Genomic DNA, 72,089 nt, shown 5'->3' with positions numbered 1-72,089 from the left:
TTGGCAATCATTATTTATTTACAGCTYCCATACGTTCTCCCTCTTTCACAAAGAAAAAGGGTTTCTTAAGTATGGCCAGGAGGCACTGAATTTTCATATGTAGTACTGTCTCTCAGTTAGAAAGACAGGGAAGAACTGCTGGCTTAAAGGTTCAACAGCCAGCTTTTCCGTGTGAAAGGCAGGTTATCTAAACATTTTCTTCCCCTGAGAGASATATTCATAATATTTATTCTAAAATACAAATATTAGGGCTCTTTGCTACATGTGAATTATCCTTAGGTATAGTAAATACAGTTCAGGTTAAAATAAAATCAGGGCATAGCAACAGCTAGTGTTTACATTTATAAAAAGTACATGTGGAGATTATTGCAGGAAAATGTTCCAGAATTTATTAAAAAGCCCTCTTTTTAGCTGGATAAGGAACATTTTAACATTTGGACTTGAACTCAAGTTGGCTGTAACTGTGTATTGTGGCTTCAATGGAGTATCTCTGTTTAATGTGGACATYTTCCCCCAGGTTGGTTCATTTTGTAGAAGGCAGATTAATACCAAATGTCCTGATTTATAAATTACACAGGACTGGATATTTAATTTTTTTCTTTAAATTCAGCTTCAATCTATCAACCAACGTCTTGACAATCCTTTAGCRTCAAAGAGAGATAGGATCACCCATTTATCACTATTACTTGTCTRTGTCAGACATATAATTACTTGAAGCATCTGGTCAGATACAGTGAAAATGGAACAGAGAAACAAAGAACATATTTGAAATACCATTGCAGTTTGTACTTAAAATTGCAACACAGTTTCAGATGGTGCATGGCACTGCTTTAAAAAGAAAGGTATACAGAATAAACYATTAATTTTTTTGTTTTCAAAAATAATTGATCCCATTTGTTGCTTCCAACTGATGCTTCTCTGTTGATAATCTGTTAATGTTCACAACATRTATGTAGAAAGACCTGCTATTCTTCAGAAACAGGATATAGCAAATGTTCCAAGCAAAATGCCTGTCAAATTTTCATACAGCAGTTCTCAGTTCTGGCAGCTTTTATTTTAAATTGCTTCTAAATAAGAAAATTATAGGGATATGTTTTTTAATTGTTATTCCTTTCACTCTCTAGAGCTCAAACTAGCTGTGAGTGGACTATAAATCCTCAWAATGGGCTTACTGGTTTTGTAAGGTTTAACTGAAGATGCACACAGATTGTTAACAGGAGTGGATGGTTCCAGCACCACTAAAGGGAGAAGCATTAGGAGGCTCAGCAGCTAGGTATTGATTGTACCTATCAAACCAGAGCAATATAAAACAGCACCAGACTCATCCTTTTCCTAAAATGCTTATTCATATATTAAAGTTTTCATTCCTGTGTCAAAGTTCTACTTTCCCTCTATGGYAGATACTCTTACAGAGTACCACACTCATACAGGAGAGGTGATCTTAATTACAGCCTCTATAGCAATGTCCCTGGCTTGCTTATTTTTATTCTATAGAACTCTTTAGGAATGGATATCAAATACAAACACACTGTTTGCTCTCTCTCTGAAGCAATCTTGCCTATGATAAGTCAGCCCTGAAAGGCTTCACCTGGTTCTTGGAGCAGAAATCCACTTCTCCAAATACATGTTCTACTGAATCACCAAATCCTGGCACGGACATACAGGAAAGGCACATCATYAACTGCAAAAGGCATTGCCTGCTGATAACTCCAGATAACCCATAGCATGCATCTCTATAACCTGCTCTCACAGAGAACTTCTTTCCAAAATGCTCTCACAGTGAAGATCTTTCCAAAATGCTCAGTGCTAAYCCAGTGTTATCACAACTGAAATAGCAGCAATTAAATTTCCATTGCAAAGAAAATGTGAACAAAGCTGAACACTCTTGTAAAAAACCACACCGTTCAGATGAGGAAAGCAGCTTTGAATAGCTGAGAACTCTGTCAAATCAACATCAGTTCTCATCAGACCACTCCAAGGTACTTCTCTTTGCAATAACATAATGCATTGCAATTTCTGTCACTATCASTTTTCCATGCTTAGAAAAACAATGCTACATGATTGCTTTATATCTCTAAAGATAGTGATTTTCCCCTCAAACTGTCCCAAATAAAATCTAGCGAAATTAAACATCTATAATAACAAAATTTAAACTAAGTGYTAAACAGAAAGTAAACAGCAAGGAKGTAGRGAGATTACATCTAAAAACAYCCCCTCTAAGTTAGACTTCAGAAYRTTAAGAGKGAAAACTGAAGGTTRGAATGRAAGCATTTTTGAAATGCTATCTGCAATGATTATTGCACTGTCCTACAGGTCTCAATTGCAAACTCACGTATACCATTCCCTATATTAAAGTTGCCTTCTATATATTTCAATCCTTTTGTTCATATATGCAAGAGTTTAAAATAATTATTTTTTTTTTAATCCTTACAGGAGTATGACCTTCATGAAGGTAGCTCCCTCAGATGCTGAAAGAAAATAGAACACCTCTGTCTATTTATTAAAATATGCAGATAAGTTCAGRAATTTTTTCCTCTGTTCCCAAGAAATACAATTTTCAATATATGATGTTATATGATTCCATGCAAAGAAGCATATTTTATTTTACAATATGCAAATATGCTGCATTTATCAAAACCAATCCTCATCAAGTTTTCTTTCTTTTGGGAAAATTAAAACATATATTTTGCAGCTAACTGTGCAATATTATTGCATCTAATATGATTTTAGCTGAAGGAAACCAGTGAATTTTAGGTGAATGATTTTGAAAAATGGCTCCTCTCATATTTAGTGCAACACTTTTGTTAACAGACAAGGAAAGTACTCTGTTTAACTGAAAATGAAATCAAAACTTCCCCGTCCTTTTGATTAGGATAACCCTGCTCACAGTTTTTATTTAAACAGCCCATACATTTGAGGTATTGGATGTGTTTCATACATGATGAAATATTAGATGTCTGTAAATCAGTACAACACATAAAAACCCCACTAACTGGCATCATGGGATAAGTAATGCAACTCTCCAGTCGCACAAAAAATGTTATGATCTTTTACCATTTCTCAGAGATAACTTGTACAATCAGTCTTTGGGATGCTTTGCACTTGTATGGTGATGAATTGCAGCAGACTGCCATTTCTACATGAAGTAAAAATTGTTGTCTTTTCTGAAACACAGAGATAATATGTTTTGTTGTTTTATATGCATATACTAGTATCTGTCTATAAAATAACATATTCACACTGGCATACTAGAGATTATGTGAATAGTCAATTATTTATGATAGCAAAGGGACTGAGATGCACGTTACCGTGAGGAAATACTTGTAAYCTTAAATTTTAGTTCTGTGAGCCAGCCATCTTAATTTTTGCCCATCAGAGAAAAAAATATTTCAAAACTGGTTCTTAATATGTGCTTTAGTCATACCTCAATTATGACCCATTTACACCAGGCTAATTGTGGGACAACTTTGCACTACAGCTTTTTTAATCGTATCCTGTGAGGATATCTTTAGGGTTATCTGCATCATGTTGTATTTGCCAYCACCATATTACTGCCATCCCATTTTGCTGAAATCAGATTAGTTATAGGAATGGTCTTGCATTCTTAGACTTTTTCTTTGGAGTGTAGGAACTGAGTGGTTTTGTTAATTTTCCTTAAACTGGCCCAAGCAGAGTGCAGTMAGTATTAAAGTCATATCACAAAGGAAAATTAGGAAACAAAATTTCCAATTTTTTAATGAATAGATTAACAACACAGCAAGCTGAGTCCTGGAAGCTCACCAAGCACAAAAAAAAAAAGTCTTATTTTCCCTCTGATACCTTTTCTCTACTGAATTTTCAGTGCTTTAGTTCATGAGTGTAGGTGAGTTGGACACCATCAAATATAGAGTCAGTAGTCACTGATTCTTACTGATATGTAATAATCTCAATGGAGAATGAGAACATCTGTAATRAATTACAGAGACTTCTGTATTAGAAGACTCACAACTGTCAGAATTTATCAAAGACCCATTACAGGAATAGATGTTTTCAAAGTCTGCTGCATATRGTCTTACAAACTTTTCCTGCTATTGTAATTTCTGTGGAAAAGTTTTATTCATCCATTAAATTAAATGAGCAGGAAGGAAGCCCAAAAAAGCAGTCCATAACAGTACTTGTGAAATTAATAAGAAATTCCAGGAACCAAAACAAAATTATAAAAMCAACCTAAGTGGAAAAAAAAAGATTAATCCAAGCTTTTGATCATTCTTCAACCAACCCTTTTGGGACCTGGTTTTACCAACACATCTCTCTAGTAGTTACACTGCAAGGCAATATAACATTACATTTATGATGACAAAGTAAATTATTCAATAAAGAAATTCAGGTTTCAGTAATGTCTTTTTTCCTCCTAAATTTGTGTAGCAGGGTATATTTGCACACTGCTATTTATCTGTCTAGCGAGTCTTTTTAGTATGTGAGTGCCTCCTAACAAGTAAATAACCAAAATCACACTAGCATGATGGTATATCTTTCCTTCTACTTAACAGCTGATTTAACCTTCTCTTCTTTTAGCTCTTTCTGCATCTTTTTTTTCCAACAATTCTTTTTTTTACTGTCTTTCTAAATATATTCACTTGGGCATACTTCTTACCCCCTTATCCTTAATTTTAGCTACTTCCCAGGGAACTGCAAAAAAGAAACTGGAAATAGCACTTTTCTTTCATTTTGAATACAGTCATACTCATGATGGTATAAATTTCCTATAGCAATAGTCTTCTTAGACTAGTTGCTGCTCTCTTCACAAATTAGACTTTTGCATTTTACTGAAATAGTAACTGAATTTTAACTGAAATAAATGAAAATTCAACAGTTCAAATGGAAACCAGAATTTAAWGATCACAGCAAGCAAAAATGGAGAAGGATCAGTCCAAAACTAGTGACTTGTCTCTTTTTTGGCAAGATCTAACAAGATTTAACACAATAATGCACAGACCTGTAAATCTGAGAAAAATCGCAGGCAGCATGGAGAGATGGGAGATATTTTTGTGTTTGTAGTGYCACATGTGAATGCTCAGTTCTGTCTTGCTTCTTCAACTCTAAAAAAGCAAAAAGAACACTTACAGTAGGAAAAGCATCAATGACAACACCGCTAAAGTAATCACACATGCTTTAGGATTCTTTTTTTACTGCAGCACCATACTATATTCTTATCAGGGAATGGCCTAGCTAGATGTTATTTTTAAAAATTTCTTGAGATTTATTTTTCCAGCCTTAATTTTATTCTGACATGAGCTTTTGAATACCACCTTAGTTTAAAACTCAAGTACATGTTTTTGAGTGACAAACAAATAAGTCATAAATGCACAGAATTAGTCTCAGTGTAAAACAGTATTTTAGCTTATCCAAAAAACTTCCTCACTGACATGTCCTTTGCACTGCAGGGAAGCAGATCCCTCACAAGGTTTAGGCTTTTTTAACATTTTATTATGATGTTATCATTAATTTAGCTACTCTCCTTATTGATTGGCAGCATTTATTGTGATGGAGAGTGTAATTCCTGCACTGTTAGATTCTGGGAAACTTCCATTTACCTCAGCGGAGCAGTATGGAACATTGACGCAGCTACACGGKACCTGGCAGAGTTCATCTAGAAGGTCTGGAGGAAAATCACTACTTGGAATCATATTTTCTGAGCGACCAATGTGCAGCAAAAGACCAGCATTTCAAACATATGCTCATGATATAACTCACTTTGGGTAGGTAAAAAGACAAAGACATTTCAGACATTTACTCAGAAAAGATCATTCGCTTACAATAATCAGCTCTGCTAATAAGAATTTAAGAATTTCATTTTTAAATATAAATATTTGGTTAATAAATATAAAAGGTATTTATTTTCTCTTCAGTTGGCTTTCTTTCCTAGGATTAGTATAGCATGACAGATGGCTGATGTCATCTTTACTTGGAAGAACTCAGCTGGCAATAATAGCATGGTACATTTCTGGGGATTTGCGGTACTGTATGTCATGAAGTCGTTTTCAACCAAAAAGAGTCCAAAAGGGAATTCCCAAAAGTAAATATCTGCCTATGATATCCTACTGTGTCTTGTTGATGCATCACAAACAGAAGGAAGCATAGAGTCTTTATAAAACTCCATAAATATTTACAATATTGTTGAAAATACATTGGAAATACTACAGATTGCAAATGGTATGGRCCCCCTTGGCACTGTAACTTTGATTTTGCTGTTGAGTGAGATAACAAAAACTGGTGATTTATATATATCTGAATCTGTTATGTATATATTTGAAGTTCAGTGATTTTTGTCACATTTGACATTCATGTGTAATAGAGTGAAAGCATTAATATTAGTAGAATGTAGATATGCTGGTTGATTGTTTTTCATTTTGCTAATGATTGCTGTGATGAGTAGAATAATGTCAGGGTCGGAGGGTTAAAGTTAATGAGAGCTTTCCATTGCACCATTGATTAATGGTGGATACCACAGTGAGAGATTTTCAGAATCTTCCCATATAAAAACAATAAAGGTAAAAATGAACTGATGCCAATTTGAACACTTTTATTCTGAYTACCTACCAAAATGTTTCTAAATCTATCATAACTGCATCCAGGACTGACAAAAACTGTGAGAAATCACACAAAAATATATACATTTTATCAGATGCTTGTAATGATATAAATCAAAGCTTGCTTTTTAAATCCACACTTTATCTGCACTAGGTTAAACTGTAAGACTTTAAATTCCTCAAATGCATGTTGAAGAGTACTCTTTCTAAAGGTAGAATAATAGAATATGTTGTAACATCATATATGTTGTATATAGAATATGATTCTTTCAATAGCTAATTTAATAATTAKAATTTAATTATGTTAWCTCCAGYTGATATCTGTTCTTTCTTAGCCCAAGAAAATACTTTACTGACTGGATTTCAAGGACAGAGAACTAACTTCCATAAAGCTTCAACTCGCCTTGAAGAACATAGACACAAATGCAAGAAAGCAGACCAATGTCCATAAGAAACTGAGCAAATATTTTTGAAAATTATTTTCCACTTCAATGTTTTTTACTAATCTGTCACAACAAGAAAGAAGAGAGTGCAAGGTAGTGAAGAAAAGCATCTTAAAAGCGAAAAAGACCAACCCACACTCAGCCCCAAATWTAACCTTACTTTCAAAAGTGTCATCTTGTCAAATGAAAAATGTTTTTTTTTTTTAAATTTATATTAAGAGCTTTCCAAAACATATATTTTTTAAGCAAAGAATATTGTATAAAAYGTAGTGTATGAGAGAATTTAATGACTTAAGACAAATGTCTCTGCTTGTCATATTAACCTATCTTTATATACCTAAGAAATGCGCAAATAAAATATGGCCATGACAGTTATATGAGTATTTTTATTCCTTTTCCATTTTTTATTAGGAAATAAAATTAAATGKCTGCATGTACCATGGTTAAGAAAAGTTAAATCTTGATCCATCACCTRAACATTATGGACAATGAAAGATAATTGACCTATGGCACCTATTAGTATCAACGCAGGCTTTACCCATTATAKGAACAAATTTGAAAAAGGCTGGCCTTATAATAAAGCAGTATAAAGCTGTCATGTTCCTCTGTAGCTATGCTGATGGTGCACTGAAGAGACCATCGTATGCTGCAACATGGAAAATAGTAGGCTGGTAGGATTTWAAATGTTTTTCTTTTGTAGTACAGTGTACTTCTTTCCTAAGTATGATTAAATAATCATAAGAACTCCTCTAAGGGCTAATCTGCGTTATTTCCCAGATTTTCACCTTGGGGACATATTGTCCCTTGTCACTGAAACCTCAGGGACAGAAGGGTACGCTACAGGGTGGCACAGCAGGAAGCTGAGATACTGATGAAACAGTGTTCAGTTAATGAAGGCATGGCCCATGGCTTCTGCTGGTATGCCATATGTTTGAAGAAATGCTAATGACTACAATTCAAATACCTTTTTCATCTTAACTATATGTAAATGTGTTTATAAATGCTCTCTTATAAATATACTATCACATTTTTAAAAGCTAAGTGCTAATGTTGCTTTCAACATCTATAATACACAATAATTAAAACTTTAGCAATTCTGTTTAATTATACCTTATGGGAAACTGTACAGTAATTTATAGAAATTAAGCAGAAAAACAAAGATCAACAGAAATAAAGCAGCAGTCTAAGAACTGAATAATAAATAATTTAGATCATTATTTTGCAAAAACAAGATCATTGTGAACAGACAACTTAGGGCCCTGTTCTCAAACAGCTGAAATTTGCAAGGGGAAGTTCAGTTAAAAAAATGGCATTCTGTTAAAAAAAATCCTTCAGCAAGTTGAACTAAATGTGACTTTTTCGTGCAATCAGATAATTCAACAAAACTAAAAAACTAGAACTACCAATTTAAGATCAAAAACTGGGGAGATCTTAATTGGGCCATGGCTTTTTTTCTCTTTGCTTTACCTTTGTGAAAACCCTGTAACACTGCAGGTGATCATTAGCCACAAATGGCATTTTGCAGTGAATCATCTTCTCCACAAGTGGCCAAAACAACATCTCCATTGCAACAGCAGAAGTGGCATTCAGGAAGAGCAGTTGGTGACCAGGTTAGCCTACACRGGACACTACTATTTTTGCTGCAAGWCAGGACACCCTGTTGCAGTCATAACTGTTCCAAAGAAACTCCCTCAAGATCCAGGTTAAAGCATGATGGGGTWTTGCTAATYTGGGAATCTACCACTCACTTTTTTYCCTCTTAACATAACTGACTCACTCATATAGAAATTTTGCCTAACAGCTACTACCGAATTTGAATAAGCTTAAGGGCTAAATATTTTAAAATCTCAGAGAAAATCTATTTACATTGCATCTCATACAGGCAAAGCCATGAAACATTTTTTTTCTTTCAAAATTCCAGTCCAAGAAGGAAACTAAAATATAAAATATAAAATGTGATGCTGCCTAAGCATTCTTTAGGACTCTATGAGTRTTAAGGTAAAACATCTGTACCAAGCTACTTTTACTGATTCTTTTCTTTCATTTGTTCYTTAAGAATTAGGACAGAGGGAATTATATGAATGAGTTTTACTTGTCCAGTTTCAGACAGAACTGTTCTACACTAATGCTACACTGTCAGTGGAAGACTTTTTCTGCTTCCCTCTCACCAAAAATAGTCAGGAAATCTGACCTTAAAGAATGAAGAGGAGAACTGAGAAACCATACTGTTTTGTGATSGTCTTACTTAAAAATTAGGCAATTGCTTGAGAAAAATAATTTCTGGCTAACCATAGAATGTGCAGAATTCTATGGGAACTCAAACCAGGCTTGCATGTATGCAGTTTACATGATGAAATATTGGAATCTATTTTACAGTCAAGGCAGTGAATGCCTTAAATTGTATTAGAGAGAATGTGAAAGTACACTGCACAGAGGATACCTTGAAGGTAAAAAAAAAAAAAAACAAAAAAAGAAAATCACGGTTTCCCTATATCTTAATGGAAGGTCCTTCAGGCTGGGTAAACAACCTCTTTATCAACYCTACATCTCTTCAAGGAGAATTCATCTTCATCTACCCCAGCCAAAGGCAGCTTTCCACCCTGTGTGCCCTCTTCAGCCAGGCAAGACTGACAGTCAGGGTCAAGAATTTTGCCCTACATATTTGACACATAGGCTCTGAATGTCTCATTTTTTGACCATTAGCACTGACTGGTCTGTTGAGGTGTCACTCTCCTCTGGAAGGCTGGTGAGACATGGGCCTTTTGTTGGCCCTTCATACAGAAGGAAATTTCACACYCTGACTGTACTTTATTTTTTATTGACAAAAATGTAAAATATGAAGGACTATGGAGGWCAGGGTAATGGATTGGAGAGTGTGCCCTTCAGTTTAGCAAGTCAGGTCCAGTTGGAAAATAGAGAATTATTTTTGCACTTAACACCTGCTTACTGACCTCTGCGAAAAATATGAGTAAAATTATTTTAGGTACCTTCAATTACCACAGTTAACAAACTCCAGCTCAAAAACAAAAAGGGAAAAGGCATTATTTTATTCCCATTTTACACATAAGGACATAAGGCAGAAAAAGTAAATGTTTGCGGTTCTGAAAAGTAGAGGTGATCAGCCCAGTGATTTTGACAATAATTGGGAAAATTTCAATGGCTGATACCCTCAGGTTGCGGCCCACTAGATATTTAAATATCAGAAATGGGATTCATGTAGGGGGTTTGAGGGTTTTTTAGTCAAATAAATATATAATTTACAGAAATGCAGAAAGAGAATGGCAATGACAGAGAAAGACTTCTGGAATGCAGTTCTCSTTATTTATCTCACTCCTACAAAACATAGAAATAGTTTTGAGGGAAAAGGCTTTGCAACCAGATCTCCCACTTCACAAGCTGGTGCTCAGCTATGGCGTTAAAACCCATTTTCTTCCCTTTCTTTCATGCTCAAAAAATCTTCAATTGTCTTCTGCAGAGCATTTGAGCTTTATGAGTAATGTTTGAAAGTGCTCTGAAGAAGACAGCAGTGAAGAGTAGAGTACCAACCTAGGACCTGGTTAAGGGGAASTCTCAGGGAGGTCCTCTGTTCACAATTTCATTAACTTTTCACCTGAGAAGTACATKCACAGTGGGCAATGCTGCTCTTCACCCTTGTGTTGCATTTTAACAGGCAGAAGTGAGCACATATGGAGAATCTCAAAATAGGCCTTACATGATCTGTGTGAGGGAATTTTGAGCCTCAGAAGAAGTCATGAAGCTCTGTAGACTTTGGTGATTTATCCTGCCCATTCATTAATTCCTCAGCTGCAGACAGCCTCCCACATCTTACACTTTATTTCAGTTTCTGAGGTGTCTCATTCCTGCTGTACCCTGTGGAAGGAATCTGGCTGCCTAACCAGGGATTCTGCCATGGSAGGATATTTGGCTTCACCTCTGCTTTATAGTTATTTGTAGCGAGGGGGAGATTTTGAAAAGCCATATGCCTTGCTACAACAGAGTGATCCTGGAATGCCTGTAGGATCCCTAGTCAAGCATCTGGATACTAATAAACAATTCCTTTCTGTTTGCTKTTTTGGAAAAGTAGGCTATTCACCAGAGTATTGTTTATTATTTTGTCTCTCCAGGTAAGAAGTTGATTATGTGTCATTTCTCACTTCCCTCCATCACTTACAGGCCATGTCTTCAGGTTCTTTTTGATGGTGTATCTTGAATTTTGAATGCYTTTTGGACCTGTCTATATGTTTTCAATTTTTCCTCACTAGACCTTCAGAAACCCAACAAAACTCCTTTTGAGCAATTGTGGCTAACAAAGCTAAAGTTTGACTACCAAATCAGATGGGCAATGCAATCCCTGGAAAAAACAACTGCATAAAAATCCACCAAACTGCTGGGAGCTTTTCAATTTGATTAATATGGTTAAAGATATGTGCAGGTTTACATCTTTGCATAGTCAATGTAGCGATACCAACTGCTTATGTTTCAGAAAAAGTATTAAGAGAATTTAATAAATGTAGAATTTCATTAAAAAAAATTGACCTTTCAGAAAATCATCTGACCACATAGAATCAAAATAAAATTTGAAGTTCTTTACAATTATTTTTTTTTGGGGGGGAGGGGTTATGCATTTAAAATTCTATAGAAATAAGGTCAAAATGTTTCCAAAATACTTCAATTCTTGAGTATAAATTATATCATAGCTACCGATGAACCTCCAAATGAAAAATAATTTTGAAATKAACAGCAACGTTATATTCCAATAAATGTAGAGAAAGCTGTGAGCTTATTGAAATGTTTTGTTTCAAATTAGAAAACACCTTTCAAGCAAATTTAATCAAAATTGATACTTTCCTTTAACAAGTTCAATTTTGTCAAAATCCTGTTTCCTGACAGCTGCAGTTATAACTTATATTTAGAAGCCTCCAAAACATTTTAATTTTGAGGTTATTATACAGATACTTCCAGTGCTAAAAGAGAATATTGTAAACACTGAGGGCTTAGAATAGCCTTTTCAAAGCAGGATCAAAAGCTCTAAAATGTTGCACATGGATATGGCTGGGGAATTATTTCAAGAGACAAAAAACATTTGGAGAATGTTTGGAAAACATTGCTTTCCATAAATCTATACAAAGAACTGAAGCCTCCAGCTTTTGCTAAGGAAAAATATCTTATCACATCCTCCTGATTATTCAATTGTGATGTATTTTGTCTGTTTACTCACACCTAGYACATTAGACATGAACTCTGGGACAGAGGTGAGCAGATTTCAGTAAGGAGGTTGGTACCTGCTGAACACCCTTTATTTATACCAGAAAAACTGCCAAAAGAGGAAAGAATGTAAAAGAGCAAGCAAAGGCAATTCTAATAACAAAAAAATAGATAAACTAGGACTTGTTTATCTCTCTCTTTCATTTTATTATATCTTTTTTTTAATGTAGAAGACATTTGAGCTATTTTATTTTTTTCATGCTACCCTTCCTTGGAGTAGTAGAACACACAGTACCCACCATTGCTAAGGCACAGTTCATTTCACTGAAGGTATCCAGAAAGCTAATTATCTCCTGAGAACTTGCTATAATTTTAAGGTTATGCAAAAGATGTTAACTAATCACACAGCTCCCAGATATTTGTAACATGCAGTGTGACTCTGAGGTTGCATTTAAATGAGAGACAGGCATGACTACTGATGTGTTGTTTGTTAGTGCTGCACAGCAAGCAAAATGCTACATTACACAGTGCCAAATTCACAATACTTCATCGGTTATGCTTCACAGATAACAGAAAGCATACAACACTTAATCAGTGTTCAGTGTTCCACAGGCTATATTAAATAATAATAATAATAATAAACTGAGAAGTACTCCAGGAAAAAAAAATAGACTACAAAATTAATTACAAATTGCAAATGTGGAGCAATGCAAATGAATGCAAACCAGAAAAGAAAAATGTGAATTTTTCTACCAAACACTGATGTGATTTGGAAAACACAGGCTTCCTGATAAATTAAAAGTCACAGGTCAGGTCTTATATCATCTGTATTGGCTCAAAATTACACAAATTTGAGGCTGCTCAAATATGAAACATAGAACTCAGAACATATTTCTCAATTTAGAATTGTTACTTTTTAATATATASTGAAACCAAAACTGCTGCAGACAAGTACCAGACTTTCTGCCTGAAGTGGGTGCACAAAGGAAATAGAGCTTATTGAATATGAAAACAATAGTGTTGACTTCTTTGGAAACAATGCTATTGAGTGGGTTCTTTCCCCTGTGAATAATTTTAAATACAATCAGCTAGYTGTTTCATGACAAAACCTCATTTTCAAAGTTGTAATTTAATCCAATCGATAGCAAACATAAATGTATTTATCATATATATTATTAATATATCTTATATATTAATATAAGATCTATATGGAATATAGATAAAAATTTGTCTATTATATATAGACATTCATATCGATAATATATATATAMAGACAATAACAAATAAATAGAAAATAATATTATACCTCTCCTGCAAGAGTTAACATTTATGCCTTGTCATTTATAATTTGAACAAAATTCCAATTGATAGGAATGATAGATAACTGCTATTTCTAAACATTTGACATGTGAATTATTTAATTAATTGCTCCCATTTTATGCTACAACACTGAGCACATTGAAGTAGGCACATACATATTTCAATAGGTGCATGTTTTAAATTTAGGGCTATGTCATCATCGGACTAAATTAGAGACTAGATAATTAATATTTAACTTCTATTAAAGCATCTTAAAATGTTTMGTCTTAACCACCACTCTTCATTTAAGACAGCCACATGAAGATCTATTTGTAAATTTCCACTTAATTTTAAAGCCAATGAAACACAAATACAACTTCAGAGGGCACATAAATGGCAAAAATCAAAATAATCTGGAGTGTAGCTACCCAGAGAAAGCATGTTGCAGGATTATTACCCTGATCAGAGAGTTCAGGGGGAAAAGAGGGAACTTCAGATGAACTRGAAGAAAATCTATAGAGGTTTATTTTCTAGAATATCTAAAAACTGATGTGGGTTTCCACTTTAAAATCAGTGGACAGAAAGGGAAAAAAGCAAAAGGGCAAAAACATTCCTTGAAGCTGTGGTATTTGCCATAGAAATCGAATCTTGCTTTGAAGCAAGAAGCAGCTGTTACTGAGAAATATGGAAATAATTTACCACAAGAGGCAAAGTTGTGAAGAAAATAGATTCTAATCTGGTTCATAATATTATTGAATTATTATTTTAAAAGTCAGAAAAACAAAAGAAATTAGCAAAATTGCAAGCTGTCAGAGATAATTGCAAAAAAAATTAGAAGATCACTTAGTTAAGTAGAAGGCCAGAGTGCAGAGTCTCAGGTGTTGGAACCTGCCTTCCAGCTCAGAGGGGGTCTGGTTTAAAGTAAAGGAAAGAAAGTCACAGACATGAAGAATGAAAAAGCTGTTTACACTCAAATAGAAAACTACAGATCAGAAATGCTGAAGAGGCTAAAAAGTCTGGGATCAAAACCAGAATCCCATAATTAGCTATTCCTATTTAGGAATTATATCTACTTAACCCAGATTTTTATTCTGCCTTTGAAAAGTGAACTGGAGAAGCTCAGGTAACCAAAATAAAAAGGGTAAACTAATTCAGTGTCTTCTATTCCATTATGGACAAGAACTGTATCCCATCCCAGGAAAAGGACTTTAAYTTTCAGTGTCTTGGACACTAGACCAAAAAAAAAAAAAATCCACAGAAATAAAGCCTTATTCAATGGCAATATTTTTGCCAGCTCTGGTACTCAGTTGGAGAAAGTCATTTGGGGGAATAATTAACTTTGAACCCGCCTCTCCCCAAAACAGAGATTTTCAGTATGTTATTTAAAGTCTACAGGCCAAATTGTCTATCAATTAACTCTGACTTCAGAGAATCAGCAAAAATGCAGCTGCAAACAGTAGAACTTTGCTAGGATGAAAATGTCTTTCCAACTATGTAGTTTTGAAAAAGCCTTGCCTTTCAAGGTCCCATTTTTGAGAAAAGATGATTAACTGCATTTCTGCTACTAACCAGTCTACACWACTTTGATGCTTAAGTACTTGCTAAAACTAACATCACTAACAGATTTAAGCACAGTTAAATAATTACATGAATAAGGGCCTAAATATGYATAAAACAGATTTTTATGCTTTTTTATGTGTGATGACTTCACAATCCATTTTCCACCTTTCACATAKGAGCAGCCATTTAGTTCAAGAGAAAATAAAACTAGAAAAAAMCAAAACATTTTAAGCATTAATTGCTTAAAATTTCTGTTTCTAAGTAACTCTGTAATTTTTGCTTCCATACAACTTTGTCCTGACCTTTTTCAGAAATYTATTCTAGCTCATCACCTCATGTCTGAGTCTTCCTGTATCATGCATAATTTGCCTGAAAACCTTTTATTTCTGATGTCATCAGTTCTGGATTATATTCTTTTATTTGTGCATTCCTTTTGATATTTCATCTCAGCTCTCTGTATATATTAAAATAACAGTGATTCACATATGAATTTGAGTGCTGTACCAAAATGAGCATAGAAGATGGAGTAAAACAGGGATTTAAAATGTATGTGCAAGAGATGAGATTAGAAAGGTTCAGTGGGACAATTAAGTGTGAAAAAGATGCTCCGAATTTTGGATAGTTACCTAAATTGTATTYTGAAAACATTTACATCTCATTTTCAGAAAGCGCTCAAGATCAGCAAGACACCTAATGGGATTATCACTTCCTTATTCTCTCAAAAAATTTAGATCAGAGTTAAAATTAAATGGGGGGAGACTGTGAACTGTGGATTCAACAGTGTAATTTTCATTTGGAATGTCTATGGTAATTTAATTAAATGATCACACTAGTGATCACTCAAAGGCTTAAGTGGTATCTTATGAAGTAAAGTTGATGTCCACTAAGAAACTCCTTTAACACAGCATTGGGAGAGAAAACTAAAAACGGCAAAAAACCCAGAGCAACTGAGTGACAAAGGGTATCCGTGTTTGTTAGATTGCTGAAAAGAATGGTAAGGACTAATAAGGAACATCAAGAAAAACATATGACAAGGTTGAGTGMCATTCCACATTTGGGGGGCTAAAGAACAAAGCTGTAAGGAAAATAAAGTGATTGCCTGGAGTGCAAAGATCCTGTCAACACAAAAACAAGTTAAACAAACAATTTTAYTCTTTTAATTCATATTGAAGACTGTGTCACTGTGATGTAACTGAACTCTTTAAAATCAAATCAATCAATCTCTGTAGCACTTTGTGGAAGAGCAAGATGCAGAAAATAGATACTTGACAGCCCAGTGTACCTTTGCCCTGATGTTAACTTGTCAACACTTATAACCCCAGAAGGATAAATCAGACAATAGACAATATATAAATTATTCTTAACAGCAGTGACAGCTGCTGTCCTTTTTCTCTCAATGCACGCAAAACCCACTGGCTTAGTTTTATTACTATTATTTGTTATTGCTGTTTATTATTATTATTATTATTATTATTATTATTATTATTATTATTATTATTACTACTGCTACTACCACTACTATGACCACTTCTACTTTTTAAAAAATGTCTCCCAAACTTAATCTTCAAGAAATGGATAAAACTGCTGTAAATCCAAAAGAAAAACAGTAACTGTTTTGAATCTTCCTTTCCACACCATCAGGTAAAAAAAATTTTTCTCATTAGCAAAAATAGCTGGGAATGTAAGAAAATCCTGCTCAGCTGGGTCCCAGTTCTTCCCAGAACCATGATTAGAGCTGCATAGAAATGATATCTGGTGCACTGAAATGACAGTCCAAGCCTTCTGGACTATGAAAACTTCAGAAGAACCTCAAAAACAAACATAAAGCACTCCACTATTCAAGGTGGGAGGAATACTCCTTATAGCTCTGCTTTATTGGAAGAGACATGAAACAAATTAAATYGTTCTTTGCTCTTTTTCCAGAACTCATCAAACCCTGAACAACAAATGTAAAAAGTTCCCTTATTTTGATCAAACAAAATCTTTCAGTAACCCTTGATGAATTCTGCTGTATTGAAAAGTCAAGAGCTGACCAGAAAACCCCACAAACACTGCTTGACCTGCTAGAGTATGAATGAAGGATGGAGCTGAGAGTCTTACTGTCTCACAGATCTTCCAGCATTGTTGGATTAGTAGGCTGAAGCCTGAAAGGTAAGGAAGTTATCAGCTCCCAAAAGAGACKTTCAGATCTTCCAGGACCCTTCTAGTCCTCTGGGAGCTCAGTAAAACCCAGAGGATTTGCTTCATTTCTCTCCCTGAAAAACTGCAGTTGTGGGTGTGAAGGTTTTGGGCACCTCAGACTTGTGGATTTTGGTGAGTTTCTACTGTGAGCAAAAGATTTACAGTTTAGTCASAGGTATACATAAAAGGGTCTTTCTTTGAACCTCAGAAAAAAAACATTATGAATTAGCTAATTCTGTCTTTATAGGTGAAATGAGCTAAAGCAATTGAAGGAGAGGGAGTCYAGGCATGTTAAAGAGCAGCATCAGTTGGAAGCAGGACCAGCATTTCACAATGTCTAAACAATTTGTTGAGGAGGCTGGTAAAAAGTGTGAAAAGAGACAAATTTGGAAGGATAATTAGGGAAGATCAAGATGAAATACTAGCTGTCAGGAAGCAGAAAGTATTTTAAACTAGTGTTAGCAGATGCTTCAAGTATTAACCTGCACAGACAAAAGGAAAATGTGTGGAGACAACCCCAACYCATKAGAAGAAGAAAAGGATAGAGTGATWGGGAATATAAAATACAYTGATTATTGATGCAGTTCTTTTCTTCTCTCCTTGCAGAGGACAGAAAGGAAAGCTGTATTTCAGCTGGTTTTCAGTAGGAGGACAATGTATTTCCTTAGTGGTAGTCAGCTTCTTACTGACTGTTTCCCCCTCTACACCCTGTACTGTTCAATTAAATCCCAGCCTGTGTCAAGAACATTGAGGTAAAATGAAACAGCAGTCATACAGCAGCTAGAAATAATATGTTTGCCTTCATCTACACACAGGGAATGGGCTAAAATAAATGATAAATGCTATTACACCCACACAGGCATCATATTGCTCTCATGGCATGGGACAAACAGAAGGCAGAATGACCATAGCAGAGATGGGGCAAATCAGGTGGATCTGAGGTCACACACAGCACACAGCTTTGCTGTCTGGAACTGCCACTGTTTCAGTCTCCAACTCACCATTTTCTGTAACTCTACATGTAAGGTTTCTGTCTCTTTCATTCTTTCAGAGGTAAGAGGTTATCTGAAAGTATATTTGGGGAAAAATAGCAAACATAAACATCAGTACACTGAACAGTCATAATATTCTGYAAAGTAACATTGCCAGATTCCTTTCATTGCCTACTTTCAAACAATAGGGAACAATCTAGTAGTAAATGTTTGACAGAAAAAAATGAAAAAAACAATACACGCAAATTCTTGATATAGGATCAGGCAATTGAAATGATACAAACATATGTGATTCATTTTTCAGGGCAAAACACTTATGTATGATGTCTAGTATACTTAAGGTTGTGAAAACTTAAAGATCTTTTATATACTTTATACAGTTTACACATTTTCAGCTAATCAGGCCTGTTTCTTTATTGGCTGTTTATGTGAGTGCTGAATAGCAGTCTCTTTTTGTAGCTTTTTTTCCCTACAGCAACTASTGAAGTCTTCATTTACACTGCACAAATTATCCTTAGCAGCAGGTAGGAAGCAATCAGCAAGGTGTAGCTGGGAATAGGTCTATTTTCATTACAAGATGGAGAGAGCCAGGGGACATGACATTTGTCCAACATAGTCAGGAAGGGCTCTATTAGGAAAATCAGCTCTGGAGAACTGTAGTCTTGCAGAGGAGAAATTGAAATGGGGAATGTGGGAAAGAGTGTGGCAGTTTTGTTTGGTCTTTTTCTTACTGTTTCATATTAAGGTAAGAAAAAGACAGAAGTAAGAAATAATTCAAATCCTTTAAAAACTTCCTACAGCGCCATAAAATGCATATAATTCTCGTGCTCTTGAGTATGCTGAGCTTTTCAGAGTATGTCTGAGAAATCATTTCACAGTGACTCATTAGTGGAACTGTTAGCAACAAATTTGGAGAAGGAGAGCATGAGGAWTTTGGAGATAAAAGAGAGTCACAGCTAGTGCAGTTATACCACTCTGGATAAATTTTTCAAGCAACTGTAGAATAAAACAGAGGTGGGAAGGAAATGGGCTAAATCATAATGACCTAACTTTACATACCAAATTGAGATACATAAATTCAGGAACCGAATGTACCAGAGTGTCCCTTGGAAGTGATTTCAGTCCCTCAAAGTTCTTAATAATCTTTTGAAGGTGACTATTTTCTCTTGAACTACAGTGGCAAGAATTTTCCCCATTATATCTTTTTATTTCTTGTTTCAGTTCTCCTTTGGGTAATCTCTCTGTTGTGTCCCTTCAGTAAGCAGGAATGTTGTATGCTTTTAAGTATTTACTGAATGTTTTACAAGAAAATATTTTTTTCTAGAACTGTAAATACAAAGAACTTCTCTAAGCAAATGAATGCCCAGCAGGCTGTATTTTCTTTCCTCTTTAAATTATACATTTGTTTGCTACTGGCCTTGAAACAAAACTTCCTYCTTTACCATAACACAGGAATAAATGTATCTCGTTAAGTTCCAAAACAATAACTCTTCAATAACTCTTCTTTTTCCACACATAGTCAAACAATATTCTGATTGTAGTAAACGGTAAACTCTGACTTAAATAAATTCTACAGTCTTTAGCTAAAATTATTAAATATAGAGTCATCTTGATAAATTCTTACATATACATATCTTAAATGTAATCATCTTAAGAATATTAATATTTGTATTCATTTACCTGAATAAAATCCCTATAATACAGAAGAAATTACGTTTTTTGTCYGAGATGCTGAAACGAATATCACATTGCCCACTCCAGGAGTCTGTAGCACAGCAGGACATTGAACCTTTCTCTTCTGAGTCCCAGGTGAGCCCTTAAACCACAGGAGAAACCTGCCACCATCTTCAGGGGATCATACCTGTACATGAAAATGGAAACAGAAACAAATTAATCCTCATCTCTTTACACATCATCCACCTCTCAGAACTTGAACAAGAGGATACTGTCAAGCTTTCTCAAGGAAATCGTCTTGTGACTTTTTTGTGTGATACAGAATGCCAGGTCTTTCCCAGGTACTTAAAAGTTTACTGAGACGTGAAGAAAATGAACATTGGATGGGCAAGTTAAGCTGTAGCAACAGAATTTTTCTAAAAGATTTGAATTTAAAATAGAAATGTAATCTAAGCTAGATCTTAAACAAATGTATAAAATATTAGCATCCCTTCAGATATAGTCAAATGGAATATTTCTCCCCACAGAAAACAGAAGAAGCACAGCATGCCTACATGCTCTGTAGACTAAGAGATAAGGAGAAGAACTATAAAACTGGGTAAGAGCAAGAGAGAAGAAAACAAATATAGAAGTATAGAGCCAACACCTTTCTTATCTTCATGGAAGATTTCTAGATTGCCCTGAAGTGTTGGCCTGAAATGCTGGATCACTCCTGACTTTAGAAAATTATTAGTCTCAGATCACTTTTCATTGTTTGGTATAGGCAGGCACGACTTGTAGAGGGTGGTTACCTTTTTAAGCTCTTTCAAATGCCCTCTAATGCCAACTGCACATTGCAGAAATTCATGSTGTTCAATACTGGACAACTGAAACTCAAAAAAATGAAACAGACCTCAGCCTCACTGTCTCCATGTGAATTCCGAACTGAGAGAATTCAAGTTCTAGCTTCASTTTTCATTAGATGAATTTATCTATATATTTTCCTTCACTTTTCCTGCATCACAATTAATCTCACTGCCTCAGGTTTTGCATGGTATTCTTAAGAACAATCAAGCATCACTCACCTCACTTCGCAAAGATTAAACAAGGATGGTGCACAACTGCTAACCCTTGATCCTCAGTCTGCTCATTTCTCCAGACTGCACTATCTCTTTATGGCTCTATAGAGATACTTCACCAGCATGACATTATATGACAGAATAAAGCTTCTTGCTGTAAACGTACACCAAAATATTCCTTTACAATTTACCATAAAAACACTTRATATTTCACAGGCTAAATCTGTCAATTCTAGAAATCTCAGTGAAAATCCTTGAAAAAAAAGCTATTTAACATGATTATTTTGAATTTAGGTGGTTTTCAAAATTGCTGCAGTCATAATCAAAGATTATGTTAGGAAACCTGCAGCTTCATTCGCTGAAGAAAGTTTGCTCTGATCTGGAATCTCCAGCCCAACCTCAAATACTCATTAACACAGGGAATGTGTTCTCTTCTGTGCTTTCTTTGCACACAAAACAAGGAACATGTAAGAAAACAGTGTAAAGAAAAAAGGTTTTGAGCTGAACACTGAACTTTCCAGCTAATTATTTTSTTGTAGCACTTTATTAACTTAATTCTATGAAATGAACTAATGATAGAAAACAGCTAAAGCTAAATCTGTCAACTTTACTTTCTATTTCATTTCCAGGAGAAAATAATTTTATTCTCACTACTTGTCAACTGACTCAGGTTAAAAGCTTCTTTATAATCTTGAATTAGTGAAGCAAATTTAGCTTTTTGCTTTCATATTTGTTGTGATGYGCATCTCTGCTGCACTACTATATCCCCTTTGTTGTACCAGTTTAAATATCATCCACACATGAAAGGCAGTGAAATTCCATCAGCGACATTTTTCTGAAAGCAAGCAGTGTTGGAACAAAATCAAAGCTGCAAATAAACCCAKCCTGCTCCTCTCCAGCTTTCTAAAACTTTCTCAAGTTCTGGGAGATGGGAGAGAAATGCAATTAAAACAATTCACGAAGTGCTTTATTTGCCACCTGCCATTCATTGAATACCTGCTGATAAAAGTGAGTTTTTTTACTTGCAGATTTGTCCTGATAGACTGGAATTATGAAAGTTCACAAGTGCTCCAGGAGCCACATGAGGATAAATATAGATTCAATCAAATCAAATCAAGTTTGACAATAAAGATGTARGAAGTGAATTACTTTCAGCTTGTCCCAAGTTGTTTAACAGAACCAGGACAGTTTATGAAGGCACCTTTGTTTAAAAAATGTAGAAAACCTTGTACTGTTCAGTTCTTCTGTTACCCTGTTAACTACATAATTCACAAGCTGTTACAATTTTCAAAAGTTATTTTAWGCAAAACTTATCATATGGTAAGAGGTGCTTGCGTGATGTTACTCTCATTAAACCTGTCACTTTTTATGCTGTTATATACTTGTGAAATAAATGTACATTAACTATTCCTGTCCTTATACCAACATACTCACTGGGCAATTTCAGTGAAAGTGTGTGTCTGCATTGGTGTTTTGTATTAGATCTACCCTGCACTTCTGAAGTGAATGTCCCAGCTATTCCTCTTTTCATTGTTGTGAATTGCATGATGTATTTGGTTCCTTCTGATCAAAACCAACTCAGAGATGAAGGTACAGCTCTCACTTCATGGGATTGGACAAGGGCAAGCCTGGGGCAGCCAATCTCTCTACATCCCACTCCTTGTGGTGTGGTCATCAAGTACTCAAGACAGGTTCATTTAACTCATGTATTTATTCCCATTGAGTTTCACTCATAGTGCCACAGATAGGTTGCCACAGATTTGTGAAGAGAGAATCTTGTATTACACAACACTGAAAACGCTGAAAAAAGATCCCTTGCTGGACATCACAAAAAGAGGGGGGGAGGGGGAAGAAATCTTTTCCATTATTATTATTGCTCAGAGATCTGCTTGTGAAGAAACAGTTGGTGCCATTGTGAGGTGATAYGAATGTGCAAACCCAAGGTAGCTGGAAATGCAAGATTTGAACACTGAGCCCAATTGTAATTGGTAGTTCCAGTAACTAAATATTGCATCAAAATTTTCTTTCTTCTTACATGTATCTTTTTCCTTCTTGCTCTTTGCCTCTTAATGTAACTATAGAGAAAAATATATGTCCTCAAAATGTAAGTATTTTTCTTTTCATTAGAGAGTTTTTATAACTAATTCTCACACTGTTTACTAAAATGCRCATCAAAAATACCAATCAAAAGTGTTGGAAGAGCTGTTATCTGCAGCATAACTTTATGCTGTAAATATATGATCAGATGGGGTAGAYCACAAATGCTCTGTTAATGTTGAGGTTTGTGTATAATTGACATTGACTATTATATGTTAGATCATGGAACTGATACAAATTCAGAAGTCAAATACATAATGTAAGTTTGAGAATGTAATATAGTCACAGCCTCAAAAATTAGTTTTATCAAAAAAAAAGCCGTTGAAATTCAGTAGTAAATTTTCATTGCTATTAGAACTGGCTTCTTGCAGATTTGTGAGAGAAAAACTAAAACTAGACATCATCTGTACCACAGCTACGGTCCAGGAAGCAAAAGACTTGTGTGTAYATTTATGAAAACATAGTGGACTCTTGGTATACACAGACCTCCATTGTCATTTGAGCATATTAAACACAGGCTTCAAGACCRTCATACTGATTCAGATTTTATTTTTAAAGTTCACCTGAATACTTTCCAACTTTMAGATGACAAAGGCCTGAGGCYAAAAGTAGAGACAACAGGTTCTTRGYACCATTGACAAACTGGGATAGTTTGTAAAAAAATCAGAATTAGCCAAGTAAAGTTTAAAAAGTGATTCATTTTATATTAGTGTCCTTATGAATCAATTTATTCAGATTATAATGTCACCATTTACACCACCAGTAAAAACAGGGCTTCATACTACAACAATAGGCAGAGTTTCATTTTAGTAAATCAGGGAGGTGCAGTACTTTCATTTCACCACATCATTTGAAAAACAAGGTCATAATAAAATCATTCTTTGAACAGATGGATGGGACGAAAATCTAAAATGACCTTTAAGGATTTTAACTGGCACGTGGTAAAGACATAAGTTCTCAAGTACAACAATTTTGAGTGAACTGAAAAGCAGTAATTTCTCTAGCTAAATGCTTTAGGTCTGTGATTGGTTCAGTTTCTTAATCTTCCATAATGGATGYTAAACAAAAAGTAAAATAAAGACAAAATTATTGTTAATCCACCAATATGATGTCAATTGCTTTTACATGGACCATACCAAGGATAAAAAAAWWKRAARRAAAAAAAAGTAAAGCAAAATAATTAATGCTAAAAGTTTCTTACAAAATAAAAAAAAAACAAACCTATGTAAAAAGTTGGTGTTTTTTTCCCTCTAATGAAATGAGCTCTTTACATATAAATTATATTGTAATAACAGAGCTCCCTGGTGGAAAAGAGTTCCTTCTCCTGCTGGCAAAAATTAAGATAATCACAGATGGCTAATGATCAAAAATACTGACTGACAGCTCTGAAGTACAAGGCATAGATAATATTCTCAGAGCTACRGTTTATTTATACTCAGAACTGGCTTTAGGCACGCACAAAATGTGCATTTGTGATGTCCTATTATAAAGGAGGTCTTTTAGCCACCACTGCAGTTCCTSTTGCCAAGGCTTTTCCTTAAAACTRAACTGATCCCCATGATTATTTCATGAAAATACTTGTGTTTCATTGTACCAGTTGTTTGAAACAATCTGCAACTAGCTGAATTTTCTCAAAAATGTGCACTATTATTTTTAATAGCATTATAATTAAAATTTATACTTTGAGTTCTTAGAAATACTGTATTATGCTTCAGGATTTATACAGTGCAGAAGTCAGTCAGGGTAAAGAAAGGGTACTGAAGTTCATTCGTTTCTTGTATTTGAATGATGGTGTACAAGGTGTCTTGTTTCCTTGGTGGTGTTCAAAAACCTGTAAGGAGTTCGGTCTTGCTCCCACTTATTTTAGTTGAAATGTTTACTTGGTTCAGCCAGGAGATGGATGAGCTTATAGGTAATTCTAKTTTTCTCAAATGTTTCTTATTTATCACTTTATGTCTCTTTAAAAACTATGCTAAATATTTTTGTGAAACCTATCTTTAATTTCATAGGACTGACTAAGCTTCAGGCTTGTGATTGTTATAAACTTCCATTTCCAAGTACACATCCAACATGCAACATCAAATTTTTCTAATAGAATGTCTGCTTAATTGAAATATAATTTCTAGCTCCTGTCATGTAGATGAAGAGCTGGAAAGATATTCCAGGCCTATTTAAAAGGTTTGGTAATAAGAATGCCAATTTTAAATACCCTCCAAATATTATCAATTTTGTATTAGCAGCATTTCCTATGAAATACTATGGGATAATGGATATGTGAGAAGGTTTCTAGTTCTTTATCCATTTCAATTTCAGGTACATATTGAGAAGATGGAACAAAAAAAGGCAAAGTTCTTTGAAATTTGCTACTGATGGTTGTTTGGTTTTTTTTTTTTTTTAACTTCAGCAATCAGGAGAGAAGGAGAGAGAGAGAGAGATGCTACTAATGGAAAAGCTACACAAAATTACACGTCCATGGACACCAGTGAATACAGAAGGAAATTTTCAAAATCCAAAACAGTAGGGAAATCTACTGAAGTCAGAATCTGGCCCTGCTTAGACTATGCAGTTCATGTCCACAAGCAGCATAAACCAGGCTTCATTAATCACAGAAATCTCAGAAATATTTGCTTAATAAACCTTTTGATTTTCAACTAAGCGCAATATTTAGACATAGGCTAATGATTTTTGTGCTGACAGCAATAACCTTGCTGAGGTGTTGCACAGTCTCAGCCTTTAATACAGGTTCACATTCTTTTCATTCAAATGTCTGACTACAGCCCTGCTACGAGAGCTGGAAGTTCTGGGTATAAGAAGCCTCTATACATCCATGCAGCTCCTGTTATGCCAGAGCAGTGTGAATTTTACAATGGCAGGCATGGAACTGGAGTAATAATTAACAAAACTTTTCCCCATGCAGATGGCATTTTTGTAGGTATGTTCATCCTAACCAAAATGATTTCAGCAAGTTATTTAATCCAAACATATTTGCAATTTGTAAATCAGCCTGTGACTCACTAGCCTTCTAGCAGTAGCAAATGTATCAAAAATTACTTCTCAGGGTGAAAACTGGTATACGGTATTACACTAAAAACTCAGACATAGGTCATTAAAAAAGGAGACAGAGAGTGAGATAGAGATTGAAAGATTTTTTATGTATTTATGGGTTGTTTTTTTTTTTTGGTTTTTTTGTTTTTTTTTTTATTTATTTATTTTTTTTAATAAAAGAGGTGTTAGGAGCTACAGGGGCTTCACAAACCAGCATTTTTTAAGAGAATGTATTCATTCTACCCCTTTTGAAAGCCAGTTACAGCTAAATGAACTATCACAACTAAGCTATTTCACTGAACTGAACAACAATAAACCAAAACGAGTAGAAGTACTAAAAGCATGCCTGAGGCAACAGAAACTTTGGTGTTAATTTCCATCTCTTTCAAGTACATTTGATGAATGATGTGACAAAAGAATCCTAATTAAAGTCGAAATCMTGAATACTAAATAAATTAGAAGTGCCACTACATTCATCTTCCACAATGATAATACTGCCACTTCTACTCCTTCTCTGTGCCCCTKTGCTTACATCTGTGGCAGTAACTCAGCAAAGGGCACTGCCAGCACAGATGGGGAAATGGATACTCTGCCCCAAATAGAGAGATAATAGGACAGGCAGCTTTGTTTCCCTTCTCTGCCTTTAATTTTTACAAAGAAAGCCTACCAGAGCATTCAAAGTATTTTTAGTCATATATTTTTCCTCTCAAATGACTTAAAACTTGACAAGCGACACTACACTGTCTGGTCTTCAGTAGCCATAGAAAAGTTGCTGTGTTTATGGTCATTAATTTTTTATTTCTTTTATTACTGGAGAATCATTAAGTATATATATACTCAGAGTAATATATAATCCTAATGGGTTGGAAAGCAACACTGAAGGGATGAAATTCTATGGCTTGTGTCACACAAGCCAGGCAAGACAATCATAAATGACCTTAAAATCTATGAATCTTTCAAGGAGCTGCCCCATTCAATAAGCAGACTGGAACATGAATTATGACTCCCAAGAGACATCCTTTCCCCWCTCCCCTTTTGTTCCAGGGAGCAACTCTGAAATACTTCAGGAGAAGTTTATATCCCCAGTGTGCCCAAGCAGTAGGCTTGTCTTTTTCTGTTCTCTTTCCACTCCTTAGAGAAAGCGGGCTGTCAGGGGAGGAGGCCYTTCTATTCCCACCACAACTACACTCAAAATCTGCCAAAGCAAACAAAAGTGTGCTTCAGYGTCTCCAGATCCCATCTGCACTGTCTAAGGCCTGTGACAAGGGAAAGCCTAAAATGCTGTAGTTAATCAGGAGCTCAAAGCGAGCTGCGTAGTCCAATCTCTCAACTGTGTCTGTGACAAATAGTGCCTGCCTGATAGAAAAAAATGTAAAAACATAATAAACATGTAATGATACTTCTCTAAACTATTTTCCCAGCCCAGGGCAGTTCTAATTCAGACTTCATATCTTTGTATTTAATGTCTCAYGAGTATTGCATGTGCACAGAACACACAAGACTTGACTGACATGGTTAAACAACACTGCAATTGCATAGGTCACACAACACTGATTATCTTTAATCTTGCAGTGATATCACACTTCTTGGGTCCTTTTAAACAATGTAGCTTTCTTCGTATTTTCTAAATTACAAACTTTCATTTGAGATTATAAACAAGTTTTCAGATTTGTTATATGAATTTTTTAGAGGAAATGAGAGAATTATCTTACTGAAAAAATAGATTGCTGGTTTCYATCTGCCTGATATATTTCAAGGCCTGATTTTACACCTAATCTWGATCATGACATTCTAATGGGCTACAATCTTGAAAGTACTGTGAATGAAGGTGCAGCTTTTGCACACCTGCTATATAAGTTCCAGAATTCTTGTTCGCATGTGAACTTTACAGCTCTAATTTTCTCCTATGAATTTTGGACTGATGCCTTAAAAAGGATATTTCTTTATCTTAACTGATCATTTCAATGATCAGCATGGATTGTTGGGCTAATTATTCTGTATATGTGTATATAGATTTAACAAATTGCCTAATAGGAGAGATATGCTGAGACACATATTGTGTGGTGTTACTTATTGAAGATCCTATCTTGCACATGAACAATTGAATATTTGCAGTACCAGCTCTTGAATTYTAACTTTGCATTCAGCTACTAACAGGAAAATATTTTATTTCCAGTGTCACTCAAGGTAAAGAAAATGTTCAACCCTTCATTAAAAATGCACAGGGCAACCAATTATCTTACTCATTCTCTCTCACACAAACACCCTGTGATACACATATGCAACATGGACTTTCCTCTGATATTGTCAAATATCAGACTTCAATATTTTCCTGGGTTTTTGTATAACTTCATATGTATGTCTTGAAGTGCTGGTCAAGGATAAAGAAGGCAAGTGAGAGAAGAAATATTTGAAAAAKAAAAAGTTGGAACTTGAGAACATAGTAAGGCACGTGTCTGCTTTGTAACAAAAACATCAACTGAAGGATGTTCATGTTGAAGGATGAACTGAAGGATGAACTTCTCTAAACTAAGGAGAGAAATTAATTCAGAAATTTGACTTGCTTTTTTGCGTGTCCCTCACTACAGAGTTTAACAAAGTCACTGCAAGCTTTCCTTTCTTAGGGACAGACTAGATTGTATTTGGTTTTCACCATCACTTTGACTTCATTGTCACTGACCTTGATCCTTTCTGTCACTGTCTGCTGTGATCCCCGGGGATCAAATGCTCAAAGGTTATCGACTTACATACATGTATATGAGTTGTCATCTCTGGTTTCTTAATAATTGATTGTCAAAGCACTTTTGCACCATGCACCTTGCTTTTTTTGACAGAACAAGTGCCCTTTCTTGGCTCAATGTTCAGCTACTCTTCTTTGGGGTATGTGAGTGTCAACTGGCGTGATAAAGTGGAAAAATACAAGCTTGTCAGTAATGACCCAGTTGGTAGCCATCAGAACACTTGGCTAAAAAGTCAGARAAAGCTTTTCAAGTTCTTGTGTTGTTTTTTGTGAGGTTGTTTTTTCCCCTGGGACTATTAAAAATGTTGCAGAAACTATTGTCATTAAGAGAAATCTGGATTTGACTTAGAAATTCAAAGGAAAGTATCCTCAAGAACTACAGAAGAAAATAGTATTATTATCAATATTTTCAAACATGCGAATGATCTGAAATAGTTGTAAAACTACTATTGCAAAAAACTACTACTACCCCCCCCCCCAAAAAAAAAAAAAAAAAATTAAAAAGAAAAATCCATGTCTGGTCTAAAACTTATATGTCTTGTGAACATATGAATACAGGTTGCTGGGGGTTTTTGAAGTATATTTGTTTGTTTGGTTGGTTTTTTATTTTTAATTTTGAAGGTTAAAAAGTTTTTYTCAGGCTGGCAGTTTTGACAAAGACTCAGCCAAAATTCTGGTTAGGTTTGTTGTCTGGGTTTGGAAATTTATTTTTTTTTCTATATTCTTTAACTGTCCTCTCTTAGGTGGTTCTACTGAAGGATTGTTCATGCTAGTGAAGACCAGATTACAYAAAACTAGTGGCTTTATACGTTGATTAATCTTAGAAGGTAAGGTTAACTGAACACAATAATTGTTACATTTGTTGCACTCACCAGAAAGGTAACAATAGGTTTCTTAACGCAAGTGTTTTTTTCAACAGGCTTCATCTCAGAGACAAAGAGTGTCCTTTTGTTACCAGACACTATTTTCTGGAGTTATATTGTGCTATTGTCACCATAAAATAAACCTGTAATGTATTGAACAGAGTAAACTCTTCCTGTTGTGTAATGCTTCCCTATCTCTCTACCGGCTTAGAACACCTTTTATCTCAATGGGGAAATTTGGATCTTTTATCAACTAGTTYGAAAAAGCATTTAAATAATGTGTCTGGGACTGTAGTCTATGGAGATAATCAGTAGCTTATTAACCTTAATCATAACAACACATTATCGCTATTTGGTTTCATGTTGACTAATTTGCAGAACAATGGGGAAGAGCACACTCAGCACATAAGACTGTTCCCAGCTCTTGGCACTGCATAAATACAGTGACCCTCACTTGAAATGTCAGAGACTTAAGAAAAAGCTGTATCATATGATGAAGGAAGAGAGTCGGGGRAAAGAGGATCATGCAATCAGAGAGTTAGTTAAAAAGTAAACACTTGTTAAACCCCTGGACAAAGTGAGACCATCATCAAACAGATACCTAGAGCACAGAATAAAGGTCAGTTACCTTTTATCATGTTTGTGTAGCTTCAGTTAAACTAACAAGCAGCAGCATGTGCTTAAGGTCATAGTTAAACACTTTTGCCTTGATAAATGAGCTGTGTATTAGGTGCTTCCCTTTCAAGAGCATGGCCATATTGGAACTCTGATCTACAAAAAAAGAACATCAGAAAAGGAAGCAATTTACCTGGGGCAGAAATCAGTCATTTCAGGTGGTAGAAGGAAATAGTAACATGTCAAATAATAAAATAATAAAAAGTCAAAACAACTAAAATGAAGCAGAGAAACCTCAAAAATAAAGCAGTTCACTTCAGTTTTGGGAACGGAAATTGCAGAATTTTTTGTTTTCAGCTGCCTCTAAATCATGAAAAAACGTTTTACCTTGAACTATTTCAGTGTTAAAGGTCCATTTMCTCATAACTGCACACTTCTTATGAAAATTCTAGTTCTTGATCCTGATGATTTTACTGTTTCATACGAACAACATATAAACCTACTGCTAAGGAAGGAATACAGTCATAAGCCTTATGAGAGATTTATATGTCTCCATTCTGGGAGGAGGGAAGGTACATGAATAAATGGCACCTTCTAAGACCCTGCTATATAACAGTTTCACTCAGTTCATTCAAAAAAGGAATTTTTAAGGGTATTAATATAATTAATTTCTTAGATAATGTAGGACAACAATATCTTCAGTGGGGAAAAAAATGGTAGATCTGCAATATATATCTGAATAGCACTACAACAAAATAACTTCAAGAAGTTTTAGGTTCTGTATTAKGAAAATAACTTTTCTAAAATTGTTTACAGTGAAAAAATTTAGATGACAACACCCCAAAATTCATTAGAACTAGTTCTACTACATGTAATAATGTGCAGTAATAACATGTAACTAAAGGAACATGAAAACTTTCTACCTTTTCACTGGATTATGCTATGCTACTGCACCTCATGAAGTGTATGCTGCAGTTTAATAATTACTGTGTCASAGCATAGCAACASTTCCYTTGCATGATTTGYACTGCACAGAAAAATGCATTCRCACCGARTAMRATTCTRCTATAGGCTAAACTTTTTAAAGKTCATAGAATCATAGAATGSTTCARGTTGGAAGAGACCTTAAAAATCATTAATTCCAGGCCCTCTGCCATGGGCAGGGATCCCTTCCACTAGAGCAGGTKTCTCAAAGTCCKACCTAGCCTGGCCTTGAACACTTGCAGGGATGGGGCAYCCACAGCTTTTCTGGGCARCCYGTTCTGTTGCTTCACCACTCTCATMGTRAAGAATTTCTTATATTTAATCTAAACCTGTCCTCCTTCAGTGTAAAGCCATTATCCCCTGTCCTATAAGTACATGCAGTAAGTACCTCTCCAGCTTTCTTGTAGACCCTCTTTAGGCACCMGAAGGTGCCAGGCYCTTCTCTTCACCAGGCTGAACAACTCCAACTCTCTCAGCTTGTCTTCACAGGAGAGGAGCTTCAGTTGTCYCATCATCTTCATGGCCCTCCTCTGGACTCACTTCAACAGATCCACATCCYTCTTATGTGGGGCYCCACRCCTGGACAGTGCTTGGTTGTACCTGTTTCCATGATAGAGAGAGTGGTAGCAATTTGTTGATGCTTTGATAAGGGTTCAAAAATATCTGCCGTAAATCACAGTAGGATATCACATCACAGTGGCAATGGTGCTGCAAACATGAATGTTAAAAGGTCATAAAATCTTTTTTGTAAAGTTGAGGAAAATATAGACCAATTCTTCTTCACATGTCATACAGAAACAGGTAGCCATAATATATTCAAAAAATTTCTATGAAAACCATGAGAAGCACTTATTAACAAATTCATTTTTGTTTCCTTCTCTATTCTTATGCTCAACCGGAATAGCAAAGCACATGAAAATTTCTCAGAATATCAGTTTGAAACACTGTAGTCCATRTTCTGATATCAGAAGAGTTGAAATTATCATGGAGAGTATTTTAYCACCAAGAATTTATTTGGCACTGTTTGTAATAATTTTCTAATGTATTTTTTTAACAAAGAAGGAAGTAAAATAGGATGAGAGAGGTAAACATACAGCAAAACTAGGTACACCAAGGCTGATGAAGAAGGTCAAGTATGAGAATGTTTTCAGCTGTAAAGTTGAAATGAAGCCTCAGCCAGTCTTTTTTGACCAAAATTATAATAGTGAGGATTGGGAGAGACTGAAAATTAATTCAGTGAGACTTCATTATTTCAGTGCTACAGATTCACAATTCTGTMAATGAAATTATTGCCTTCTTGTCTCATAAATGGTGCAGTTAATCAAGTCTCTAAACCCCAAAATTTCTCCACATTTTCCTGCTAGCTCCATRGCTCTCTGACATACAGAATAACTGTGCTTTTTTCCTAAACACCACTGCCTTAGACCACAATTATGTGGTAAAGTATCTGACAAAGATCTGCAGCGATTTGGGTTCTAAATCTGCTAGGCACTAAACAGTAAAAAAAAAACAGTGATTCACACAGGCCTTGGGACAGGGCTGAGAGAGAAATGTCTCACATGTACTGCACATGAAAAGACATCATTCCACAATAAATTTTGGCTTGTCTTGCATGAATAAGGGTGCAGATTCAAGGCTCTGGAAGCAAATACCTCTGTACATATACATATTTTTTATCTTCAATATATTTATATATTTAATTTATACTGCTTATAATTTATCAGAATCACACCTAAAATTGTACCTTCATTTCACAGCAGTGATTAAATYTGCARCTTATTTTGTAAGAAGGTGGCTTAMATATACAAGAATTTTAATTTTACYGAAAAGGGGTGTGCTGTGAGGAGATTTCACTGTAATGTAAGTATGCTAGTCTCCTCTGAAATAATGCAAAAAATGTATCTGATTTTTGCCTTACTCTAGACAAATRTTGTCCATAAAATTMAAAACAACTATTGAGGCTTTACCARAGTGATAAACTGGAATTAACTTTCTGTGTATTATTTAATATGTTATAAACTATGGAAACACTTAAGTGTRAAAACAAAAGCTGATCTCTTCCTTTATCCTGCTGTCTGACTCTTAGTTCTTTATCACACATTTTTCCTATGTAGCTGAACAATATCTCTTCACAACATAAGATGCAACATGTCTTCACTTAATAAAGAGAAAATGTTTTTATTCAGCATTTWTGTTGATATTTTAAGTGTCATGCACACTGCTAAGTAGTCACAAGATCAAATGCACTTTGGTTTAGTTTCCACATAAAAATTAGAAGGTGTTAATKTTATTACCACTCTGGCAATATATTTGAAAGCATATTAATGAGTATTAATGTCATATGCTTAGCCAAWAGAATWCWTGAAGTCAGAGTGTTATTTTATCTKCTTTAAAGCTTTAGTAATAAGGAGTTGAATATGTATTTTGAGAAGTATTCTATATCCTGTTAGCCAACAGTTGGATACAATTGAAAAATCTCCTACTGTATACAGAGAAATTATGCCATATTTTGGTAAAACAGTAAAGCTGGTGACAAAAGTGACTGAATGCCAATAGCATCTATCAAAAATATCCAGACAAACACAGAAGTAATTATATTATTCAGCTGAAAAAATTTCCAGTTGTCAAGATAAACATTCTTGRGTTTTTACTTGGTTTATTTTAAGAAATTCCAACCAGTTTGGATAATTMATTWCATGGAAATCACTATGAAACTATTTAGGTTTCCTTTAACAAAATATTTCACATTTTTTCCTTGCAATTCTTTCAGTCCCATAAGAGCCTGAATTCATCAAGGAATTAGATGAGAAATGGAAGTTTCTGTTTTAGAAAACAGAATGGCAGCTAGACAACAGAAAACAGATGCCAATTATTTGCCAGTGTCTGCGGTAGAACAAAACATTTCATGACATTTACTTTGCCTTAGCAAGGCTGCCGTTGATGTCAGTCAGCAGGTTCAGAAAAGAGAGTCCATATGATCTAAGACTGAAAAAAAATTCTTACACTTTGGTAAAGATGACAAGATGAAAAATACATAGTACTTTTTATAGCATCATTTGTAATAGCACAATCTGGAATAATACTTTCTACACTGTAAGACCAGAGCTGCTTAATAAATTAAGTGAAAACAGAGTTTGCATTTCTTGGACTCAGAAGCCACAAAATAGGATTTCTTTTGTCACACATTGAACAGGAAAGAATTCAAGCTGTGCAATAGAAAATAAAATCTTTTGAAAGTACATGAGTTATTTTTATTTGCTCTGAGTACACAGAGCACCTTACACCCATTGTAAGGTGGGCTACTCTTCATCATGCACCATCCAAGGAATACAGGAGCTAGTGCCATGCTACTTACCTTTAACACACTGAGTCAACATGGTATATATTAATGATAAAAAGTCAGGCCAGCAGTAAATAATTCTCTAAGATGTGTGCTAAGACAACAATCAAAACTTTCAGTTTGGATCTGCAACATTTTTTATCTAGCAAACACCTTAGTTAGATGGCTACACTGACAAAACATGGTATACTGTTTGTGGTTTACCTGTTATGTCAACATGAACTGTACAGATAAAATGCTGCCTGGAGAGAAAAATTGTACACATTTGGAAACTATGTCTGCATCTTTCTTCCAGCCAGATCTTTCTTGCACCAACTAAGTCTTAAGTTAAAGGAAAAAAATGCTCACCCAGACAAGAGTGTCTTGAAGAAAAATGCTGGCAATGGAAGATAAGGCAGCTGAWTGGTTACCTTGTGTGCAGGGCTATATACACAACACATAAATGCATGAGAATCCACAAGGAAAAAAAAAGGCTGCATTATATCTGGTCTTTAAAACAATTACAGCACATAATATCGTCATTTCATATGGGAATATCTGCTATCTGTAATAACTGTAATATCTCATGTTCTTTCCTATCAGAAGGGCTCAGTGTAACTGTGCAGCCAGTGGAGGTCCAGGCATGTCCAGTGATGGGCWAGCACTCACATGTGACCCACCAAACACTAACCTTCAGTTCTCCTGGCCTGACTCAAGCCAGAAGTGTCTGTAAAGCCTTTCTACCCACACTGTGTCTTCAGTTCAGTTTGTCCTTCTGGAATCTTGTGTTACCATGGGCCCATCACCTCTCTGTCACTGATACCACTCACAGCCTCAGCCCATTTGCCTCTGTACATTCCTCCCCCTAAAACACTGATAAATTTAAAGTGTAATGACACCCCGAGTATACCACACCTCAACCACCCCTCTAAGAGAGTACCCCATAACAAGAATAAATGACCAAGTCTCATTCAAAAAATGGTTAGGACAAAATTCTGGCACTCACATAAATACTAAGCATAAATACTGTTTTGGTGTCTGCGCTTCAGAGTGATTAAGTGAAGGTGAGATGTGCCTGTGAGATTTTAGCAAGGTTTTCTCAGGGCCRATACACATTATGAAATGAGTCACAACACAGAGAACAAAACAGGCAAACAGTGCAGCTCCAGGATGACATCACTGCAGCACAGGGCCCAAACTCTGTTAGTAGCTATTTYACAACATCAAAATTTGCTACAGTTTTAGTTAATTATTTTATTTTTTACATGATTACTGAAGCCTGCAAAATGTATTTACTTTCTGGAATTTTTTTTCTTTGAATTTACTTGCTTTCCCATGAGAATAATAATCTTCATAGGCATTTTCATTAATATTTTCTGGAAATGACATTTATAAACTCAATAATATTGACATTTCTAGAAAAAAAAGGTTCACCTAAGCATGTTAAGCATCTTGAACTATGACTTTACAGAAATTTTTGTATAGAAAACAAAAAAGTGGCTTTTCTATTAGCCAAGACTTCCCACTATAAAGAATCAATCTTCAATTAGCACATTTCTTTCAAATTAAGAAAGGCTAAGTAAGCCTAACTCATGCTCCCTGGATGATAAGCCAGCATGCTGAGGAAGTGGTGCTGAGAGGTGGAGAATAACTTGATRTCAGGGGGAACATACTGCTGTGACCCAATAGTACATCTTTTGCTGCTGTGAATAGTTCCACCGATTTCAGGTGAATAGTCCTGCAGGATTAAGGCACTGATTCATAAATGTTTCAAAACAAGGCCAAAGCCCTGGTCATATTTTAAGTCTCAAAGACAGGGTAGTTTCTATCTAACCTAATAGATCAGAACCTCCACTTGCTCATTAGCTGAGGACCTCTGCCCTCCTTATTAAGCCCAATTTTCTCAGATGARCTGTCAGAAGGAATCTGCTGCAAGTGTACACAGGACAAATTCCATGTCATTAATGGAACAGGTGTTTAATGATTTTGGATGCATCAAGTTTACCCAGCTTCTTAAAAGATCTCTTCTCATGTATAATAGTGGCTGCAACACCAGGGATCATTTTCAGAAAAGGTTGGCACTTCCCAGTCTATCAAACCAKCAGCTTTGTGTGCTTGCCTGGTGAATTTATTCAAAGAGATTTAAAACCCTAAAGTTAAGGAACTAAACACTGTTTAGGATTCCTATTGCTAGTATTTATGAGACAGTACTTCAGCCTCCACTGAAATCAGTAGGATCTTTAACTATGTAAGGCCACAAAGAACTTAGGGGTCATTAACAGTAATAGGAAACTGYCACACAAGACAGGTTACATTTACTTTAGAAGTTTTATCTTAAATAAAAGTTCATAAGTCTAAAACGTTTTATATTGTGCATACATACAATTAACATTTTTTTGTCTATACAAGTATAAGCAGATGCAAAATCAAGTTTTTATCACAGTGGAAACCATGCATTTGGCTGGTACTTGAGATCAACTTGACATGGACTTCAGCACATTTTATTCCCTGATTTTATCCCAGCCACCTTATTTTCCATGGTGGAATATAAGTGATAGAGCTTAGCAGAAGAGCCTGTCAAGTTACATGGCACCCTCCCAGAAAGCAAAGGGAAGATGAAAGAAAGATTCCTATACTAGGATGGGAAAGAAAAATTCCTGTACTAGGATGGGAAGGAGTTATTTTGAAAAAAAGTTTTGCATGAAAATTTAGATAAAAAGAATAAGAGATTTCCYAAGCAAAATTAGGTCAACTGCATTTTAAACACTAAATCTCACTCAAAGAGGAATGAAGAGTTGTCATGTTTCTGTTACAGCTACTAATCTCTGATTTTATTCAGGCTTTTGTATTAGTGTGAAGGATCTTTGCTGTCAAGAGCAAGTGGATCCATATTAAGAAASCCAGCAAACTTAGACCAAAAGAACAACTTTCCCTTTTTGATGGAGACTTTTTATACTCTAATATTCTGTCAAGTTCAAATTACAGCTCATCCAGAATAATATGAAACAGGTGCTCTCTGTGCGAGGAAAATTTTCACTATGAGTTGAGAAACAACCTTTTTAACAGGACACCAGGCAGGCACAGATAGAAGTCCTGAAGGCAACTACTAAGGTTGCACAACAGTGAAGAGCAGTGCACACCCATCTCCCAGCAGCTTCTTGCAAAGCCTTGCTTTAACACTAGCTGCTAATGATCTATTAATGACTTTGGTGATGGGCAATTGAGGTGTCCCAGCTATTTTCTGATGTACCAGATTGCCTGTCGGGGCAGCCAGAGATGGCAAGTATTGGAGYCATCACAGCTGAAATCATTGATATTCACTTCCCAATGACAAATCAGTTGGTCTAAGAAAGCATTTTACTGGGTTTCTAAKAAGAGAGACTCCACGGAGGCTAAATAACATTTTAGAAAGTCTAAACTTTTGAAACTTGCTCACAATAATGGCAGATACAACACAAGATCTAACATGAGAGAGAGATAAAATGACATTGAAAACCCATGTTTAAATTTCTTAAATCTCTATCTCTGCACCAAGCCAGATGACAGAGTAGGTGGGAATCTATTGGGCTTGGTGGTAGATCTATTCTCAGGCATCAAGTTACACTAATGACACGTCTGCTCAGACTTCACAATAAGAGCATCATTTTGATAGTGAAACAGCCATCACTTTTGCTCATAATGCTTTTCTTGGTTTAATAACTTAACAGGAGAATATGGACCCACTATGTAGGACTGAACAGTCTGCTTTTGTTTCTTTTCTCCTCTCAAAAATGTTTAGTCTGGATTATTTGACTTCTGTCTTTGATTTTCTAGTGGAGAGTCTGTATAAGGAACTATTTCAGACAGCTGGAGTTTGTAGGTGAAACAGTTGYTATAGGATAGCATGCTGCATCATCATCTTTTTTCTTTGAGCTTCCCAATATCACAAGTGGTGAAGGAATTGGGAATATCCAAGCCARCTAATTAGGAGTCAGTGTTATGAAGTGTTTTAAGAGCCTTTGTCACCCWCAAGTAGTTCTGCATAGCTGCCACMTCCTATTGCAATTCTGGTTCATTARGATGGGGAATCCCTTGCAGCAAAAGAAATGCATCTGCAGGAGGCAGCTACACTCTATGGATTCTGAACCTCAGTAGGAGTGACAAGGTCATGATTATTAATGACCTTCACATTTAGAAGATCCAGCAGAGTGGTGTGGACTATATCCCACATATCAGCTCCTCTGACATCCTAATTTAATAGAAACTGTGAGATGGTATATCTAAATTTTCAGTGTGGAAAAATATTGCCCTAGGTTGACCCCAGCTGAGTTTGGGCAAGGTCTGGGCAGAGCAAGACACTTGTGTGAGAGACAGGCCCAAAGCTGAACTGCCAACGAAGCAGGAGCTGTCAGTTTCCTTGTGGGTTTGGGGTGTTATTTCTCTCCCGAAAGGTAACACACTGCCTCAAAGAACCTCCCATAACTTTCTGAATGCAGATATTGGCCTTTTTGCAAAGCCTAGACCCTTGCTGCACTGGCATATTGAATTTTCTGATAGCAGGAGTTGTTTCTTCCCTGCAAATCAAGAACTTGCCTCTGTGAAAGGCAGTAGTTTCCAGCCTTCCTCACCCAACCATGAAGGCAGCACTGAAGTCACAGGGCAACCTGTGACARGCAGAGGACCACCTTCTGTATGAACTCAGTGCAAGCAGAGATCTTTCCTGTTTAAAAACAGTATTCAACTTGCCTCCTCACAGAGCAAAGGGCTGCTTTGAAACCATTCTCTTACATTGTCATTACTGTTGGGGTTTTTTTCCTTGCTTGTAAAGAAACAGGAGACCGGCTTCTTGWGCTGATACTAATTACATCAGTGTGAAAAAGATTCCTACTCACAGMAGTGTACTTTTGAATAGGGAAAAAAATTTACTGTTGTTGAATACAGATGGTTAGCTCATTTTCAATGTCCATTTTCATACTGATCATTACTATCCTCTACCCGAAGAAGAATATTCTTAGCCCGTTTTTTATACTGGTCTTATACATCCTCACTGAAATTTCTCTTTAGAGAGCTGAGGATTCTCTTCTTTCCTTTCTTATTTTTCCAGACCTCTAAACTAAACCTTGTTTCACCAAATGTATTAGGCTATGGTTTGGCAGCTGCAATATTTTTGATTTCACGACTCTCGTTAAATTTAAAAAAGTTTATATTTCATATTTACCTTTCTAAATCAAATTTTCCCTTCCTTTTTTAAACAAGAAAAAACATTATGTCCAAGATGCATTTGCCCTGAAGTGTCCTTTGCCAGATAAAATGTAAGCAATTATAATTATAGGCCAAACACAAGTTTTCACTCACTGTCTTGTAAATTAGGGTAGAAGAGCAATACCTCATATGTTTGACACCATGCTTGATCTCTGGTTGAAATATGCAACCTTTTCCAAAATATCTCCTAATAAGAGGTCAGTATCCTGTCATCAAGCTGGCATCTTGCATGAACAGTAAGTTCTATGTGAGGGAGGAGAAAAGGGAAGCCTCAATTGAAAGGAATAACAGAACAATCCCATTCATAACTTTCCCAGCATTACTATTTGTGTTTGTCTGGGGGGTGGGGGGAATGCAGCAGTTGCTTCCTCATCCCTTCCAGTATGGCACTGAGCAGACTTTTCTTTTAACTATGGCACTGATATTAAAAAACAAGTTGAGAGATCACTTTTGGCATATGCCCTCGATGCCAGTGTTTTATTTATAGTTCTCTTCTATGCCAGTGTTTTATTTATGGTATTAAATATATAAAGAGATTATAATGCAGCAAAAAAGGCTGTTATGGAAAAACAGATGCTGTTTTGTCCAAGAGCCATGCTTATGAACAAGGCCACCTGGCTTTAAACACACTGACTTTGAGCCACGTACAGAGCARAGACCTTTTCTTTTTCATTATTCAATCAGTTATTTCATCTGTGTCCCACAATGGTGCATAAAATACAGGACATTTCTTTCTAACAACTGACATGAATCAAATCTTATCTTTTAGGAGAGAACAGTGTTCTGAGTTTTGTTTTGAAATCAGGCCCTTGAACGTCTTTGCTGCCTGGAAGTACATTAGTATCAAACAGAGCATTTATCCCACAARTTATTATGTAACCATTGTAAATAATATATAAATACTTCAACTTTATCTTAGCTTAGCAYTACTTTTAGTACTGAACTCATTTTATTAGCGTTTTTTATTGGAATTGTTAGTAAATCAATCCCTACCTTCTCTTCAAGGCAGTCAGCCCCTCCTAGTGGCTACTCCCAATCTGCAGCAAAACACTCCAGGTTTTTCTGCCATTTGTCCTTGGTCTCTGCTAAGCACAGCAGTGAAGGTGGAGCAGTGAATTACTTTTCCTCTTTAAAATAYAGAAGAGAACAGGGAAATATTTTGTCATTTCAAGTTATTGATGGAAAAAAATAAACCCACACAAATGTTTGCGTTATTCCTTTGCATTAAACTTGTCCTATTTTTCATAGCCTGAATATTATGAGTCATACAAATGTGAGCTATAAGAGTCTRTATTGCTCGATTACTCATATTCTCCCCTCTGCTACATCAATACTTTTTGAAGTGTTTTGTGAAGCTGAGCAGTAAAAGCCAAACTATTCTATAGACCGAAGGCTGAAAGCCTAAAAAAAAAAATGCTTGTGGTAATATCCTTCCTTTTTAGATCTTTCCTTCCCTTAATTTCAGCAATGCTGCTCACACAAGTAGTTATGCACATGTTTGTGTGCTTGTTGGAGTGGGTCTCTGTCACTCAGCCAGGAAAACATTTCTGACAATCTGCCTGGTTTTCATTCCTCAGTTTTACTGCCTAGCTGGCTGTTTCTGCCACGATATTTCACCTGTTGAAACTGCTCAGGGAAGCTTTTGAGCAGCACCCCATGTTGTCACTAGAGTTTGATTTCCCCTTTCTTACATATGAACATTATCAAAAAACACAGAAAAACAAACAAAAAATGTCTTTCTCTCTCTCTCTCTCTCTCTCTCTCATCTCTCCATTTGTATCTTCATAGCATGGGCAATGTAAAAAAAAAAAAAAAAATAACTGCTAACTGGAAGTTATCAGTGCAATAGAAAAACAGCTCACACAGCAATACCTATGTATGAATTGATTACATAAGACCCCATGCAAAATTTGATTATCCCTTGATATGTAAATCTTCTTTCTGCAAAAAAAAAGTTTAAGACCATTTGAGGAAAAGAACATAGGAAGTTCCAACAAAAGCCACTGGCAGCAAGCTATCAGCTGCATGTCAGGATGTTACCCACCCAGTTTTCAGCACAGGGTAGGACATTTACTGCCTTTGCTCAAGTTACTGCACGTCATCAGCAATTTCCAGATTTTAGGTCTCTATATAAAGGCATCACTCTTGGTCAACCAGCAAAGCTSTGTTTCTGAGGGCCATCTAAATGTACCAGGAAAAGTCCCAATTTTCAAAAGTAGGTATTTATTGCTTTGTGAGAATAAGGCACCATGCCAGGCACCTACMGAGAGAGCCAACCCAAATCAATAGCTAGGATCTTAGCAGGAGGTTGAGAACCCATGCACAGCACAGCAAGCAGACAAGACAAGCTTCATTTCTGATATAAATACACAATGCACCGAAGAAAGCCTACAGGCATTGAATCTTTTAGGATCAGTMTAATTAGCTTATTCTACTACTTTGATATTGAAAGATATGCCAAAGCACATAGGCAACAACTAGCAAGAAAATTTCTGTCTCTAGCYCCTAGGAGGAGAAAATTGTAGGTACTGTGTTTAATATCAATAAAAGAGCATAGTAAAGGCTTTTTGAACACCCTCCTTATGATTTTAGGGAAAAAGTGGTGGTATGTCTTGTGGCCTGAGGCAGTTTGTTATACATCCTAAGCCCACACAGATTCATGGTTTCCTCCACAACCATTTCAAAGTTTACATAGATTGGAGTTTTATTGTTAAACAAATTTCCAAGACTGGAGTTTTAATTTGTGTTGTGCATATGAAAGTCATCTGACCAGTAAATCTTTCTGTTGCTGACTKCTGAAGATGGCTTCAAGCCAATGTTGAAGAATGTTCACCTGAAAGTAACCCCTTCATATTTCTGTAAAAGCTTACTTTTGATTGAAGAACTATTATTAGCCATTATATTGGTACTTTAATCTAAACTGACATCAGGAACTTACTACACTGGATGTTACCTATAAAAACATTAAGGAACAGCCATTTAAAAATGTAATGAGTTTGTAACTCATATAGGCAAGACATTCAAATAAATTACCTTCGTGTCAGAAATTGAGGTTCAGGAAACGAGTTGAATGAAAATCTTTATTYTTTTCTTTATCCAAAATTTTTCCATCTATTATTGATTATTGGATATACTCCTAGAGATATGTGAAAGGAAAACATGCATTATTCAATGTTTTAAGTTCATRAAATATGAAAGAAGATTATTCAGTGTTTTAAGAATACATCCCATTTTCCAATTAAAATCTGAAATTTTGGTGTTTCCTACAAAATTGACAACCTGCCTAAATTTTGACTCAGAATTATCAAATCAAGCAACACTAGTATCATGGAGAAAAAATAATCGAACAATTTTATGCTTTAAGAAAATACAGGACATATTAAGACCATGAATATGGATCATTCCAGAAACTGGATGCATAGACCATTAGCTTGTTAAGCTGCTGAAAATTTTTGATTCTAGTGTGAACTCTGAAGCCAGCTTTTAGTCCCATCCTGCCTAAATTGTTCAGGTGTTGTTTGCTGGTAAAATAAAATAAAATAAAATAAAATAATAAAATAAAATAAAATAAAATAAAATAAAATAAAATAAAATAAAATAAAATAAAATAAAATTAAATTAAATTAAATTAAATTAAATTAAATTAAATTAAATTAAATTAAATTAAAAAAAAAAATTTAAAAAAACCTACACCAAACCACAAAAAAAAATTCTGTAGCTGTCAGTAAAGCCTATAATGTATTCAACTTTATCCTGGAATCAGAACAATTTCTAAAACAGTAAAACTACAACTGACTCAGAACCTAAAGCTACCCAAATTCAATAGAAATTCTTTCAGTCAGTCTAATGGGCTTTGGGTCATGGCCTCATGCATTAAACTAATTTATACAGAAAAAAAAAATCTATTTCCTTTTACTTTCAATTAATCAGAGAACTGGAKGTGACCTATTGGTGGAATGGTAAATAATACAGAGAACAGGTCAGTTGTACAGAGTGACTTGGATCGCTTGCAGAGGTCAGTTCAGATCTAAACATAGTTTTTATTGCTGCCAAGTGCAAGGACTTCTATCTAGAAACAAGGACTATTTGTAAGATGAGAAAGGCCATTGTAAAGAGCAATGATTCTGTCTCCAGATTGATAACAAATTACTWTAATGGTAGATGAGCAGTTGAACCTGATTTCCTTCAGTGAGCTAACATGATCCTTAATTGATTTGCAAGCAAGGGAACATGATAAAAGTGGTAAGGCAGCATTAATGGCACCATTACTGGAATTCTGTGTCCAGAATTAATATCTGTAATTCTAAAAAGATATCAAGGAATTGGAAAGGATTCTGGAAAGATGTAATGATGCATTCTTCAAAATATACCTTGCTGTGTGAAAGACAGAAAAAGTACAGCCTATTTGGTTGATTGACAAATGACCTGGAGATAACTAGCTCATTATATGTAAAATAATATTTCTGATAATCAGTAAGAGTTTCATCTGACAGGAAAAGGTATAACATGATGAAAAGGGAATCCAAACAAAATCTAACTAGAAAAAAAGAAAGGATTTGAAGCACTGAAGAGAACTAAGTTTTGAAATAAAAAGGCTATTCTAATTACCCAGAATTGTATGGTTCATGTGAAATTATTTTTGTTGTTCTCTTTTATCTCAAAATAGTTGCAGCTGATTAAATAAATTAATGGATGACATTTTTTGATTTGTAGTATGTTGGCCTTGACATGTGAGCTAGGGATACAAAGGAGCAAATTGTGCTATGAGTTGAGAGGGAATTAATGGTTTTGAAGCCAGTGCATATGGGGTCTGTTATGCGGTGGGTTGGTGATTTCACCTGAGGAGTACAACTGATAGATAACCAGGTACATTGGTGGTAGGTACGTCCAGAAATGAGGAGCTGATCTGATCTGAGTCCATTCAGGATGTGTTTGAGTATCACTGTGTTCAGCAGAGATTATTGTGTGATTTATTTCAATGGAATGGTTGAAGTACAGGTATAGTGGTTATTCTGTTCATCATTAATCTATTAATCCTCTGAAAATAGACTATAGTTAATAAGAGTATATCCATCTACAYATTAATGGGCATACTATTGAATGTATTACCTGGGCTAATGTGATGGGATTGATATGTTAAGGCTGAAGGTGATTGTAGACGACCATAATGTGTTTTCACTTAAAAATCTATGACTTTATAACATGAGAAAAATGAATACATGATAGTTTGCTGAACCACAGGTAGGATCTTTTCCTGGCTGAGTTTTCCTACCTGAGATCATATTGCTAGTTATTAGGTTTGGAATTCAACATGGATATTACAATCTCTTGTGTGTGGAGTTTTAAACATGCAATGTCACTAATGAATGTCAGATCTTATTCTCAAATTGCAGTTGCATCCCATCCTGGGTCCTTCCATCTTGAGCAGCCAGGTAGCAAGACACAGACAGAGATGCAGCAGATGCAGAGGACTGAGCAAACTCAGGCATTTGTGTCAAAAAATTTGCTCTGCTTTCATAGGAAGATAAAGTTTTCTAAGGTGTGAACTAGAAGGACAGAATTAATGATCCATTTGGGCACCAGCAGGATCTTGTGCCTAGGTGAACCTCACAGGATCCATGCCCTGGGACAGCAACCAACAGAGCACAGAAAGCCCCAGGTGACCACTGGGTAGGTGTTAAACTGTCCCCAGCAACTGTGCATAAAAAAAACCCCAACAAAACCTGTCCTGAGCAGTCAGTGCAGCAGGCATGCTGTGTCATGTCTGGCAGATAGGGGGGACATCATTCCCAACTACAAGACATCATAGAGCAGTGACAGTTCCTGGGATTTGCCACTGACACTGGAAGTTTTGCCATCAGGATGATGGAGCGGGACCAGCAGCATTTTCATATGGCCAAAATGCAGCCACTGCTTTGCTGCCAAGTGCACAGACCAACATCTCAACAGGGAAAGGGCACCTACACCAGTCACCAGCACTACTAGAACATTTGTACATTTATTTTGGCTGGTAGGGATAYCAAACCCRGCTCAGAAATGAGASTTGTAGTTATTAMCACCWTAGTCAGTCATTTTTGTTCTGTTTYACTGAACTTTTTCATAGTAATCACGATGAATCAGACTGTGATGAGCAAATAAAAAGCTAAAACCACTAAACACATAAGGAAATCTAAAGGGCACTTAATAAAACTCCTTGATTTGCTATTTCAACTTTTAATACACTCTATCATAATTAATTTTGATGATCTTAAGCTAAATTAAAAGCAACGGGTAGCACTGCATGGAAGGAAAAGTATAAGGGCACCTTAATGGAGCCACCCAATATAGTGCCCTGTAGGCAACCATAACTTAATTTAAAAGCACACTTGATATGCAGAAATACACCCAAGTAAAATGGCAGGTGATCCTCCAAACAGAATAAGAAGTAGCTGTTGTATCCATCCTCAGCCACAGTAAATTTTTTTCAACGTGGTGCTTTTCATTAAGCAATCAATAATATATTTTATTAGTTCCAGAACACTGCATACAACCCACTAGAAGYAATCTCACTCCACAGTTTTGAGTGTGAATACCACAATTAAACCAAGAAAAGATAAATTAGTTTTCCTGAAAGCTGGAGGGTTTTGAGTTGTAAAAGTCCAATTACAAATTAGCAAGCTGTGAATAATCAGGGTTTTTTTAAAAAAACAACAACCAAAAAACCCAAGAAAACAGTTTCAAAGCTGCATGAGCTTTACTTGCAAAATCCTCAAAGATTTACAAAGTTAAATAATAATTGGTGACAAATGAGACCACTGATGATAGCTAATGGGATAATGGTTTTTCACCTGTAGTTTTGGATGTAATACCTGCCCTTTTGAGAGCACCACAATTTTTCTGAAACACAGATGTTTCAAATATACACAAATGAGATAGGTTTGAGCTGTTCCACAGTTCWAACAAATACACCTGCATTTGAAAACATCTGATCTCCCATTCTCCTTCCAGTACAGTAGTGAACTAGRTTTCCAAATGTGTTCATCCACCTGCTCCCATTAAGGGGGGAGATATCGACTCTTAAAAATCTTTTGTCATTATAACACTARAGAGGAGATAACCACGTCGTGAAAATCATCAAGATTTAGATGCTGAGGATTTCTAAAAATCTTCTTGGTTCCTTGTTAGCGTACTAATATTAACTCGCATATATGTGTTCCATTTGGATAAGATGCATCTCTTCATCATGTCTGTAATTCAATCTTGACATGGTAATTTTTAAGTTCTAAGAAGATAATTTTGTACTTCACTCTCCTTTCAGCATGCGAGAATGCAAAAATCAAATACTGTGAATTTKTCATTCAGTTGCAAACTCTCAGTGAAGTGAATGACCCTTTAAAAAAATGTTAGGAAGCCAGGACACTCAGAATATCAGAAGCACATTTCAATCTGGTTGCATCGGAAATACTCAAGAGCAAGAGTGAATAGTGAGGAATGTATTTTCAGGCTTAGAAAACACCTGTATTTTAGGGGACAAGCTGAAATTGTTAGAAAATCAACCCAGTAAAGCAAAAGCATAAAAATAAGGAAAAAAAAAAACTGTGTCCCAAGGACTTCATCATCTATTCGTTGAATCCTAGTAAATGTTTTTCAGGCAAAACCTTACATACACTTTGACTAAGATATGATTATTCAGAGACTTGATTAATTTCCAAAGTGACTGTAGAATGGTAAAAACAGAGAAAATCTGCTGTATGGAGCAGTCACAAGCAACAGAATGAATGGCTCGTAAATAGGATATTTTTCAAAGATTTAGAAAACTTGGGTTTAAAATTTTATTTKTTCTTAAGCTCAACAAATTACTTAAGGTACAGAACATCCTGGTTAATGAGATAATACAGCTTAACTCTTTTCCACAGTTATTGTACAAATTACTAGGTCCATCTTCCAAACCATTCTCCACAATTTTCTGGGAAAGTATTAGATTGTCTAGATGAAAGCTGTGCCAAGGAGAGTGCTAATAATAGTTAAACTTTCTGGGCATTGCCTAAACCTGTGCTCCATCTTTATTTAATATACTGCTGTACTTAAATCCATTGCAAATCTGTGAAAAATGCAAGAGGTGTCCCCATTGTGCAATACTGTCTGTTGTGAGAAAGAATGTTCTATGAAAACAGTAAATCCTTTTTGTAAAATAATGAAAATAATCAATGATGAGCCACACACTCCTCAAGTACAAGAACTTATCTKAATTTCCACTCTTTCATTCAGAAATTCTACCTTTAAATCATTCAGCAAACTTATATGATATTGTCATTAGAGATGGGCAGATGTGAACCTGATGTTGATACACATGCATTGCACTCCAAAGCATGGMAGTCTGCCTTCCTACCATCCACAGTCATTCCCTGGGTGGTGGATTTCGTGCTCCTTAAGAAAAGCATTGTTCAAACACATACAATGTCACACACTTGATCAGCCCATGTTCTCATAAGCTTGTCTTCAAACTAGGGTTTGTTTCAAGAATCACAAAGCAAATCCCATTCCCTAGGACTGAGAGGAATTCAAACCCTCTGGAATTTTACCAGAGAAAGATTTTTTCAATAGAATTTTAGGACCAACTTTTTGAATGCGATTTTTGTGTCATAATTTTTAGYAGAAATGAAATAGCAGCAGTCACAAACGGCATTTCTGAAAATGCATGTTGGTCACTTGATTTAGAGATTTAACAGATATAATTCCACTAAGTCATTAAGTCTTACACTGRTATAACATTTAAGTAAATTGTCACACCTCTAATCCACAGAGTTCTATCAGTATAGAATAAAGATATGGTTGCATKAGATTGTTTGAACATTGCTGTTTTTACCTCTAGTTTTCTCTGCAAACTTGGCTGATGTTGCAGACAGAATCCATGCAGTGCAAATTATCCTCTATTTCAGATACTAGCTTCAAAATGAAGTTCATTTTCTTGCATAAATAGGATGCAATATAAACAGAGGTTCTTAGACAACTCAACATCGAGACTGAAAAATACTTTCAATCTGTGCTAGTTAGCAGCAAACAACATTATGTTTCCCCGAATGGCTATACTAAACATTTAACAGAAAAAAGTCTCCATTTAGAAGCCGTAATTTGACTGGTTTCAGTTGCAAAGCCTTCTGATTACTACTATTAAAAAACTTACCATGATTCATGCCCATTTCTGAAGAAAAAGCTGTCTGGGAACAAAAACCCACAACAATAACTTGTACATTTTTCATTACATTATGTTTTTCCTATGATTTTGGAGGATTTCAAAAGCTTTAAAAATAGATAGTATTTTTAATTTCAATTTCATCCCCATTGTGCAGGCTATCATTTTTATTTAACCAGTAAAATGTAGAGAAAAAGAAGAAAAATAAAATTAGGTTTAAAGCATGAAGAAAAAAAAAAAAGGCTGGACATTAAAGAAACTGTATTAAATGAATAATTTTAGGACTAATTTTCAATAAGAAAATAATTTTAAATGAATGATTCTGCAATTATAATGAAAAGCCATTTGAAACCAAGTGTTATCATGTAAAACTTTGATAGAAATCTACTTTCTTGCTGGTTTCTGGGGAAAAAAAAAGAAGAAAAATTTAAACATACAAAAATTCACAAATCAATACCTCCTCTTCCCTCCCTGCTCCTACCCCAAAGTGAAAAAAAAATAAAAAGGCAACATCACACAGCATCTCTAGATGTCAAAAATTATTACCTCTTTTTTTTTTTGCATGAAACAGAAAAAGAGATCTTATCTGGAATATATCCAGCTTTGGGCTGGGGGAGTATCATGTCTAATATGTGAGTACAAAAAATTCSAAAACAAGAGCTTGGAAAGGAACCATCTCAATCTTAATGCTTACACAGTACATTTACCTGTCTAAAGCTCATAAATTATATCATCTCCATCTGACATTTTAAAATCACATTCAGTATGTATAATAGMGTATTTAAAAATATGTTATTGCAGAGTTGATTTGTTCTCTATGGACAATGTTGGAATTTTCAAGTTTTGGCTAGTCCATAAATGGAGATGTGGGAAAAAAAAAMCAATTAATTATATGCAGCAGTTTTAGGACAGCATTACACTTAATCAGTGTTCTCATATTGCATTTCTTGGATTATGATTCCGTGTACRTATATACATATGTATACATATATGCAAATATGTATACATGTAATGTTCATCCCAGTTAATCATCCGCTTATGAAAAGATTAATGATGACAAGTACTGTAGGTGTCACTTCTCAGGTAGTTAAAAAGGSCATTAATATTAAATTTAATTTCTTTATTACCAAATCATCGGCCCGTATAGAAAAGAAAACAAAGTATGGATTGTATTCCCTGGCAGTATGAAGAGTTCAGGAAATGAAAAGTGTTTTGATCATCCATAAAATATAGAGAATTGTTAGTGCAGAAGCCCTGTATCAACTTCAGTGACCCATTTACTGGTTGTTCTTTCATTGTTTTAAAGGTATTATGAATTAGAGCTCTGCAGTTTAAATAGCATCAAACATATGAAATAGAACCCCTGTGCCTCAGTTAACCTTAAACAAGTTTCTGAAAGCGAGAGAGACAGATTTAATGGATGCGATGTCATTACACTATATCATACATGCCAGAAAGAAAGAACAGAATATAATAGAATATCAGGGCAACATAGGAAAGCCATTTTTTAGCTATTTAAAGCTTCAGAAAAATGAGCCAAACCTGCGAGGAAGAGGCTGAAGTGCATGTAGTAATGCATCCCAAAATATCAAGGCACTTAAGTTTTTCCATCCTCTTTAGCACTCTATACTAAAAATCTGATGCTGTGCCAACAATACCCAGAAAAATTACTTAACTGCTGCTGCAACCTGATACTGTAGTAAAGTTCACAATGAAATCTTCATTGCTTCACTGCATTGTTCTGCTCCCTTTTCACAGGCTTCAACAGAAACAGGCCTTCAGTTGCACCAATATTTCCACAATATTTTCCAGTGTCAGTTGTCCCTTCCTGCCCTTTTGGAAATTACTGTGGCCCTAGGCTTGACTCAAATTGCAAATACAGAAATGACTATGTGATTCATATGAACTCTATAGAAATTCTGTGAAGCCAGGGGGAGACTTTCATCCATTTCAATGGGAGATTGCTAGACAATGCTGAGGGTGCACAAACTTTTAAATCCAGTAGTTATTTTTCCCTTTTTTGATCTCRTTCTTAAGCATACAGATTCAAAATYATTAATCAGCAGAGTCCAGCACATGGCATAACAGATATGCTCTTTGGTAGAGAAGTCTATRTTACAAAACTTACAAAGTTTTAATTTATTTACCTTCTTCATGAAAATAAGACAGATTGATAAAGTACTCCAAACAGATAAGGTAATGAAGTCTGACATAGAAAAAGTCCTGTCAGTGTTTAAGTAGAGCACAGAGGAAAAGGCTCTCTTTTGAGAACAGGAGCAGAAACTTTGGAGACTGAGAAAAGAAGTCTRAGAGCTCTGCTAATGCCACTGAAAAGAATGCATTCATTTTGCCAGATGAGTCCACCTTTGCTTTCATTGTCATTTCCATTATCGAATGATCTCCATTCTGAAAAGGGATAACTAGTTATTGATTCAGATGTCAGCAGCTTAAAGGCTATTAGCCAGGAGCAGCACCAAAAAGGAAGGCCACTGCATCAACAATATTGYACACTCCCACTCTGCAGGACTGCATCTCCTTCTGCCCTGTCTAGGCAGGCTTATGGCTCAGCATAACTGGGGATCCTACAATCATTCATATATTTATCCTCACAAAATCCCTGCTATTCCTCTTACACTTATTTTAGAAGCAGGCAGTACACGTCTAGGGCACAGCCTGCAGTGGAGCATAGAATTGCCTGAGCTGGCTTTTTCCATCACGTTAGGACCATGAGCAGCAGTGTAGCCACAGCACTATGGAGGCTGGTGCAGGTCAATACTCCAGRAGATTCTTCAAGTGCTTGCATTAACCCTTGCAATGCTGATTCAAGTGCATCCTGAGCTGCCTGACAGAATCACGACGGATCTAGAAATTAACTGAAGCCACCGAGTCRAATGATTTGTCAGTTATTTCATGCTGAGATTATTATGAGATGTCCATACAGAGATTGCTATGATGATTTCTTTCTTTCCCAGGGCTAGCTGATAGTGCAAAGCCTGGACACAAAAGCAAGCACTAAGGAAGCAGTGAGAAYGTACACAGGCTCCACTCTGAGTGTMATATCACRAAGCAATATATGTATCTAATAAATGAGCAGGTGGATTATGACAAAGAATAGTAACAAATATCTTTAGTGCACAAGGTTCTGAGGAATGCTGAGAACTAGCCCTCATTTTTCTGGCTTCCAGGAGATTTCTAAATCTCTAAATTGCAATCTGAATTCCTTAGACAACCACACACATGATCCAGAGCTTGAGCTCTCTGCAAATCTCCTGTTTCATCTCTAATTCAAAAGACCACTTCCTGGAAGCTCTGAAGGGAAAATAGTAAGGCATTTCTTTCCTCTTTCCTCTTTGAACCACCTCATAGGCACTGCACCAGTGAAAGGCCTAGTTAGTCTGGACCTAATTTCCTGGAAAAAGAACAAGTATATTCTTTACTAGAAAGAGGTGATCTACACTTTCTTACAGAATTTAGCCCTATCAAAAAGAGAGAATAAGAACTAGAAGATTTCTGCTTCAAAAAAATTGGAATGTTTCTATTAGAACAAATTTTTTCTCATATAACAACGAGAAGGATTAAAGGTAAAAATTTCTCCCTTTTTTGCCACCTATTCCATCTCCTGAATAAGGGCTTCTTTTGAGCTYCTGAGCACAAAAGTGCATCTGGAAAATGTCAACTAATGTATTTCAAAGTTATTATGTGAAAATAAAACCACTGAACATATTTTTTTTTATGAAACCTTCCAAGAAAATTCRCTTCCGAGACCTGGCTTGAGAATGAACAGGAGATATTTTTCAGCCCAAAATAATTTTATGAGAAAGGTTTAAATGTTTGGAAAATATGTTGGAACTGTAATTTATCCCTTAACGAACAGCCTCAGTGATGGATTACATGACCAATAGAGTGAATCTATGTGTATACACACGCACACACATCATTTCTTTTGTTTACCTTTGAATCAAAAATAGAATGTTACAACATTTGTTTTATCATTTTCTATCCCCCTGAGGCATTGTGACATTTGGTACATTTATTTTTCCTGTTAAGAGATKATTCCTTAATTGTTCGAAGCAGGTGGAGGAAATATTTAGCAGAATGTTTACACTGTGACAACTATACATCGGGGAGGGAAAGGGGGAAAGTGTTTGAACATGCACAGAAAGCCAGGAGTTGATTACATTTCTTTCTTCTGCACAGTCCAATATACAAGCTGAAAAAATCTCATTCCACAGTGGAACTAATAGCAATATACAGGTTTCAAAGGGGCCACAGGCCTCTTGTCRTTGATTTTGGTTCAGCACCTAAGTCAGGTGTGAGTACTTGCAGATATGGGGAGCCTTCTTAGTGCTCAGCTTTGAGCATTAAGCTTGATATTCTTCCTCTTGGTTTTCCACAGAAAGAGATAAATTCCTCCAAAATTTATTTCATAGACCATAAGGCAAAGCTCTCCCTGCATCCTCCCTCCCTGCCTCCACTTACTCCTTACTAGTTTAAATCAGGAAACTGAAAACAACAGGCAGGACATGCCAACTTAAGTTCAGCAAGGAAAACATGGAAAATCAACTTTTGTTCTGTTAGAGAGTAACTGTTAAAAGCATGTGGTAGAGCTCTTAAACTCACAAGTCTCAGCCACACAGCTATGGCTGAATCCAGCCTTATTCTCTTTTATTCTGTAATGTTTATGACCATTCTTTCTGCCTTTTTAGCAGACATAACCTCTGTATAACTGCCTAACTTAAACTCCTACAGAATATATCAGGATGACAATGGGAAGAGACTTATTTCTGTCTTGCTTTTCCAAGACAGCCTCATCTACCAACAGTTTTCAGCAAACCCCAGCTTCTTGGGGAAATTTCAAATTTAAATCCACTAGTTAGAAAAGAGAGCTCTAAGTGCCCTTTCAGGAGTTTTCCTGAACTATTCTAATTCATAGACCAGTGAATGGAGAAAAGTTTTCCTGAGGCTTAAATCAGTATTCTGGTCACTGGATATTAAATACATATTTTATACCAGGATCAAAGAATATTTAAATATTTATTTGGCAACTTCAACACCTCTGGTATGAGAGAATGACATATTAAATGGGTGAAAATAGCACAAMAGACAGGATACTTCTCTCAGAAAGGAGAAGAATTTGAATTTCTAGCTTCTGRGAAAATTATTTTAATCTCCCTGGACTATTAGGTAAAAGGGCAACATTATTTCCACCAGTACTACATCATATTTGTAACTATGTTTTTCTCTTTGGTTATCCTAATACAAATATCATGATTAGCACAACATGAAATAATTTAGTTTCTGGTTTGAATGAGGAAAAACAGAGACGCTTTTATTTGATCTGAACCAATTAGTATTTTTTGTYGGTTTATTCAGACACAAAATAGTTTGAATATTCAGTCTATTTGCTACTTACACAAATTTGTTGTTTGAMTAATCATTAGCAACAGGAACTTTGTCCAGCAAGATGGGTAGSAAGTAAGTGGTTAATTGTGATAATGCTGTTTTTAGAGCATACACATATATAAGGAGTTTGAGAAGTATTGCAAAAGCACCCACATAAAGYCATTTCATGTTATCTATAGTGAATAATGGAATTTGTAGCTCTTCAAAGTCCATTTAAAGGGGTTTTTTTTATACTATTATTACCAGGCCTACAATTTTTCACRTTTTTGCTTGTGTTTACCACTGAGGTGATTTGTAACTGAAGTTACTGTTAAACAGGACTAAAGCTGGCACAATCTATCCCAGAATAATTTCCATCTTTCTAAATCAAAGTATGTAAATAACAATATCTTTTATTAATAATTTAATCTATTCAATGAAATTATATTTTTTCTGAAAAATATTTTTATGATAGAAATATAAAGGAGACAATTTTAACTAACTTCAGAGAGCTCCATGTCACCCAYATTTAAAAAGTAATATTTTTCAAGTTATCTAGTTCTTAACAGGATCCACTAGAACCCCATGGATCTTCCTGTTACACAAAATCTCTGTATTGCATCAGATATTAAAACACTCCATTCAAGAAGCTGATGAAAATATTTCCCTTGAATTCTAATTTTTTTTCAGAATATGCATGGAAAAAGCAAATTGATTTCATGAAAGAAAATAATTTCTTTTTWCTCGATAGACCTGGCTTCTGTTTTATAGTGCACTGGCTGCAAGAAATTTTCTTCTGGAGGATGGGAGATGGAAATCTGATTTTTTGATGTTTTAGCTAAACATGTATTGTTCTCCAGAAAAAAAAAAAAAAATCCTTTTTCTTCTACTCTCCTGAATTATTTCTGGAAAGCCTAAGTTTTTTAACTATCTTTACATACTTATTTTATAATAATTCAAAATCTTTGCTAAGTGTGAACCCAAATTCTGGCATGCCTGCTGTGTTTTGAGACATCATTTAGCAAAATGACACATTTAAGTCATAGTGTCATGGACACTGAGAGCAAAAAGGATACAATGCCTCACAGTGGTAGGACAAGGGGAAACAGCTTTAAACTGAAAGAGAGCAGCTTAGATTTSATAATAATAAGAAATTYTTCATTATGAGKGTGGTGAGACACTGGAACRRGATGCCCAGAGAAGTTGTGAATGCCCCATCTGTGGAAGTGTTCAAGGCCAGGAAGGACAGGAYTCTGAGCAACCTGGTCTAGAGAAAGTTGACCCCGCTCACTGCAGTGGGGTGGGAAATAGATGGCATTTAGGGTCACTTCTAATCCAAACCATTCTATGAATCTATAAAGGAAACAAGAAAAAAAAAACAACTCAGGAACCTGGATCCTGTCCTTAGCTTTGTCACTTACCCTCTCTGTGATTTTGAACCACAATACTTTCTTCTTTGGCCTTCCAAATAATTCTTACTTTTACCTACTTAAAAAACCAAACTCCTCTGGGAAGTACAGTTTTCTTCTGGAGACAAGAGCAGAGTGTTTAGCACAGTGGGGCTCTGATTTCATTTGATTCCTTTAGACAAGATAGTACTACAAATAAATCATCATAATAATATTCATATTTGCAGTGAAGATTAAACCTAAAGTTACCTTATTGGAGTGTCATCTTGGTTCCTGTGATATTTGTCTGAAACTTTCTTCTTACAGTATAACAAATGTGCTTCAACTCCATTGGTCAGCTTCTTCCTCTAATGCAGACAGCTTAATGGATTTTTCTTAAGCCCAGTACAGCTTGTTTCTGAGTATTAATTTCAACTTCAGGTTATTGTGCAAATTATGTCCTAGCTGGAAATTGAACCACGTTGACCACTGAAAAAGAAGAGCCTAATATATGACCTGTATTAGACAAATTTGCCCAGCCAGCAAAGTACAGCTGGATTGATTTTCACTCTGTCATAATGAGATATTTTGTTAGACAAGTTCTCCACCCAGTGGCTGCAAATGTTCATGGGAGCAAGGACATGATCTCCAGTATGATTCTATAGAAAAGCTGCAGACCTAAATCCTGCATATGTAGCTCAAGTGGTTCAAAGGAAGACAGGCAAAAGGATGTTACTTTCATTTGGACCTAAGAAATCTATGTAACACAATGTTTAAGTCATGTAAAACAAAAAATAGGCTTAAAAAATGCAATGAAAGTAACCATTTGACATCTCCCTTCAAAATCTGAAAACTAACAGTAGCATTCTCTACATTTTCCACTTTTTAGAATAATTTATCAACATGGGTTCAGAACTGTGGGGAGTATTTTGTGCATTCATTTGCTTTCAGCACAGAAATGCAAGTCAAGCGCTCCATTTCCAACCTGCCAACAATTTGAAGTTTCCCTTAGAGTTATACACAGTGGAATTTAGCACTTGAGAAAAAATTCATTACACTTATAAAATGTACAGACTCCAATACAAATAACTGGTCATCTCTTAGATACCTGGGTGTCTTTTCACCATAACACACAAGTGTCGCACAGATTTAAGATTATTTCACTTAGTCATGCCCAGATAAATGTGGGAAACAGCATTAGATGGGAAGATTGTTTTYCAGAAAAGATGCCTGACACATGAAAAGACTGTGTTATTTTGCCTGATTTTTATCTATAGCTCATCCCCAATGTAAAGCTCATCGCGGCTGAATTTTACCCAGGGCTAGACAGCTTTCCATATAACAAAGTTTGACAGCCTTCCTGTCTCCCACAGCAGCAGGACCAAAAACATTTTGCTGCATCTCTACTTTAAGCTAACAACAGAAACAGTGAAATGTACTTCTGCCACTGTGYTTTTGATAGAAAACAACCTCAAAAATTAAAAAATATAAATTAAAAAAAAAAAGCATCAGTATGTATTTATGTAATATGAGCTTGACCATAGTTCATTTCCTTTTTATTAGAGGTCATAGAGTCACGGAATTATTTAAGTTGGAAAAGACCTCCAACAACATCAAGTCCAACTTTGGACCGATCCCCACCTTGTCAACCAGACCACAGCATGTAATGCTTTTCCCAGTTTATGCTTTCATTCTCTCCCAATAGCTTATATGTTTTGAGTTTGGTCTTGCCTCTTTCTCTAATATCTGTTKGTTCCTTTCAGTCAGTTTTATATCTAGTCAGAGAGTATATTATTTTATGAATTTGCAAATACTGTATTTTAGTAYGTAAATCCCTGTTTACTCATCATACATTTTTGGCCAATTAAAAAATCAAAAGTCCAACAATTTTTTTTTTCTTTTTGATTCACTTTAAAGATCTATAAAACACAGGCTGAACAAACAAACAAAAAATCCCAGTGTAGTCACATACATCTTCCCCCAGTTCTCACAGCCCTTCTTAAATTTGATGCCACTCTGCTGTTCTCTGGCAGAGAGCTGCAGTTTAGATTTGAAAACAACTTGTAGCTTTTTCATTTGAGATGGGAAAAGGAAGTAAACATACATATAATGGCATGAATTAAGTAAGACAGGAGAGGAAATGAAAGTTTACAATCAGGATTTTGTCCTGTGAGTTTGACAAATAAGTACAACGAACTATAACTTAGAAGGAAATAGTTACAAATAATGTATTCTCAAAATGCAGATGCTTTGCGATATTGTTGTTTTCCTTGCAAAGTTCTCATGTTTTATAAAATTAATCTTTTAGGCAGAAAAAAATCTTCCYTTTATCTTTGTGCCACTATTTACCCAGTCATATAAATATTTCTGTTATTAGCCAACATTTATGATATTCTAGCTCCCTTGAAAATCAAACTTGAATTTTCACACCTTTTCACTGTTGAACAGTGTTTATGTTTTTCAAAATCTTGTTCTAAGTGTAGTTTTTACACTCATTAGAGTTAGGATTTTAAATGAAAATAAATATTTATWTCATTAGGTACTTGGGAAACTTGAAATGGAAATGTCATGTCTAAATGTCTTTTTGATAAATGAAGCAATAAGGATAGATGGAAGGAGTGAGGCTGAGGTGAATAATTGATGGTTTGGTTGTCTCTAAAAATTGGAAAGATCAGCCAGTTTAGATAAGGCAACTAGCATTTCATTTTGTGTGTGGAATTATCCAGATCTTCGATTTATTTATTTGTAATTTTTTTTTAAAGAGAGAAAATATGAAGAGGAATCATACAGTAGAGCTTTTAAATGTAAGAGAGATTTCACCAGAAAAATGACCTTACTTCAAATCTCCTTTTCATTTTCCCACTAGAGTCTAAATCATGAGTGATTGATTTCATGCAAGATCAGTCTCACAACTCATCGGGGGAAAGGGCAGAATTAACTGGAAGCTGGAGAAACTTTGCACCCCTCAAGAGCACTCAAGCACCAGACTCCCACTGGCTTCCCACACAGACTGGGTTTGTCCTTTCGGGAGCAGCAGCCGCGGGGTCCTTTCCCTGTTCTCCGGCCCCTGGACACAGATCCTGTCTATCCCCACTGAGGAAAACGCACAGATCTCCCAAACTCTTAGCCGACCTCTCCACCTAGTGGCAATAAAGAGGAAGGGTTTAGTCCAGAACTGGGAATTCAATCCCAGGGTTAAATTGCTATGATGCACAAATGCTTGGAAATAATACCGCGCTGTATTAGGGGCGCACAATTGCAGAGTCTGTACTTCAGCACAGGTAACGCCTCCAAAAACACACCACATTACAATGAAATCAGAGCTCAGCTATTACCTGTCCCTTCTGTATCCCTCATGTCTTGGACAGGTGAAATAATAGGTCATATCTATTCCCTGCAAAAATCAACAGATCGACTTGATATTCACATGTATTCCCTAATTTAACTCCAGGTGACAGAGCCATTTCAATTTACCCGTCCAAAAGAGTGGGGTCTTACTACCTAACAATGCTTTGCAGTGAGCTACACCAAAGAAGGTATCATATTTTTACAGAACAGCATTCAAAGACACAACCAAGTCATTATTGAGAAAATGCTCTAAGCCCTGTATCACACCTTAATCAATTTACAGTCGGATTGGGTGCATCACACCAATATTTGGCCTTATCACTTAGTCCAGTAGCCCTGTGCCCACAGAGAGCAGCTGTAATACTGCAAAAATACATATATAATAAAAACATACATATTAATAAAAAATATTATCGTGTATTTTTTAAAAATTATCTTGCTAAGTTATGTAACTTCTTGACCTGAAATTTGTATTTTCATCTTCCTTGATGCTTAAGCACTAAAAATCGCTGCCCAGATTATCACTGATCATGACACAGGGCTTGATATGAAAGAAGACATCATAGCCTTACACTTACGATTCTAATAAAAGAAATCCAGGATGATTTCTTGTCATTTTGTTTTTTTTCAAGACTAAATTTAAGAGGAAGTATAAACTTTTCCCTGAATTGCAAAGGGTTTCCATCCATTTCATAWATGTTTATGCTTTATTTTCTATTCTTGTTTTCTTGGTTGATATTTGCTACCTCATTCTTTGAAGGGTCTAAAGAGTTGTCTAGTTGCCTCTACAAATGCCATGTACTTTCTACAGGGTTGACTTTGGATAGTGTGCACCATTTTGGATAGTGTGCACCACCGAGTCGTSTGCTCTGTCATCTTCTTTTCCAAAACAGGGTTTGTGGTGGTGCAGAACTCAATTTTCATAATTGTTTCAACTGATTCCTCCTGCTTTAGCAAGAGGGAGCAGCCAAAATAATGACTTATCAGACATGCTAGAAGTTAGCCAGTTGCACCACACCTCAATATAGGGGAAGGGGAAAAGCACTGGAAGTGAGGATAATCACCTCTCTGTAATTTTATTATTTGGAATTCTACACATGCAYCTTTCCTTTGTTAGACTGGATCCTCAAATTTATTCATGCAGAGATTTTTCTATCAATACCATTGCTCTTCATTGTGACTATCAAAGGAAAGGTRTGTCCTCAGTCTCACGATTACATGGTATGCAGGGTTAAGTGAAAAGGCTGAAATGCCTAAGAACCAAAGGATACCTGTCCTGAAAACAGAACATCAGAAAAAAAAATGTGCAATGAAAATGGACATCCCAGGGGTCTTTTTGTCCCTTTTTATGTACGGATTGCACTTTTTAAAAGCTTTTCTGGGCTGTTCTAGCTCTTCTGTGTTCATCCATCTTTGACCAGTTATGCTGATAACCTCCTGGTGTCAGTATGGCTCTAYTGCAGTTCGACTCCCTTTGCAAAGCCCTGAACAGAGATAAGAAACTCCATGTTTGAATATGACAGTGAAATACCCTGGTTAGAGACTGCGATGTCAGTGTGCTAGAGGAGCTACTTAGCAGCATAAAGCAGATTAGTTCCTTACATCCAGATCCTTTACAAAAATTCTTGTTCTACCTACACACTTTGTACTATTGCCACAGTTCTGTTTATGAAGGGGATGCCTTAATACCATTGTCTATACAATACGRCTAGTAGTAAGCATGTAATTATTCTAGAAAGAAATGTTATTTGCCCCTGTAGTTATTTCACTTACTGTACAAAAATGACAACAGCAGTAAAACAAATGTTTGCTCCCACCCAGCGACTTCTGCTGACTCATCTTCACCCCACAGCTTGTTAGCCAAAAGCAGCAGCAGCTGAATCAAGCTGTCCTGAGGTACYGCTTTTCTTTCACTCAAACAGAAGCAACATCCATCAAATTATGAGTCTCACACATCAGTCACTTCCTAAACTGTTATCATTTGTGCCCAAACATCAATCCAGTAGCACAGAGAAGACAGGAGGGCATGGCAGCTTTTGCTTATGTGTACAAAAGCTGACTTTAATTCTCTGATAATCTGCCACCTCACCAGATTTCTACTTAACCTGTTAGCAAGGAAATATGCAGGAATGTTCTCTATTCTGTTTTTTATCATGTCTCCTCTCTCTAGTAAAATGACAGATAGAATTTATCTCTCTCTTTACAGCAAATTAGGAAGCAAATGAAAGAGAATTGGAGGGCTGTTCTCACACATTAATTGGAAGGGCTGAGAAGGAAGATTGCTATGTGAAAAAGGAGACAGATTTAAGGCAAGTAAAGAGGAACACTGAATCTTGAAAAGAAATTATTCTGATAATTGAGGGAAAGAATAAAAGTTCCCTTCTTCAGCCCACCTTCAATCCTGGTGGATTGAGCTCCCACTAACTTTCCCAGGCCTGTTTGCTCCTTTACCCTCTTCTTCCAAAGTATCACTGTATCAAAAGTACCAACAACACTGAGACATATCACATCAGTTCTGGGACAGCCAATTAGAAGKGTACATCTTATGCTTATCTTATGCTTATGTTTCATGACATAAATTAATTTAAAGATAAAAAATATTCTTCTGAGTGCTGTGCTGGTTTCAGCTGGGRTAGGGTTAAATTCTCTGGCATTCCAGTGGACCAGAATGTAAAGAACTTTAAGCTCCTTTTAACACWGGAGCATAGCAGGCGAGGCTTAGTCAAACTTTTGCGGTAATGAGTCTATCTACTCTACCTACTTCTGGACATTAACAAGTGTCTCTTTCTCATACTGCAGCATTCCACCATGAATATGCCAGCACAAGTACTTTYTGAGGTGTTTCTACACTGCTCTCCATGAAACAATGGTTTAAAATCCTCTTTGCATAACTCAGAATCCACTTATCAAAATTCCCTAGAAATAAAGTTTTAATCCACTGCTCCCAAATAGCAACCTGTAGGCTGATACGTTGTTTCATAGGGAGGAGCAGTGGATAGAACTGGGAAAAATAAGAAATATTTTGGCTTTAAAACAAGCTTWAGAACCCTTTAAATAAAACAAGTGGATAATGTGTTTGCTCTCAGTTCTGATACAAATAAGTCTTGCTCTAAGTTTAATTGCACCTCAATATTTTTAACCATCATACTGTCCCTGTAAAATTATTTAAATTGATTCCTAAAAATGTTATAGAGAACAGTACAGAGAACAGTTCTGGGATGGTTTTTTGTTTTCTTACCAAGAAAACAGAAGACATTTTGGCATTTAACAAGCCAGCCMGGGGCTTTTGCTGGTCTAACCCACTGACGGCTTTCCCACAGAGATCATGATATACTAAGATGAACTTCTCTAACAGAATACTGCTTCCAATAGAACARTTTTCCAAAGAGACTTCATTAATGGTTTAGCAATACATTTATACAGCAGGAGGTTGCTAGACTATCAGAAGATCCAGAGGCTGGAATTTTTTTTTTGCCTTCTTTTGAAGTAAAATGAAAGTAGATAGTTTACCAAAGCATTAACATTGTCACAGAGGCCACAGAGAAATCTTGAATAAAACTATAGAATAATTGGTAYTTACAAGAGGAAGATGATGAAAGTTTCATGAAGGTACAGTCACACTTAAGTATGCTCATTTGGACTTCAAAACAAGTYAAATCTGTTTACTCGTTTCAAGTAATCCTACATGATTATGTGGAATTTTTATTCCTACAGAGCTCSTAGCTAATCTGCTGGGATTTCTGTCAAAACTGCTGAGGTTAATGTTACATAAAACATACCTTATATAGTTAAGTTCATGCTTACAAGTTTAAAGAAACTGAAGGAAAGCACTGCATTGCCAATGGTTAAATGATAAGTGGTTGGTGAGAGAGAAGTGATTTAAAGTGATTGAAATTAGTAACAATATTTCTAAGAACAGTGGAATAGAGATAATYGAGGTTTGGAAGGAGCATAGACCTCTCTTGGTTTTAAATTGAAATTATAGAAACTCAGCTTTTCTGAATTTTTTTCATATTATAAATTATATTTTCTGTCTCATATTCACTGTATACTTATGCTTGTATTTTTGGAAGATGATCCATAATTCTAGCACTGCTTTTTTTTACTTTACCTAAAGTGTCCCATTATCATTTAATACAAACATTAAAAACTGATCAAAGAGAAATTAATTTTTTATTTCCARCTTAAAATATTATTTAATCTAATGGCCTACCCACATTTCAGCTGGAACGCCCAAATTTCTATAATCACAGTTCATGCTGATTTTTTTTTCATGAGCAGCCTAAGAAATCTGAACCTCATTGGTACAACCTCYCTCTCCATCAGACTCTAAATTCTTGCAAATTAAATTATGGAGATTGTCAGAGATTCTGGCAGAACCATCCAGATTATTTTTAGAGAGAAAGAGATGCTGCAATACAGTGCTGAGGCTTCAGACCTTGTTATAACATAAGCACAAGTACCGGTATTGCACAAATTAATTTAACACAGAAACTGTCTTGTGAGGTCCATGGATCTCCTTTTAATGCCCATCTCTTYGACTAAGCAGGATCCCTTTTAGAATATTGTGTTGCCACCTCACTTTTGCCACCTCAATCTTCCCAAACTATAAAGGTCTGCTTTATGATACTCTTTTAAGTTCATAAATAGAAATACCATTCTTAGTAGATATAATCCTTAGTACAGTCTTACTCCAATCATCTCTTGCTCCTAGCTACCAGAAAAAAACTATTTTCTTACATGAAGTGCATTGATAGAAATAAAAGCTAYAGATGTTTGGGAATCAAAAGGATTTCACTCATTTTATTGTAATAGGTTATGTTAACAGAAAGGTTCACTGTCCATACTGGATCCCTGGACCTGAAATCTGATCTACCTCATATGTGTTAGTCTGGAGAGAATAAATAGATCCAMAGAATCCAGAGAGAATATGTGTTTATATTAACAGTCTCTCTCTACAGAGGTCTTTCAAAAATCAACTTCCTATTTCGTTTTTTTTTTTCTTTTTTCTTTTTTTTTTAATTTTAACTAGTTCTAATGTTTAGCTGCATAGGGTTCTTCTAACAGAGAAGTCCCATGTGACACTTTTAAAAGTTATCCTTTCTAGAGAGTTTGGGATAAGCTAGCATGCTTGTTTTAAAGTCATTTTATTTCCTTTGAGGAAAATAAGACAAAAATACAAGAAAATTTGCTAAATAAAAGAAAATTCAAACATCATAAAGGTACTCTTCATGGTGCACAGGTGTCAGTGACCTGGTGTGTCCTCTGGCCTCTCGTGTGAATCCACTGCTGGAGGGCCAGCACAGCACAGCCATGTTCATAAATAATAAATCTATASTAATGTCAAGGTTGCTTTGACCCTTGCTCTGCACTGCTCTCCATCATAACAGGTTGTTTTGATTCGTTAACCTAAACCCCACGGTTCAAGAGAGAAACCGTGAGGGTTTGATTGGGATCTCAGGTACCCTCCCCTCATTAAAAAAAGTCAGCAGTGTGAGAATAAAGACACCATCATGTCAAGCACGGCATAGCTCTCATATATCAGCTGCTCTTCAAACCTTTTCTCCTTTGACTAAAAAGGTTTATCACCTGGTTCCTAATTCCATCTTGATGGCAGTCATCCTCAGCTGAGTGGGATAAGAGCCCAGGGAGTTGTATGGTCCAGGAGACCACACAGCAGAGGAATTAACCATTTCAAACCAAAACCCAAGTCATGGTAGAAGAGAATTGAAAATATGGAAAAATTGAGCAGTTTGTTCTGATACATATTTAAATCTTATTTCCAGCATGTTAATTTTGTCTCTTCAGTTCAAGTTCTCCGCTCCCCTTAACTATATGAAACAGCTCAATCCACAGACTATACTAATAAATRCTAACAGTACTAATGTACTACTCTACATTAGTCTGAACAAGGTCTGCTTTGTGCCTTGAACTTTTGCTGAGTTGCATGAACAACTTCTTAGAAAACAGGCTAAGCTGCRCTTCCACTGCATTGGATATTAGGAGCACAGACTCAAATCCTAAAGGCAAGGGGTCTCCACGTGAGCCACAGACCTACCAGTCCTGTTTATCAGCACACCTGGGTCTGACGCAATTCCCAGCAACTGCACCAGACTGGGAATGATTTATGAATCTTCAGGAATGCCATTGTTGTCTGAAGTATGTTCCAGAAAGCCCAGACATTTTTTTTTCAGGTATTTTTTTCAAATTAAAAATGTCTCTAATAGTTAYTAAAAGGGGCATTTCCAGATTTCAAAGTTGAGGGCTATGAATATAACAGCTAAGTGCATTTTTATTCTTCCTATGATGATCACCTACTTTAAGCATCAAAGCTGTAATATAGCTGAAGGAAAAATACATGCTACAGTAAAAATATTGGCTCTCAAAATGTGAATAGTAGCTCTTCCCTCTCTTCTATAGACAGGGTTGTAATAAATAAAACATCTTTTGCCACTGCAAGCATTTCTTCCAGTGTAAAGAACATCCACATGAAATTTTTACTGCTTCTTGGATAGTGCAAAGCTCTGGCTTAGTGTTCCAAATGAGTAATTTCATTATAATTAATCCACAAGGGATGCGCTTACTCCAGAACTGCTGGCCTTTTGATCTCAAAGAATATAACACCGTTGTACTATGGATGCCTCAAAGGTTACAGTGTTTAAATAATACAGTTCTTATGTCTACTGCTTCCTTAAAATCTAAGCATTTGAAAGGTCAGGATTCCAAACATTGGAATATTAAAAAAAAATTAAATATCTTCTAATAGTAAAGGGAATGTTATAATTGTGTGCTAAAAATACATGCATGTGGGAATAGATGAACTGATTTGAGGTTTTATGATTTAAATCAAGACATATTAGATAGTTTTTTAAAATATGCACCTTATTTTGCAACCATGAGAAAATATTTTATTTTACGAAGCTACACAGAAAAYTGCAGTTATTGATTTGACATTAATGTATTTGTCCTCTTACAAGTGTGGCCATTAGGTTCTTTATAAATCTGGTCATAAAGCATATTGCAGCAAATGGAATCATTGCTTCTAAGGCATATAGCTCTGTTCCAAATTAGTAAAAGGAATAATGGAGAAATGTCTAGGCTGAAATATTTTAGAATTCTCACAGGTTACAAAAAAAAAAAAAAAAACAAAAACACCTCTGTGGCCTCCTGTATTAGTGTTGGGGGGTTACTTGCATTGGATCTTTTTGGAGAAAAAATGAGGCTAGTAAAATCCCAAGTCAATACTTCTGATAAAATGAAAGATAGTAAGCAGCGACAGCACTTAAAAATCTCCTAACCTCCAATTTTTTCARAAGTGTATGCATGGATTTAGCTTTTGAATCTGTTGTGTTCTTTAAGGTACATCTGGATTTTATTATTTTATTTATTTAATTTCTATGGTTGTTAATGAATATGGTGAAAGGAGCATGTGCTATTAGTCTCCAGCATACTGTACATTCTTAAGCACTAATGCACTATTAAACACTAATGCACTATTAGTGATGATTTCTGGTTTTGATATCTTGACATACTTCATCATGCTTTTTAAGATAAATAACCTGCAGTAAAATTATACTGCTTAAGTAAACAGGAATATGAGAAGGTAATAATATCTCTAATTTAAAAAATTGGATTTTATCCTTTTTATTGAGAATCAGAGGTAACTATTATCAAAACTTTTGATTTTTTTATGAGAAAAAATTGGTTTTTTGGCTGCCGTTTGGAGGAAAACACAGGAATTTATTTATCTGGCAAGGGGAAAGGAGCAGTGCCAAGAGCAGATCATTTGCCTCCCCCTTCAGCCTTGAGACACTGGACARTTTCTGAAATCTGTTGGGGGAAGCATTCATGGGAGCACACTAAACATCTGCCATGAGACAGGARGTATTTTGCCTCCCTGAGCAGAGGTATGGGTTGCTCTGTATGCCATATGTGCCTTTTTCCATACTGCCTGTGTCTGCTTTCCCCTGATTGCTCTTGCCCATATGCTAAAGATATATATCACACCCAGCTGGCAAAAGCARTTTAATGCTTGGTATTCCCTTTGCCTCAGGTTGGGTACCTTGGTGCCAAGGGTTTGGCTTGCACCCCACCTCTGCTCATCTATCTTCCAAGAGTGCTCTCAGTAGTTTAAAATTCAATCTATCTTGAATTATTCATGCTCAGTGCATCAGTGACTACTCTATAATTCACCAGTCTAGTCAAACAATGTTGTTTTAGAGCAGTAGGGAAAGGAGGTCAGCCTGGCACACAACTCCATGTGCTCTGTACTCTCTGGAGCACAGGGGGAGCACACACCTTAGGACAGCACAACACGAACTACAGCTTGCATCCAGAGAGTATCCTTGCCCCTCTCCCAAAAGATTTCCTTGTGCAGTGTCCAAAAAAGGTCAGTCTGGTACAAAAAGTATTGGACTGAMAGTCTGTCATAGCAAACTCCTTTTTGGCAAAAAAGGGAACAAATATAGTCACTTGAGAGACAGAGTACATGCAGCCGGACTGCAAATACCTCCCTTAGGGCCTGCCCATTTGTCACTAGGCTAGATTGCAGAAATTATCTCTAGGATTCAAAGAATAGCTTCAACTYCCAGTGCATTAATCCTCGATGAAATTAGAATAACCATTAAAGTTTACTGTGTAATTATCTAATTAAGCAGGCACCTTTAGAGAAAAGGGGCATTTCAGGTAGCTCATATACAAAAGTTTAATGAACAAAACCACTCTTTGGTAACCCAGCCTTTTTTTTCCCCTCAAATGAGGATATTATTTTAGGAGATTTACAAGTCCTTTCAAAATTAGGTTTGCGGTAGAAATGTGGGAATAATTTTACCTGCTGCTCTTAAAACTCCAGCCTTACAAAACTCAGCACCTACACCTTTCAGATTCATTTATTATAAAAGAACTCCTCGTAATATTGCTTCCAGTAAAAGAAGCAGGATGTAAAATTCCTCCTAAAGACTTCAATCTGGTACAATACTCAAAATAAATAGTAAAGACGTGGCCTGGGAGTGGAAAAGATCCAAATTTCACAAATGAGGTTTGTTGTCTGGTTACCGTTTTTTAGGGATAACTACAAGGCTCAATAGGACAGCAAAAACCTAAGCATATTTTTAAAGTATATAAAAATCCTTTCTTCACCTTGCTAAGACTACAGGTAATGTTATATTTGCCTACATCCCTAACATGTTCTTCAAAGTTCATTTATTCTCTGGTTTAAGACTTGAATTATGAAAATTCCCTAGTAGTTACCTCAAAACCAGACATAGCTGACACTTGCCTTCCAGAAGAATAAAGTCGTTATTTTGTCACTGTCAACAGTATTGTTTAGAAAACAAAAGGCATTGTTGGGTCATGAGGTCYCAGAAAGAAGAATGAAGGGTAGCTTGTGTTCTTAGCACAAGCCTGAAGAAATGGCTCTGGRCATAGTGATGTGAGCAGTTTGCTGTTAGTTAACAAGGAGCCAATCAGCAAATCTTGAGCATCCTCTCCCTTGTACTCAATCCTTCCATTCAGTGCTTCAGGGCACATAATTTGCCATCAGATTCCTGATCTTTCCATTGCCATGATGACTGATGAGGACACYCTTGATTCCTCCTTCCCCTTTTGACTCTCTCCTATAAGATGTTATCTAACCTGCCAATGGCCCCTCTCTAATCTACTATTTCCACTTCCTTCTTGCCTGCATTTTCAAACTTTTCCTACAGAAATTGTGACATCAGAATGATTTCTCTGACAAAATTTGCTCTCTTTGTCCCTATGCTGCTCTTTCAGCTAAAGAACTTGACTGCTGCCATTCACACTGAATCTGCAGGTTCRGTAGAAGACATATTCTCCCACCTAAACTCTCACCCAGTAACRGTACTTTTATCTCTGCCACAAATCTCTTAATTTTCTATCAAAATAAATAYGTAATGTTCMTTTGTCATTACTCTTTCYTTCTCCCAGAAAAATATAAGTTTTRTTTATTATTTTGTCTTTTGCTTCTAATTCTCTCTCTTCCAAGTTTCCTTATGCTCACAGGCTATTTCTTACAGATATCACCATCTTTTTATTACTCTGATTCTAAGCAGAAATATAAAAACTACAAACCATCTGTGTAATAAAGGATCATCTCCTGACATCTACAACCTTTCATCCATGTATTCCAAACCCAAAAGAAAGCAACATCTCAAGTTAGGACAGAAAATAAGCCTTATGTGACGTAAACACCATCCACGTGCCCTCTTCTGCCAAGAAGGACAGTATCTGATGTGAAAACTCCCAAGGGTGTAACACAGCTGGACAGGATGGGACATTTATTTATTTACATGGGTTGGAAGAACCTGTTAATTAAATGGTAAATTCCATTTTACCCACTCCTGTATGTGATTTGTATCMTTTAGAGGCACATCTGTTCCATATCAGGTGAGCTTCTCCAGSTTAGCAGTTTTATCACTTTGACACTTAWTTCCATATTTCAATTCCATAATCAYAGGATAGATGTTACCAATTCTTTAGATAAAACCTCTGGGTAACACAAKGCAAAGTGATGTGAATGTGTARCTAATAGYACATGCAGAGAAATCATACTATTAMAACCTGAAATAAAGTACTATCTGAATAAACAGAATTAATAAACTCAAGGGTTTTAGCTGGAAAATKAAAATACATACTTGAGTAAAGTCCAGTGTCTGTCCTTTTAAGCTGAGTGTATCATCTTTTTAGAAATCATGGGTGACACCCATGTAACTCTGGTGATTTCATTTCTTGGTTGACTATAGTAAATCAAATAAGGTCAAGAGTGATCCAACTCCTCAAGCTGGTTATTTCAATATTAATGTCATCAGCAGGGATAATTAATTTAAACAAAATGTTTTGACTTAACAGAGTTATGAAAATTATTTTCATACCCTTTCTTGTGTTATCAGTCTCTAATTCAAGAACAGAGATAAGGAAGAGAAAATTATTTGTTATAAAGCTGCAATTTGTAATGATGTGTTACATTTTAAAGGTAATAAGAAAGAAACATACTCTTCCTGGAGGAAAACCAATATTTAAACTCACTTGCTTTGCAGGAAGGTACTGCAAGACAGGGGAAGTAAAATCTGTATCCTCCAAGATTCATTTGTGTGTTTTCTTCACACATTGTCTTAATAATGTTTTCTCTTCTTGAAGGTATGATTTGGCACTTAAAAAAAAAAAAAAAAANATTCAGCATTATAAGCATACCCTGGGTTTATCAAGTGAAGTCAGAATGAAGGACTACAGAAAAATGAACCAACACCATTTTAAAGAAAAGCTTATCTTCATGATACTAAAAAAATTCAATAATTTATTCAGATTTCGTGATACATTTCACAGTGAAAATTACTTTTTTTCCAAACTAAACCAGACTACCCTAATATTTTCAAGACATTTCCTTTTCTTTTAATGTAGCTGTGGCATATTATGGGTGAACTGCCTAATGTTTTAATAAATGTGACACAAGAAATGTCAAATTGCTTTTAATTTAATGTAATAAAACATTGAAAACTCATTGATATGGCTTATATTCATATTAAGGCCCACAACCCTGCTTAGATTCCTGAAGAATTTTTTTCCAGCATAATGTATTTCCAGTCTGTAACAGACATATTTCTTTATTAAGCAAACCTCTCCATTTCTAATTTTTCCCACAACAATTCCACTTACCCATGTTTTCTCCTGTGCTTCACTCCACAACCAAGGCAGTTACAACATCAGTGTCCTCTTCTAATATTTTTAAAGCAGTGACTTGATATTTGTTCAGCTAAATGAACAGCAAATTTCAGACAAAATCTTTGATGTCAGGTAAGCTAGCTGGACCCAAACAACGGCATCATATTCCCCAAGAGAACTGACAGCACAAATCTTTACATGGCATACACTTTAAAGGAGCAAGTAAAGGTCACATTTCCTTCATTAAGGAAAAGTAAAATTTAAATTCACTTATTTGCATTAAGTTTTTGTAGTGCACCTGAAGCTTAGGCTGTATCTCCATACAATTATACTAATTTCCTCATCTTATTTATAAAGAAACTATATTAAAATCACAGATAATGGAAGGCTTTATATTAGTGAATTCAAGATGAAACTCTTTTAGCAAAGAGAGACCACAGACATTAATAAAAGTCATTAAAGCATWTGAGGAATTTGAGAGTATTTAGAACATTAAGAGGAAAAAGTGACCTGACATTTTATTAACTGAAAAATTGTTGAGAGAAATACTTGTGTGAATAGTCATMAAATTTTTTAATTCATTTTGGTGAGATTTATTAACAATGAAGAAAAAAAAAAGCCAATTTTTAAATAGAACTTTGGACAACCATTTTAAAATTCCTATTTATGGCTATGACTGAATAATACTGAAAGCAGAGTCTTGATTTCCAGCTGGATTCAACTCTTTTCCACATAAYTTAATAGCAGAAGTCTATACCAGGTTTACAGAGCTACATGACAAGTACAAGCTATTCTTGAATATACTGTTCTCCTAGAGTTAAACCAATTACAAGCGTGTAGACACAATCTCTTATATAGGCTGAAAATTAGAAGGGGAAAGAGAAAATRTTTGTCAAGTTAGAAGAGTTCTTCAGCAGTGCCTCCAGATATCTCTTTGGAAGGGGGACCTAAAATTCCTTTCATTCCTAAGAGACAGATTGCTCCCATATCAGACCATCTGATTCAACAGAATGAGGGCCTTGCAGGGTGAGACAGCTGTGATCAGATGCACCATGTTCCTGTAGCTGCATTACCAACCTCGCCACTGAGGGGATCGGCTTATGGTCTACAAGTTAGCAAATGCTTAACGCACAATCTCTTTTGGGGTATGAGAAGATTGGTTAGGGGTATGTGAGCTCCATCATTAAGGCTGTGCATTTGTTCTTTTTAGTAGGAGCCATGAAACTGTTCTGAGCACA

General features: G+C 35.7%; 1 long non-coding RNA gene across 1 annotated transcript; it reads right to left on the bottom strand.

Annotated features, from left to right (window-relative positions):
* Positions 1–19,968: 19,968 nt before the first annotated feature.
* LOC130577621 (uncharacterized) lies at positions 19,969–43,009 on the bottom strand. Its single transcript, XR_008965789.1, has 5 exons — positions 42,919–43,009; positions 40,879–41,012; positions 31,714–31,925; positions 30,355–30,497; positions 19,969–20,110 (listed from the first exon to the last, which is right to left on the bottom strand). It is a non-coding gene; the product is annotated as an uncharacterized LOC130577621 (long non-coding RNA).
* Between the last annotated feature and the right edge of the window lie 29,080 nt (positions 43,010–72,089).

Source organism: Malurus melanocephalus, unplaced genomic scaffold, assembly GCF_030028575.1.
Source record: "Malurus melanocephalus ecotype Western Australia unplaced genomic scaffold, MMel_1.1 scaffold_185, whole genome shotgun sequence".
In the NCBI taxonomy this organism is placed as follows: domain Eukaryota; kingdom Metazoa; phylum Chordata; class Aves; order Passeriformes; family Maluridae; genus Malurus; species Malurus melanocephalus.
Note: the sequence above shows the minus strand (reverse complement) of the source record. Positions and strands in the feature narration are given on the sequence as shown.